General features: G+C 39.7%; 3 protein-coding genes across 3 annotated transcripts; all 3 read right to left on the bottom strand.

Annotated features, from left to right (window-relative positions):
* Positions 1 to 2,498: 2,498 nt before the first annotated feature.
* Positions 2,499 to 16,489, bottom strand: LOC121522143 (collagenase 3-like). Its single transcript, XM_041806267.1, has 11 exons — positions 16,379 to 16,489; positions 13,367 to 13,483; positions 13,102 to 13,229; positions 11,523 to 11,671; positions 11,215 to 11,340; positions 9,149 to 9,310; positions 7,504 to 7,696; positions 7,289 to 7,413; positions 4,324 to 4,489; positions 4,093 to 4,196; positions 2,499 to 2,602 (listed from the first exon to the last, which is right to left on the bottom strand). The coding sequence occupies exons 1-11, from the start codon at positions 16,487 to 16,489 to the stop codon at positions 2,499 to 2,501; spliced, it is 1,485 nt and encodes a 494-aa protein (XP_041662201.1).
* A 2,436-nt stretch (positions 16,490 to 18,925) lies between these two features.
* mmp20a (matrix metallopeptidase 20a (enamelysin)) lies at positions 18,926 to 34,772 on the bottom strand. Its single transcript, XM_041806254.1, has 10 exons — positions 34,656 to 34,772; positions 31,599 to 31,846; positions 31,364 to 31,512; positions 31,130 to 31,255; positions 25,751 to 25,912; positions 25,518 to 25,629; positions 25,295 to 25,437; positions 24,919 to 25,075; positions 19,271 to 19,374; positions 18,926 to 19,026 (listed from the first exon to the last, which is right to left on the bottom strand). Exons 1-10 carry the CDS (start codon positions 34,770 to 34,772, stop codon positions 18,926 to 18,928), a joined length of 1,419 nt encoding a protein of 472 aa, XP_041662188.1.
* Positions 34,773 to 35,388: 616 nt separating this feature from the next.
* mmp20b (matrix metallopeptidase 20b (enamelysin)) lies at positions 35,389 to 47,524 on the bottom strand. Its single transcript, XM_041812975.1, has 10 exons — positions 47,390 to 47,524; positions 44,697 to 44,935; positions 43,734 to 43,882; positions 41,843 to 41,968; positions 41,589 to 41,753; positions 40,969 to 41,134; positions 39,233 to 39,366; positions 38,937 to 39,093; positions 35,927 to 36,030; positions 35,389 to 35,489 (listed from the first exon to the last, which is right to left on the bottom strand). The coding sequence occupies exons 1-10, from the start codon at positions 47,522 to 47,524 to the stop codon at positions 35,389 to 35,391; spliced, it is 1,476 nt and encodes a 491-aa protein (XP_041668909.1).
* Between the last annotated feature and the right edge of the window lie 15,340 nt (positions 47,525 to 62,864).

Raw genomic sequence — 62,864 nt, 5'->3', positions numbered from 1 at the left:
CAAATCTTTAGTCCTTTTAACTGTTATTAACCTATTTTTAAGCACATCTTGGAGAATATCAATTCCCTGTCTCTCCTCCACTTCCCTATAATAGATCAAACTTGCTGTACTCTCTTAACCTTACTCCTATCATAAGCTCTGACTCTTTCTATGCCATATGCATAATAACATCCCCTATCTTGGTAAATTTACTGCTGTTTCTTTAATCCCCTCTATCAACATTACAAGGTCCCTGTTTACTGTTGCCCACTCTTTCCGACCTCTTGCCCAAGGCCATTTCACTTAAACTTTGTGCTTAAAGGTTCTTTCTTAAACTGGAGATCTGGCCTCAGTGTCAGCCACCTTCCCACAATGCCATCCTCCTCCTCCCCACTGCCAGGGTTACTGATATCCTGCCAACTGTGGTTTTCTACCTGCTGCTGTACTTTAGCTAGCTACAACCTGCAAGCTGCAATGCTGCAACCCATCACACCTTTCACCACACACTTCATTCGCTCCTTATTTGTTCTAATGCCTTTGACTGTTGCTGAAGTTTCCTTTCTCATTCTACTCCTTTCCTCCACTGTTGCATTCACTCATGGGGCCTGGGCCTTGACTGATGGCCAGAGGCTTCATCTTGACTTCTTTGTGAGGACTTCCATTCTGCACATTTTTGGGACTCACTGGCAAGAACATGTGTCTAATGCTGACGTACTCAGGACGGTGGGGATGGGTAGGGTCAACTGTTAGATACAGGAGCAGCAGCTGTGATTCTACGGTCATCTGGTGCACATTCTCAGGCCTGATCCAGCTCACCCACACTCTGTGCTTGGGACCTGGTGGGTAAGACCAGATCACGGGGGGACCTTCAGAAATAGGTAATGGAAATCACACAGGCCTGGACGAAGGCCACTGGGAGGCAGTATTAGGCCAAGCTGAGGCATGGGAGTTGTGCATAGAGGCATGGCTGATGTAACTGTAAGCCAGCTTGGTGTAGCTCAGGCCTATTCAATTAGTGGCCTGGGGGCCATATGCGGCCCAGGACCAACCCCCAAGTGGCTCAGCCTGTGGTCATGTCAGAGATGCAGAGGGCAACCTGTTTTGCAAGCTTTCATAAATCCCCACAGCTTTCCAAACCGTGAATGCAACACTCCGCGTAGCCTAGCAACAGTCTCACTACAATGCACTGTGCTGTTTTAAAATGTGGCTAGCGATGCTGACAGAAGTAGCCCTAAAATACCCAGTAATAAACATGTCTTTTTCAACTGTAGCTACAACTGTGCAGATTTAGTTTTCATGCACTTTAAGATATGCCTGGGTAAGATGTGACCAAAATTATTATCTACAGAATTTCATTTTATTTTTTCATTCTATTTATTTTATTTTCATTCAAGTAAAAAAAAAAACATTTCTGCTACCTCAGGTTGATCAAATACAGCTCTGTTGTCATGTTTTTATGCACTTTTGATGTGCTTTTGTCATGTTGTCAAATTTAAAAGGGGGACTATGAATAAAAAGTGCAGATTTTTCATCAGATTGATCTGAAATGGTTGGAAATTTGACGTTACCAGCTGCTTACTGGGACACCTCACTGGGTGTCAGAATAACCTAGTTACACAAGAGGATCTTGCTGCAGACCTCTAAAATGGGGTGAGCTCAACTATAGGGATGAAAGTGACGTACATTTTCTAAGCCGGAATCAGAATGACTTACTGAAAGGTGTATGTTTTCCACTCGCTGTCAGAGTTTTTTTTTTTTTCACAACGGCAGAATTTCATGAATAGAAATGGTAAATTTACTGAGGGGGAAAGATTTAATTTTAACCCACCACAACTTAAGGAAAACCCAAAGACAAAGGTTAGGGTTAGGGTGAGGGAGACAAAATTAGAATTTCATGTGCAGTTGAAGAGATTCTGCTCAGTTTTATTTGTCGAATCTTTTCATATGTGGTTAAGAGCCAGTCACATAGGCTGTGATTCAAAGTGTGTAGAACACTGGCAAAAGACGGGCATTTTCCAACAACAGCTCAGACACACTCAGAAAAACAATTTGTAAAAACGATTTGTAATGTATCCTTTGGGGCAGTCATACAAATAAGATCATTTTCATTTGGGCCCTTTTAAGTAAATGAGTTTAAGAAATTTCTTGAAAGCTCTTGCACTAGGTTTAAGAATTAAATGTAACTCATACATGTGATAACTTAACTTAGAATTTCAGCAAAAAAAATGTAATTTGGCATCATTGTCAAGTAAACATCATGGGGTAAACACATTGACTGTAGTAAATTTATTTGCAGTAATCATTAAAGCAAGTCTTAGATTGTTTTTAGAAATGATGGGATGATTACTGATGTTTCCAGCACTTTGCCAACATTCATTGACTTTTCAATTTGGCAGAGGCCCAGTGTCTCTGAGAATTGTTACCAAAACAAAACAAGGTACTTTGGATCATGATGGTTTTCATGTTAAATGCAGTTCAATCTTTGACAAAGTCACTCATGTTGATATGTTTATATTTTTTTAGTAACAGTTGAGCCAGCCATAGTTGAGCAGTACTCGCATCACTCTCCTCCAGGGCAGGTAGTACTCACTCTGTCTGGGGCCATTTGAGAAATACAGATATCCTGTGTGAGAAAAAAAAAAAATTACATCAAAATGTGTGATTAACATGAGCCTGTGTTGACCAATTTATTTGGCAACCTGGAAGTGAACAGAGGGCAGTAAATACAACATCAACAGTCACCCAATTAAGTTCTAGTGGCAAATGTGTCACCAAACATCTTACTACTATAATTGGCAGCGTGTCTGTCTGTGTTGATTTGCACACCACACCGTTGCTCAATTGTTACCTTTTAGCAGACTTGTTGGGTGTACTGGTTTGAAAATGGTGCCTTAAAAATCATTAATATGTACAGATTTTCCATAAACTCCAAAATTGTTGGGCCTCTCGCTTCAGTTTGTCTCCCTCCCTGTCACCTTCATGTTACTTCCCCTGTGCAACACATACAGTACGCTCACTCCACCACAATGCTGAAGAGGAGATGACCTTCACTCTCAAACACACACAGGGCTCATGACTCTGTTTTTGTCTTTTCTTTGACTCAGAACATGTCTTTTAGGGTGTTTTCACATTAGGCACAATTGTTTTGAACCATGCCTAAGCTCTATTGCTCCATGCCCCTTTGCTGATCAGCTTTCATGTATTGGCCACATTGTTTAGTGCCTGAGCATGCTTGCTTGTCTGATCCAGCAGGTGGCAGTCTGCACATGGTACAAATCTAGTGAGAAGAAAGGTGATGCAGCAACCATGGCATATGCTCAGAGCATTTACTGTGCAGCGTTTGTCTATTTTATATGAGGACAACGATCCAATGACAAAGACAAGTCCATCCTGCCATTATTTTTACCCACTTCATCCTTCCACATCTACAGTGCTGCTCAGAGGATGAAACTGGCCCATACTTTGCAAACAAGGTAGTTTTTGAGGTGGCAGGAGATGTTTAGAATTGCCTTCACAGCTCTACTCATTGATGAATGACTCAAGCATGGTTGGGTTTACATCTCCTGCAGTAATGTGCACACATGAATTGTGCACGAGGCCACCCCTTCCAAATGACTTGGGTTCCACTTGTGTTTACATTGTTTGAAATTAACCCGACTATGGGGTCAAGTGAACTCCGATCAGAGCCTGGTCCTTAATGTGGAACCACCTTCTGGCTTTGATTTGGGTTACGTCAGTTGCTAACGCACATGATAGAGGGTTGGAGCCTCAGGGTTTGCACCCACCACGCCCTTATGCTACATCACAACTAAACATCTACGAATGAAAGACCTACATGGAGGGAGTACTCCTGACACTGCAGCCGTAAAACAAGCTGTGCATCATATGAAGGTGATGGAGAAAGGCCCCGGGGACCCTCATCATCAAATTAGGAGGGAATCCTTGCACCACAAATGTCAATCAGGTAGTTTCAACATTTCTGGTGATGCACCAGTCCCTGTGAACAGGGCCTGCAATTACTGTAATTGGACTTTACACCCAAGAGGTCTAGAGTAGACTGCTACACATGACCTCTGGACATGTGTTCAATGAATGGCATGAGCCATATCTCACCATAATTCTCAAAGGCTGCATCCACTTTGGAGCCTATCCCAGGAAAGTCTCTCCTAATGCTTCGTGGATATCCACGGTCCATTTGGTTTCTTCCCTCATCATAGCTGCAAGACAACAAAATGTGTCAGCAATGCTTTCAAGGTGTGTAAACAGTACCAAATAATATATTTGTGCTCTTTGTTTCACATATGAAATGTTAAATATGAAAATATGTTCACTGCCAGCACTCACCTCCAATATTGTCCACCTACAAATATGAATGTTTTTCTAGATGTTGGCTCGTAAACTGCTGCATCCACCTTTTGAACTGAAGACGGGAGGCCGAGGTTGGTAAGAGGCTTTGGATATCCTGGCCTTAATGTCTTTGCATAAGCCTTTATGCCCCAGTACTGTTTACCTAGAGAGAGAAGAGGAGGTTTTCAAATTATACAGTGAACTCACCTACTGACTCACCAATCAGAGAGCCCCCTCTCATAGCAACCACTGCTGGACTACTTAAACTTAGACAACTGTTCACCTGGACAAAGTCTTTTCAGGTTTAGTGAATTCTGAACTTAATTTTGTAACTTTGAGTTTACAAAGTGTGCTTGGGGTGTGTTTAAGAGCAACGTCAGTTAGCCACGTCTTTCATCCTGTTTTTTAAACTCAAATCTATGAAAGAGTCTAATCTTGATTGACTCTTTAGACGACCACACTGGTAGTTCGACCCCTCCACACCCAAAAAGAATGCTTAAAGTAAGATAAAAAACATTTTAATGCCAACAATATTCTGTTAGTGTTTAATAGCAGACTTACTCAGGATGTATTGCTAGTAATGTTGACAAACTGTAATGTTGATTCTGTAATGTTAGCTAACTAGTGCTAATTTTAGCTTTCTACTTTGTGTTGATGCTGGTTTAGTGAGGCAGATTGAAATGTGTAACACATGCAAAACAACCACTTCATTGATGTGCTACAGGAGCAGAGCTAGCGTTGGCCAGCATCATCAGTTTGAATGTTTTTAGAGATCTTGACTTGTCCTCATACACCTTACTGTTTGTCTTAGACTTTGCCAAAGTTTGGAAAAAGTATGAAAAATTACTGTACTTAAAATCACAATTAATCTGATGAAAATGTACTTACTTTTTTTGACAAAGAAATTACAAAAAACGTGAAAACAGATTTCTACAAAGTAATGTCAATTTAATAAAAATATCTAGTGTAAAATAAGTGACAGCATAAATATTGACACCCTTTAAAGTAACTGACTTAATTTTAACAGAGGTCCAGCTAATTTGTGTTTGTAGTCTCCCAATTAGTGAAATGGGCATCACCTGAGAGCAGTGAATATGTCTCAAGTGGTTGCAGTGTAAAGACACCTGTGTCTGGAGGCTCCAGTCAGTGATTAACCAGTATTCTTGGCTACCATTACACCATGAAGACAAAAGAACACATCCTCAAGAAATGGGGGTAATATTGCACATGGGTAAATCTGCCTAGATCAGTCTGTCCTCACAAACTGAGTGACTGTGAGAGAGGCCACCAAGACACCTATGACTACTTTGAAGGAGTTATAAGCTTCTTCAGCTTTATGCGATAAGCAAAAAGAAAACCACTGTTGAAGAAAACTCAGATTAAATCTGGACAAAGGTTTGGCAGCAGGCATGTGGGAGACTCCGTGGTCAGGCTGAAGAAAATTGAGACCAAATTTGATGAGACCACAATGGTGCTTTTGGCAATCAGACAAGATGCTATGTTTGCGAACACCAAACACTGCACATCACCTTAAACACAACATCCCTACTGTGAAGCATCAGGGTGGCAGCATCATGCTGTGGAGATGCTTCTCAGCAGCCTGTCCTGGAAGGCTTATGAAGATAGAGGGTAAAATGAATGTGGCAAAATTAGAAAAATTCTGGGGAACAGTTTTATTCAGTTTTCAAGAGAACTACAACTTGGGAGAGGATTTATTTTCCAGCAAGACAATGACCCGAAGCGTACAACGAAAACTACACAGAAATGGTTTAAAGACAACAAGGTGAATGTTCTGGAGTGGCCGAATCACCCAGACCTCAGAGAATATGTGGCTGGACTTAAAAAGGGGAGATCGAGCCTCAGCTCCATGCAACCTGGCAGAGCTTGAGCAGTTTTTCAAAAAGAGAATAGAGTGAAATTACAGTGTCCATATGTGGGAGGCTTATTAAAACCGACACTGACTCAGTGCTGTGATTGCAGCCAAAGGTGAATCTACTAAATACCGACTTGAAGGGGGTGAATATTTACACTAGATATTTTTATTAAATTGACATTACTTTTTAGAAATCTGTTTTCACTTTGATCTAAAAGAGTTTTTCTTCTGCCAGAAAAGCCAAATTTTATCGGCCATGATTGATTTATAAAAATCAGGAGAAGGGTATACATCCAAGAAGGTGGATACTTTTTACAGACAAAATAGAAATACTGCTAAAAAATCTATTCAAATAAAGTAAATAGGCCTTATTTAATGATTAACCAAAGTACTATGTACTTACTTTTGATACAGGATGTTTTGAAAAATGAAAACATTTGTCCTTCATATGAAAAAGACACATAAAAAATCTCCAAGCATACATTTTTAATACACTGGGAAAGATCAGTCACAGTCTCTTTACCCCTTCCCCTCAGTTTCAAGTGCACCATTGTCCTTTGAATCAGAGTTATAATGGACAGTACTGAAATCTTCCCATATGAAATGGGACAAGTCTTCAAGTTCCTGACACATCATCATTTGTTGTTGACAGCATTAACGTAACAGATACGATAACTATATTGGCCATTTGTACTACAAGTGATATTTTGAAATTCTTTTTCAAAGTCAAAAGGAAATAATGCATTGAAAAAAAAAAGGAAATTGTGATATTAGATTGCTGTTGTAATTCTTAATCTTTGCAATGATTCCCAGGGCATTCTTTGAGGTTTCCCACAACACTCGATATTGGGTTCAGCTCTGGAAATCTTTTAAAAGGGCCAAATAGGCCCAGCACTACCCTACCCCAAAAACCAGGATATCCAACCCCTAGACGTGAATGTGAAATCTAGAAGCAGGTCTAAGTGGTAGGGACAAGGGTTCAAATGAGACTGAGTTTTAGTCTAGCTTAGTAACGATAACTAGGACTTGACTATGGGCCATTTAAAGTTCTCTAACATCAAAACCCTTTTCAAACACTGTGGACATTACCTTCAAAAAGATACACCGCATCCTTGTAGGGGACCTCATATGCAGCATCTACAGAGTTGATTCTTGACCATTTTGTGCTAACCTTGGTTAATCTGATGCCTTGTTGATTCTTTCTCCAGTAGTACCTGGTTTGGATTATAGATTCAAATATAAATAGATGTCTGTTGATATTCTTTGTTTAAAAAAAAAACAAAAAAAAAAATGTCAAAAAGTACCCATTTTTGAAGAAGAACAGGTCTCCTCTGATGGAAGTAGCGGCGTCAAACACAAGACCGCGACTGCACTGCTCATTTCCAGGGTTGGGCAGAGGGTCGGGGCCCTCCGTTGGCTCCTCTGGCTCTGGTTCAGGCTCTGGGCGAGGAGGGGGCTTAGGTTTAGGTGCTCTGGTGGGCTCTGGTGTACGGCTGCCTGGAGGATGATTTTGTGAAATCACAAAAGTGACTAAAATATGGCTTTCAGTCATGAAAGAACAAACCTTTAACATAAGGAGACTTGCCAACTACTTCATTAGGTATACCTATTAAACTTCTCATTAATGCAAAAAAATTCAACAACCACATGGCAGCATTTAGGCATGCAGACATGATCATGAAGACCTTCTGAAGTCAAACCAAGCATCAGAATAGAGAATAAAGGAGGTTTTGAAAGTGCCATTGCTAGTCCCTGACTGGCTGGGGCACAAACTGCTGATCTACTGGGATTTTCTCAAACATTTCTGGGGTTTACAGAGGTTAACCTTTTAAAGCTGATGGATTGGCCAGATTCCATGTCTTTCATCAGGCAAAGCTCCAACCTGAATCATTGTGTCCAGCCTGAGGCTGAATTGACCAATCAGAGTCATTTTAGGAGAACAAGGCGGTAGCTACAGACGAGGTTTAGTTTTACTACAAGCCTGTAAACAATGGCAACTGGTGAAACGACTAGCTTGGATGTCTCTTTAACAGTTTTATCAGAAATGTGAAATATTTACCTTTTAAAAGAAGAGCACAGAACCACATTGAAGCTTTTCTTGGTGTAATAAATGCTTTTATTCTACTCCTGATTGGCTACGTCACGAGTTTGAGTCATCAACTGGCTGATAGAAAGCAATGATAATGGCTGTAGCTCAGATGGATGTCAAAGACATCCCACACATGTGTGAACAAGCTATCTAGCATGGCAGGTTAGAGCAGGGCTTCACAATTTTGGGGATGGGACCCTCAGGGGGGTGTGGTATGCTTTCCAAAACAACAAAGAGAAGTTTAATATAATCTAAAGTGGTACATTTGACCCATTATTGTAAAAAACTGTAGAATGAGTTCAATTTAAAATAAACTGTTGACAATAAGTGATTACATTACATTAAGTGATTAAATGTAATTAAAATTCATTAAACTCCCTTAAATCTGAATTTTGCACATGATGCTTTGTGCAACATCAACACTTTCAGCATATCTAGGGAAGGTGTGGGTCCCAGGTCTCTGGCGCTGTTATTTTGGGGGTCATGGGCTGAAAAGGCTGGCTTTAGCTGATGGGAAGGCAACTATGACTCAAATAACCCCTTGTTTCAACTGAGGCATGCAGAAGAGAACCTTTGAATGTACAACACCTTGACATGAAAGCCTGACAAACCACCAAAAACCATTTTCAAAGTCAATTAAATCACCTTTATTTTTCATTCTGATGCTCAGTTAGAACTTAGCAGATTGTCTTGTGTTTACAGACCTAAATATAGTGGTTGCTGACATGTGATTGGCTGATTTGATATTTGGGTTAATAAGCAGGTATACCTATATGTAAAAGAAAAAAATGCATTGGTCTTTGGCTCATGAAAATTGTCTCACTTTTCAACCTAGTATGATGTGTGGGCAGTTTTCTTACCGTAGAGGGCTTGAACCCCACGTCTATCATCATCTGGCAGCCTGTATCCAGTTGTGTCAACGTATTGATAAGTGGGGAACATGAGTGCCCTCCTGTCCCTGGAGTGATCCAGGCCCAGAGCATGGCCAAACTCATGGGCAGCCACCAGCAGCAGATTCACACCTTAACACAGCAGTAACAATGAAAACAGTCACATACTGTATATTTAATTCATAGTAATACATTTTTTGTTTTCAAAGTCATGATTTTTAATAATGGAGGGCAAGTGGCTTACAGCCTTTAGCGATATACAGTGCTTAACAAATTAATTAGACCACCACCCAAAGTAAGGTTTATGCCACAGCTGCCCTAAATTAACAGCACTGGTAATTACCAAAATCATTTTTGATGTTTCTGCAATGGTTAATATACCAATATGTAGAAGCTCTTTAACCCAAATGATATTTTTAATGCTAAAATATAATTATTATTGTTATCTATGAATTTTCAAATTTACTGATTTACAAAAAAACTGAAAAATTAGTAAAACACATTATTATTTCTTGATTAATGTGTCAAATTATAGTTATTTACTTGCATTCCTGAAGAGAAAAATGAGTTTTTAGTGGTTGAATGTTATGCTTGATTCATTTCTGACTTCTCAGAGAAGCCCAGTGAGCCGGCTCAAATTTGGGTATAAAAAGGTGAATTCAGTTTGAAATCCCTCATTCCTGTTCAAAATGGTAAAACGTGGAGAGCTCACTGAAAATGAAAGAGTCTGCATTAAAGCACTTCATGATATGACAAATATGACAGGTGGTCTAGTAAATCTGTTAAGCACAATACATTGAATTTGATTCCCACGCTTAACTTTTTTTTTTTTTTTTTACCCATGGTTTCACTGATTTACCTGACATAGAGGTGATCAATATCACAAATTACTAAGTCCTGCAGACCCCCATGTGTCTAGCGTCATCACTTTATGGTAAATGGTAATGGACCTGAGTTTGCTTTTGTCTGACTACTTCAGAGCGCTTTAACACCACAGGTCACACCTACCCATACCCTTTCACTCCAGTCAGGACGATGATGTCAGAGTTTGCTGTGGAAATTTGACCATCAGTATTGGCTAATCCCATTCTTGTACTTACCTAAGAGGCCAGCCGAGCCCCTCTAACATATTGAAAAAAAATATTTTTGTCCCAAACATGCTTTTAATTGAAACAGTTGTAGATGTAGTATCAACTGGTTAAACCTTGACTGAAGATGTGCCAGAGCCTGTGGTCCAAAACAGCGCTCTTATTTCAGCCATGGTAGCTAGCTCCCATTTAAGTGCCATTTTTCTTTTCTCCATCATTTGTCATTATTTTATCCACATTTAAAAGCTAGACTGGTACCAAATGAAGAGCTATTTTGAAGCCAAACGAACAGTTCTACTGAGTTGACCCTAATGATCTGGATCTCTTAAATGACTGTGGTTTCTAGACCAGACCGCTTCGTTGAAACAGACCATATACAAGCGTTGTGACGCCGCTCATCCAGGCTTCAGATATTTCATTACTTTGGGATGCAAAAGAAGCTTAAGAGTTGGCATAATGAGAAACTACTCAAAATATGGCCTTTCTGGAAATGTTTCTCCATGCAGAAATCACTTCTTGCCTCTCAAAGGGAAATTTCTGCTGCTGCATGAAATCATCTGCAAAAACCCTTTTCTTATTCATAAATGTTCTGCAGATTTTTATTTAGAAAATTTGCAGTTTTTCCACACAAACCAGCAGTTTGCAACTTTTTTTTTTCCTAAAGATTTATCTTTGGGCACCTCTGCGCCTCCACCAGATAGAGGAGGCCAGTAGATAGAGTTGGAAACAGGGTCAAGAGTGGGGTAGAGACATGCGGTAAAGGGCCTCAGGCCGGTTTCGAACACAGGCTGCCCACGTACATGGAGAGCGCCTTTAACCACTAGGCCACCTGCTCCCCTGCAACTTTATTTTTGGACTAAATGTTGTAGGTCTAAATGCATGGATTATGTTAGTCTTACTCAATGGACAGGGCAGGGTCTGCTAAAATAAAGGGCACACAGTATTTACCTCTTCGGGTAAGAGTCCAGGTTTCATCATCGTCAAAGTGCGTGTCCCCTCCCTGATTCCTTCCTGGAGAGTTAGCATGAGCCAAGACGCCCCCTCTCCCATCAAAGGGGTAAAAGTCCCCGTGATCTGCAGCACAACATATTTGCACAAAAGGTTATCTGGTTGTATCCAAAAGGGTCAAATTTTCAAGGTAGAATGTATTCAAAATGACTGTAGACTCTTACGGTCTATGGCATCTATGGCATCTTATTGATCTTTGACTAGAAAATAAGAGTGTATCAAATAAAATCTTGTAAAGTCAGACTCACATCCACCCTTGAAGAGAATCATGATGTCTGCAGTACCAGAGCGGATTTGTTTAAAGTCCAGAGGGATGACATCGCTGTAGAGCTGGAAGGCCTGAGCAATGGTATAATCTACCTGTTGCTGGCTCAGATCTGGAGTGTACTGAGTGATCCTTTAAATCATATCACACAGTTGGTTATCAGCAATCATCTGCAATTATTAAATGGAACACATTGTACATTTACATAGTCAGAAAAAGTAGAATTATTGTGTTCCTCTGGCAAAAACAGGACTTGGTTTTGCATGCATATGCCTCAGCTGGACCCCAACTGGACCATTTATGTGCACACTCCACAGCCTTTTCACCAGACCTCAACTTGCAGTCAAACAGCATAAATGCTTACTTCCCCCCTACTCATCTAAGATAAGCTAAGGCCCTCCAAGGACCCACACAGAAAACCTGAGTCCCTTTTGTCAATATTAACATCAATATTACTTGTTTTCATTGATTACATGTTAACATAATAGAATGTCCCCAGACTTCCCTAGTCTTGGGCTATGCCTCTAATGTTGGCAACACCTAGCTCCGCCCCTGAGACCAAGCTTTCTGACACTGGGCAGCACATTTGGCTCCAGAATGCCTTGATAGTCTTGATTTTTCATTGTACCCTGCACAGATTCAAGACACCCTGTGCCAGATGCAGCAAATTAGCCCCAGAACAACAATGCCACACAAGGACATTCTCCCAGAAGCTTTGTGAATTGTCAATATGCATTTTGGTCAGTTCCAGTCTGGCTTTTCTATGATTTGCTTTCAACAGTGGAGTCTTTCTCTGCCGTCTTTAATTACGTCCACTTTGGCTCAAACACTGATGGATGGTGCGTTCTGACACTGATGCAGCTTGACCTTGGAGTTCACCTCTAATCTCTTTGGAAGTTGTTCTGGGCTCTTACCATTTTATTTATTATTTGTCATCAATTTTATTCTTGCAGCCACGCCCAGGGAGGTTAGCTACAGTCCTGTTTACCTTAAACTTCTGAATAATCTGGTCAACTGTAGTCACAGGAACATCAAGCTGTTTGGAGATGGTCTTATAGCCTTTACCTTTAACATGCTTGTCTATAATTTTCTTTCCAATCTCCTGGGACAACTGTCTCCCTAGCTTTCTGTGCTCCATGTTCAGTGTGGTACACACCATGATACCAAACAGCACATGACTACTTTTCACCCTTTAAACAGGCAGACTGATTGATTACAAGTGTGAATACACCTGTGATGCTAATTACAGGACACATCTTAGTTTAACATGCAACTATGGTCAGATTATTTTATGTCTTTTCTAGGGGTACCATCCTTTTAGTCCAGGCCAGATTCATTAGTGATTCTGTTGAACCACAATTCAAAAACAATGTCTGATTTTCATTAGTTCATTTTCAGTGTATTTTTTTTATTAGTACCTTTGTCAGTTTCAGGTTATTTCAGTGACCATTGTGGATTTTTCTCACTTTTACCAACATTTTTGTGGACATGTGTAGTCTGTCCATGCTTTTGTCTTTGAACATACAACCAGTTTATCATTTGCTTATGTCACATTCAGTTACCTGTATGTAATCAGCCTTTTCCTCCATCTGGGTTTTCCAGCAAAGTGTCCATATTGGCTGACGTCTGACACACCACACCTGGGCGCCTTCATCACCTCAAGTGTTTCATTGTTCAGTGTACCAGTCACCTGATGGTAACATTATGATAATGTGAGATTTCAAAATCAACATTCAGAACTTTCACAGATTTTACCAAATGATTTCTTGTGTATATTTCATATTAGAAGAAAGCAGGCACAACTCCTTTTTTTTTTTGCTGTTATACCTCAAGGCCAAAGAAAGACTGCATGGTCTCCAGATCCTCTGTGAAGTTTCTTCTTATGAGTCTACCGGTTGAGGTGTTTGCCACCCCAATGTCATCGTAGAACTGAGTGAGGTATAGCTGGAATGAGAGAGACGATTAAATCAGAGATGTATCCAAGATACTTTAATACATTTTTGAATGAAATATAGTTTCTGTTGATTTGAACACAGGATGCCAGTCTCAATGCTAACTTTAATAAGTGTTTACAGAAAAAACTAGCATCAACAGTACTGAAAACAAAATGATCTGTTTTGAATGTGTCAAAATGGGGAATTTCTGCTTTATTGTATTCATTTTGTCAAATGTAGGAACATTTTTCCACCCATTGTTGACACAAGATGTCCCAGTCAGGGTTGAGGGAGGCTGGAGCCAATCCCAGCCGTCATAGGTTGAGAAGCAGGGCACATCCTGGGCTAGTTGGTAGTCAGTCACAGAGCTGACATGTAGATACAAACAATCAGATGCGCTACCACTCAAACCTATGGACAATTTAGAGCAGGGGTGTCAGACTCAGTCACAGCAGGGGCCAGATTCTCAATTTGGGTCTAACCTGAGGGCCTAACTGGGTCAATATTTAACCATTGACTGCCAATCTAAATTATTTTGAGATTAAAAGGTCAACATGACAAGTTGAACACTTAAAATTTGACATAAAGAGTCAAACTTGTAAGTTTTAAAGGTAAAAATGTGAAATTTACTGTCAAAATAATGTTTTTACAAGGCAAAATATGAGATAGAATACTGAAACCATGATTTTTAACAGTCAGAATATGAGGTAAAAGTCAAAGTTAGGAGTTGACATGGTCAGCAAAACTGAGATACAATTCAAAATCATGATATTTAACAATCAAAATATGAGATTAACATCGAAATTATTAGTTTAAAATGTCAGAATGTGAGATTAAATTTCAAGTTCATGAGTTTTAAAAGTCAAAATATGAAAGAAAATTAAAAATCATGAGTTTAAAAAGTAAAAAATTAGAGATAAAAGTCAAAGTTAGGAGTTGAAAAAGGTCAAAACATGAGATAAAGTCAAAACCATGACTTTTAGTGTGAGATGCATTGAAAATATAGAGACAACATGAATTTCTCCTAAGTATTTTTTACCTAATTATTTTACTGTTTACTGTTTCTAATTTTTATGACTCAGCAAAGATGCTGTAAACCATCATGGTCAAGTTGACATTGTTATGCTGGAGGAAATCTGCAGACCTCTCACTGGTTGGCCATTTCTAATAAAAAATAATATATGATCTGGCGGGCTGAGTATAACTGTACCACAGGCCGGATTCGGCCCCTGGGCCTTGAGTTTGACACCCATGATTTAAAGCCACCATTAAACCTAACATGCATGCTTTTGGACTGTGGGGGGAAGCCAGAGCACCCAGAGAAAAAGCCAGACATGCGTGGGGATAATATGCAAATGCAATACAGAAGAACTCTGTCAGATCTGGATTCAAAGCAGGAACCTTTTTGCTGTGAGACTTTTTTTTTTGCTGAGAGCCAACCCTGTGCCCCCATGCAGCCCAAGGAAAAATCAAAAGAGACCAATACCAGTTTGATCCCTAAGCAGTCATAATAGAAGTCCTAGATATTGGGATATTAATTGTTTTTAATGATCAAAAATTGCAGGAAAACTGCTAAATACCCTTTAAATTGCACAAATACATTGGCAGCATTTCTCCATGTTTTTGCCAGTGTATTTATGAACTGGCCCACTTCTCTCACTTTTTCAACTTTTCAATTGAGTTTTTTTCTATCAGATTTATTTGCTTAATTTTTTAAAGATTTATTTTAGGACTTTACTGCCTGTGTTAGAGAGAAAGAGGACAGTGGATAGAGCCAGAAACAGGGATGAGAAAGGGGGGAATTATACGCATTGAAAGAGCCACAAGCTGGATTTGAACCTGGAACACATGAACAGCTACTAGGCCATATACTCCAAGCACAGATGAATTTTATTTTTAATTTTTCAAAATTTAGTCAAACTAATGCAAAAAGTCTAAATAGTAAAAATATGTTAGCCTTGCAGACCTGATGAGTTGGCCAGACTCCATGTCTGTCATCTGGCAAGTCCAATTTGAAAAGTCTCAAATCCACAACATTTTTTCCAAACACGGTTTGGACCAATCAGTGTCAATTTTGGAGAATGAGGCAGTAGCTACAAGTTTAGTACAAGGGTTTTATTGTTTTGTGAGCCAACAGCAATGGCTACTACTTAATGTAGTAGCTAGCTGGGGTGTAGCTTTAGTATAGCAGCAGTTTACTGGTTTAATCCTCTGCTGTCCTTCCTTGGCATGAGAAGCACCGTTCCCAACATATTTGTGCGAGTCCATCTCTTTAGGATAAAAAAAATCAAGTGAAATGAATTCCAGAACAGTCTGGCTGCAGGTCGTTCATCTCTTATGGCCACTTTCACAGACTTAATCTGAGACACCGTCTCTCCCAGAACAGAAGTGCTGTAATTTAACAGTATACAGTGTTAGATTTTGTAAAAAATCAACTTTCTCCATGCGTGTATTTCTGTTGCGAAAGAGACGGTGTCTCAGATAAACGGGCTGTGAGAGTGGTTGTCAGATGTACAGTCTGTAGTCAGACTTCTCTCATGAACTCTGTACTTTTTTATAGAACTATGATTGAAATACTGGAGGTTTGATCATGTTAAACAAATCTTATTAAACAGTAAAGAACATTTTGACAACCTCAGTTTACAGGAATGTTGCCAATGTTATTGTACAATTTCAGCAGTCGATGATTAAAATGAAAAACAGGACTTCTATTTAAGTTGCCTTGGTATCAAAAAGGTTCAAAAATATTTAAGTTATACTAGAATCATTTGGAAGTCATGCTAGTAAGGTGACAACCATTTGTCATTTCTTCACAAAAAGTAAAGTTGTTTTTCATCATTCATCCATCAAAATTCAATGCTTAGTTTTGGTCAGTGTAATATTTTTTTGAATATTGCAGCATTACCTGAGCCAGGTCTTCTTCCTCTGGTGAAACTGTCGGGGCGACTGTGGGTGCTGTGTGACACAGGGCTGAGCAGCCCAGCAGAACGATCCAAAAACCAGCGAGAGACCTCATGTTGAAATCTTTCATTCTTTACATCCAACCTCCCTATATAAAAGGAGCTAAGCTGTTTGAGAATGTAGTAATTTGTTGTTAATGAAGACTGAAGGAAAGTATGTTGTGTCCTCTTGTGTAGTTCACTAAATGAAGAGGAGGCTCTGTGACCGAAGGTGAAGAGGAGAGTAAACAGTGGCCCCTCTGATCCCACAGTGAGGGGAGACAATGATCAATGATCAGTGATCAGGTCATTTAACCTGCAACGATAACATGTTTGGAAAGGAGTTTGCTATGTTTTTTCCTGAGTCTTTGATTTAATCAAATGTTTGTTTCCTTTTTTTTTAATGTTTTTTTAAAGGTTTTTGTTGCATTGTTCAAATGAAACTTACCACATTTGAACAAAAGGAGAAAATTTGGTCAAATCCATGTGCATGAAGCCAAAATCATCAGTTACGTTTGTTAGGACTGTACTATCAAAAGAAAATGATGTGTCATCTAGTGGTTACGAATAACAAATGTGTCGTCTTCAATTTTGTACAAATTGTCCAAAAAAATGTGGACGTTTATCAACGTTGGGTTATTTTTCTGAAATACCTTTCTGTGCTTCCATAACCTTTCCTGTACTTTGGCCGTAGTCCAGTTTTCCTGGTAAACATAAGCATCATGTTCTGTACAGATAACTAGTGTCACATGAGTTTATCTCTGCAGACACACGAGTCTTTAGAATAACTCTGGAGCAACGTCTAATGGTCACTTGAGGGCTTTGATGTAGTTGCTTTCATAAGATTACAGTAGAGATGAACTTAATTTCATGTGATGACAACTAGAAGCCTGTGGCCAAACTCAGAGGGTTGTGGAAAAAAAACTGTGATAGGTGTTTAATGTTTTAATTGTACTAGTGTCCACAATGACTGAGAGGAGTTTCAACTATAAAGGAAGACTTGACTGATTTTCTGATGGACTGTAGTAACTGACCACACCTGTTAACTGTTGAATTCAGGTGTTTCAATCAGGCCTGTTGTCACAGGTTTTTTAAAATCAAGCACCTGGACATAGTGGCCATTGGGTCACTCTGAAGAACTCAGTGACTTCAAGCATGGTACTGTGACGCATGCCACCTTTGCAATAATACGGTTTGTGAATTTTCATCCCTGCTGGATATTCCACAATCAATTATAAGGGATATCACTAGAAAGTAGAAGCATTTAAGATAACAGCAATGAAGCAGAAGACCACGTAAAATCCCAGACTTTTGGTGAATTATAATCATGAACTCTGTTGAGTCCATAGCTGAAGAGCCTCAGATCACCAAGTCCAGTGCCAAGCGTCAGATGGAGAGCTGTAAAGTACAGAAACACAGGACAATGTTTGTCCGATGCTTTGCTTCCAACTTAGTGGCAACAATTTGAGGAAGGCCCTTCTCTATTCCAACATAACTGTGTCCTAAACTGGCACGCCAGACGGATTTGTTTCACACATTCATCTGGAAAACCTTCCATAGATGGCGTTTGGGAAAGGGCAGAGCCTTTGAAAAAAACTAAGAGTGTGACTGGATGAACCTTCTGTCTGTCACATCTTTGTGGGCCAATCAGAACAACAGAATGCTAATGTCGTCCGCCATAATTGCACTTGTCTCTAGTTGCTGCTTGCTTATGTCACCGCTCCCCCACACCTGAAAGTACTGCCCCTTGATGCTGATTGGTCCTGTCACTTTCTAACCGGGCCCAAACAGTTCAGACGGGAGCTCAAGGACTATAAAGACATGGTTTGATGAGTTCTGTGTTGACTGACCTGTACAGAGTCCTGTCCTCAACCCCACTGAGCACCTTTGGACTGAGTTTGAACAGAGATTGCAAGCCAGGTTTCTCGCTCAACATCAGTGCTTGACCTCATAGATGCTCTACAGAATGAACAAATTCCCACTAAAACACTCCAAAATCTTACAGAACACCTCCCAAGATGAGTAGAGGCTGTTACAGCTGCAAATGTGTGACCAACTCAGTATTCCTTTTGGAACACTCTTGGAATACATTTCAACATTTTATTGCAAAACTGATGTACAGTTTAACCTGGCAGAGACAGCTTTGCTCAAAAGATGCTCTCTGGGTTAGTCAAGCTGTGTTCTGATAGCTGACTTATTTCTTGAAGAGCAGAGGAGAAAGAAGTGTGCGGCACAAAATCCTCAAAGCATTGTGAGGAAAAAAATCCTTTTATTGAGGTCAGTCTAGAGGGAGAGTAGGAGATTTACAAAGATGTAATAGAGTTATGTTAACACCAACATCCTCAAACACATAATAATGTGACATTTTGTTTTAATAGGAATAAAATCTATAACACTGTAAAAAAAAAACACATAAAATATACTTTTTAACACTGTAATCCCTGTGTCACTGTACCTGTACCAAGGAATAACTTAAGCTTGGCTTTACCTTGTCTGTAATCATAATGAGTGTTTTAGCATCCTAGCCAGGAATTTGCTGAAATTACATTAACCACCTGTTTTTTCCTGAAGTCATACTGGTACGACTTTGTCCCACTGAAGATGAAGATGCTGCCTGTGAAAGGAAGAAAGAACAAGAAGAGGTAAAAGAAGATTTCTGCTCTAGTAATCCATAATTACAAAACTACAAGTGTATCAAATGGTGTTTTTCTTATGTGATAGAGTCCATGGTAGTAATATAAACCTGTGTAGCTCCTCAATGTGACTAAAACAAGAAGTTATGACTTCTTTTTGGCTTTATTCTTACTGTGTCCTGCTGCTCGAATTGTCAACCACCAAGTGTTTTCTTGTATTTTTACCCTGTAACTTGAAGGCAGCGTCGATCCTTTTGGGGAGTCCAGGCCAGTCAGTGCGGATTAGTCTGGGAAAACCAGGGTCCATCATCCTCCTGCGCTCATCAAACCTGAAGTGAAATCATTGATATAAAACATCTGAATCAGAGGGTTCTTTATTTTAGGGTGGATTTGTTCTTACGTTAATGTGAACTTCTAATAAAAGAGCCACTACTGTTACACACATTTATCTACTTATTGACTTTGAAATGTGCATAATAGGAACTGTTTAGATAATTACTCAGCACCTGTTGATTTACTGGGTTGGTTTAACTGTTAATGATGTGACATTTTTCAGTACATCCATATGTGTGTTGAGTGCAATATCTAAAGAAAACTTTGAGGGATTTTCTTCAGACTTTGCAGACATCTGCTGTCTGCTGTGACTCGAAGGATGAGACTATTATTTCTAATCTAATGACTTGTTTATGAAATGTCAGATGTGTTGGACAGTATTTTTGGGGGTCAAAAACACACATACATGGACAAAACTGTTAGCACCAACAACAATTTGTCCATGTTTGTATACTGATATTTTTCATAATGCATTTTTGGTGCTGAGCTGATTCTAAACAGTTTAGCTATTAAAAACCAGAACACTACGTTTTCAGGAAAGGCCTGCTGAAATAACAGTGGGCTGCGAGAATGTGGGCAGTCTAGCCCTGATGTTAGATCACTGGACTAGGATTTCACATCAGTACAGAGTTTACTGAATCACAGTGAGTCAGATAAAAGCAGAGAGGGGTCTGGGATCCTCCTAATGGAAATTTAGAACATCCAACCCTGAATTCCCTGAATTATGGAGATTATTCAAGCAACAATTTGTGAGGGGAGATGACTAAAATTGTAAAACATTGGCTAAAAACAAAGATTGGATAAGGACATGTCTTACTCAAAAAGACCTCTCACTGGTAAAAATCTGACTTTTTAAGACTTTTTATGGCCTTAAATTTCAGATGTGCAATTTAAGACTGTTAAAGACGCTGTAAAGTGAAAATATGTATTTAGATTTGTTTTATGACAGGTCACTGTGTTATGAATCCCCAAGGTCAAATTTCAGTCAAATAAAAAAATCCATCCATCTTCTATACAGCTTATCATGTTGGGGGTCGCGGGGGCTGGAGCCTATCCCAGCTGTCATTGGGCGGGGTACACCCTAGACTGGTCAGCAGTCAATTGCAGGGCTGACATATAGACAGAACCAGGCATGCTCACATTCCCACCTAGGGGCAAATTTATAGTCAACAATTAACCTAACGAGCATGTTTTTGGTGGTGGGAGGAAGCCGAAGTACCCGGAGAGAACCCACGCATGCACGAGGAGAACATGCAAACTCTGCACAGAAAAGCCCTGAGCTGGAAGCAACCCAGGACCTTCTTGCTGTGAGGCAACAGGGTTAACCCCTGGGCAGTGGAGCCCAAATAAAACATCTCTAAGTTTATAAAATGAAGCTTCAAAATCATGAAAAATGAGGCAGTAAAATCTGCTCCAGGATGGTGTGGGTGTGTCTGTTTAATGAGATGAGGCCACGCCCACTCAGGAGAAGTAGGATCCTTTTAATTAAAAAAATGTTACAATCTGAATGGAGGAAAGCACTCACGCCATTAACTCACCCCTTGACCTTACGTTGACCTTAGAAGAAGAGACAAAATTCAGTTTCTGGCTCAAATCTGTTGTGATGCTTTAAATGATTCATAGACCACTGTAGCTGATTGATTTGGCAAATTTACCTCACTATGAACACAAAACAGCATTTAACTCTGATAACTTTCAATAAAGGCAGTGACATCAGCTAACAACAGACTGGACTGAGATGAACTGCTCTGTGATTTTATATTGTTGTGTTAGAGAAGCGGGGTCATTCCCCACTGCGGGCTCGTGACATCACCAGCCCACATATTGGCCCCGCCCACATTAAACCCAGCCAGGAAAGAGGTAAAAAACTTTAGGTCTCAGTCCAAAATTCAGTCACATGTAGATCTCAGTGTTTTCACATGTTTATAGCAAACATCTCAACATATCTAGTGTGTTAAGACAGAAAGTTGGGATTTTACTTTACAGGTCCTTTAAAGACTTTTCAAGGATCTGCAGGAACCCTCCTATCTGCTGCCACAGACATATTTATCCAAGCTTTTGTGATTACCTGTAGCTGTTGAAAATCAACACTTGGTTGCTTGGTATGTCTCAGTATCATGCCGTTATTTTGAGCTTCACTCTGGTTCAGGGGTCTTTATAAACGTTACCAGCTTTGTGTTAGTGTGCTGTCTTTGCAGGTTTTTGGAAAGTTCAGATGCAGAGTTCCCGGCAGACAGAGAGTTGTTTCTGACCTGAGCAAAGTTAACTCTTCGCCATCACATTCTTTTACTTTTGTCCAACAAATGCAAAGTAGTATTCATATCTCCACGCATCAAAAGACGACCTTATTTGTACTTCGTCACTTTCCTCTTCTTCCTCCGTGGACTCCAGCTGATGTGTCAGTCACCTGAATCAGCGAGTGCTGAATCAGCACGCATCAAAAGGGGCTCTTGATTTGTTTTCTCTGTGCTCCCATTTTACACACAGTTGGAGGAGTTACAGTAACGGCAGTCATGAGCTTATTATTTTATAATAACACTAATATGATTACTACATTTGCAACAGTAAAGCATTACACTGCTGTTACAGATAGATGTAATGTCACTACAGAAGCGCAGGCCTGCCCCCAGTTGGCCCTGACAAACCCAGAAAATGGACCCTCCCTGGTTGTGATTTACTGATATAAATAAGTGTTGGATCAGTTTCTTGGTTTTAGCATCCTGGCCAACAGTTCCTTTTTTTTTGGACCTGAAAAGTGTGTCAAGCTATTGGTGGGCTGTTTTTGAAGATATTTATATGTGACACTTTTTAACCTCTTTTAAACACGTTTTCCAGACAAATTTTTGCCACTTTTGATCAGTTTACTCACTTAATACACAATTTGCCCAATTTACTTTTTTTTTTTTTTACCACTTTTTCTGCTGTTTTTTTTTTCACTTTTGATCAATTTTTGCCCCTGTGAACACATTTTTGTTCATTTCTACGTAAACTTTAAACAAAAAGTAAGGAAATTTGTTTTTGGTGCATTATTTCTTTGTTGTAACAATGCTTCTTGGTAATAAATCTTATACTGTTGGAAAGCCTGTTTATTACCCTTTTAAATGATGCCACATTTGTAAGGAACATGCATTTGTGGGATGAGCAGCAGAGCTGAGTATGTGGGTTGTGCCCATGAAAAATGTGCCAGACCTTCTCTGCCAATGCCAAACAGCTTATTCTGCTGTTGCTATTGACTCTTCTTATGAGATTCTGGTACCCCCAGGTGCTGCCAATCAGGTGCCTGATTGCCTGATTGGCAGCACCTGTGAGCGTGGGCCCTGCTACAGTGGTCCGTAGATGTCTGCTTCAAGAATCGGCATGCCACGTTTGACTGATCTGGACAGGGCCTGTCAGTTGGGCAACTTCAAGCTGGTCTGCAAAACCAAGTTGCTGCATTGTTTGGAGTAAACCCTAGTACCATCTCCAAACTGAAGGCCAAGTTCCATATAACAGGGAATGCCAGAGACAGGCCGTGAAGTGGGCGTCCTAAGAAGACCCCAAAAATACCGTTTTCTCACCCTGTCAGCAAGAACTCTATCCTCCAAGATGACAACACTCACCCCCACAGATCAGGGTTTATCAGAGACTACTTCCAGAATCTGGGAGTGGAGAGGATGAAATGACCTGCCAGCAGTCCTGACCTTAACCCCACTGAACACTTGTGGGATCAGCTTGGGTGTGCTGTTCGTGCCAGAGTGACCAACACAACCACGTTGGCTGACTTGCAACAAATGCTGGTTGAAGAATGGGATACCATCCCACAGCAGTGACCAGGCTGGTGACCAGCATGAGGAGGAGGAGCCAGGCTGTTGTGGCTGTGTATGGTTCTTCCACACGCTACTGAGGCTCCTGTTTGTTAAATGAATAAATTGTAAATTGTCAATATGTCCTGTTTCTTCAAACTTCAATAATCCAATCCACCAAACACCAAACAAGAGTCAGTGGCAGAATCAGCTGTTTGGCATTGGCAGAGAAGATCTGGCACATTTTTCATGGGCGCAACCCACATACTCAGCTCTGCTGCTCATCCCACAAATGCATGATCCTTACAAATGTGGGATCATTTAAAAGGGTAATAAACAGGCTTTCCAATGGTATAAAATTTACAACAAAGAAATAATGCACCAAACACAAATTTCCTTACTTCTTGTTCTAGTTATGTTTAGCCACTTCTTCACTCCTTTGGACCATTTCACTGCCATTTTAAACCCATTTTGCCTCTTCCAATTTTGCTTTTCATGCCAATTCTTGCATACTTTAACTTCATTTCACTCTTTCTTACACTTTTTTTTTATTTGTAAGCCCTTTTCACCTTTTTTTCTGCCCATTTTTGCATTTGTAAGCAGTTTTTCCACTATTTATTTTGCTTCTGTTAACCCATTTTTGACACTTTTTAACCATTTGTGCCACTTTAACACTTGGAGCTCACGTGACATGGATCTATGCCACAGACAAACCCCTTTGTAAACTGCTTGGTAACTTTTGAACCATAAGTCATTAATCCATCTAACTGCAAAAAAAAGTGCATGGACCTTTATTGTGTATATGTAGATATTCTGAGAACCGTTAGTCACAGATTTTTTTTTTCACCCGTTTGTCCCCAAAAGATGGGAGAACAAATCTGTGTAAAGAAAAGGCTTAGTCACTATTATTCACCGTGTGCTATCACTAAAAATCTTTGAGTTTCAAATTCTGATTTGTTTTTTCTTTTGCCTTTACAGTCCTGTAACTTGTTTTTAACATTCAAGTGACATTACTGTAGTAGATATATTCTTAAAGCCCAGGTTGTCCTGATAAAAAGGATGTATAGAGCTTGACTGTGCACAGCAGGGTTGATGTTTTATAAGCTTTTAAAGACAAAAAATCCAGACGGTGAAAAAAACAGCTGTGAGTTCTGAGGGTTAAACACAATTTTGCCACCTTTAACGCATTGTTATTCTGTTCTAAGAGAAGGGGTTTACATGTTGGAGTACTACAGCATTAATAAGTTAATGAATTATTTGTTACTTTGATGAAGGTGGTTATTATTCAGGTAAAAAAAATAAATCACATATCACATTTTCACAGCTTCCATGATTTGGAGTATGATTTTCCTGACCTCCATGGACCCATATTTAGCTGGGCACCAGAAAGCTCCCCCTTTTATCCCTCCTTATGCGCGGCCTTGCAGTAACACAATTTGTATTGCATTACACCCAACAGTGGTCTTGACTTACCTCATGATCACACACAAAAGGAGTGAAATATAATGTATGCTTACATGTCTTCTCATATGTTCTGTAAAAAAAGCCTTTTTAAGCATATTTAGCATATCCCAAATACAAAATGCAACATTTTTCATTAAATAAACTTGATTTTTTGAAAAATATTTGATAAATTTGGGTTATTGTTTCTCATTAAAGTGGTGGTGGCCATACTGGTTGAGAACCATTATGCTAGGGCACAGAGGTATAATTTAAGCTTAAGAAGCAGGATGTTTATGTCACAGTAATAATAGTTACCTGTAATAAACCTCTCCTATGAAGAAGACTGTCTTTCCATTTTCAGCGATGTGCACTGCAGCGTCGACCTGCTGGACTCTGGAGGAGAAGCCGTATTCTTGGATGGAGCCGGCTTGACTTTTCATCTTAAGCTGTTGAACCACCCAGTACTTAGGACCTGGAAAAACACAGCCGTGTCACTGCATTCTGGGACTCCATGAAAAAAGGCAACAAACCACAAGAACAGCCTATCTCATTAAGCCTCTTGCATGAACTGCAACACTTATGTTTCACAAGGCTGTAATTTGGGTGCAATGTTGTGCTCCTGGACTGGAAATCCAGCCTTGTCATGCTGACAAAGTCTAAGTGATGCTTTGCAGACTGCTCATTACTCTACCAGTGAATATGTACGCCACGCCTTTGGCAGGGATGTCGTAAGCAGCATCAACATGAGAGCTGATGCTGGGTAAATACACGCTGCTGGGGCTCTCTCTCAGGCGATTCCAATAAGTCGACTTTGTTGTTCTCATCCACATGTACCTGCAGCGGAGCAGTAACAAGACTCAGCAGCATCCCAAACACAGTAAACGACTCATAGAATCACCAGTGAAATCACAAACCTGTTTTTAAAGAAAACAATCTCGTCTGAAATCATAATGGCTGCATCGAAAGAAAAGCCGGGGTCGCACTTTTTGGGGGCTGAACTGGTTTCTTCTTTTCTTGTGGGTTTTCCTACGATTCACAGGAAAAAATGTATTAATGATGGTATAATTATTTTGGCACACAACCCACTTAGAATCTTTTATTTCTGTTTTGTTCAGATAATTATTCCAAATCTTTAATGGCTCCTCACCGTACAGTGTTTGGATCCCAAGCACATCATCTTTGGACAGCGAGTACTGTGTATTACTTTTAGATCTGTAGTTGGGGTACATGATGGCCGAGGGGTCTCGAGAGTGAGTCAAACCCAGTGAGTGTCCCAGCTCATGAGCTGCGACCGCAAACAGACTGTAACCTGAAATATATGAACAGACAACAACTGTGGGTAAATCTGACCAGGAATTTCACTTTAAACCAGGCTTAAAACCTCCGGGTTGGTTCTTCTGAGATCAAAATGGGGTTTTTGGTCATCAGACAAGATGCTTTGTTTGGCAAACGCCACTGCACATCAAACATCCGAAACTGTGAAGCATGGTGGTGGCAGCATCATGCTGTGGGGATGCTTCTCAGCAGCCAGCCCTGCAAGGCTTGTTAAGGTAGAGGGTTAAATAAATGGGCAAAATATAAGAAAATCCTTAGAGGGGAATGTTATTCAGTCTGCAAAAGAACTACGGCATGGGAGAAGCTACACAGAAAGGGTTTGACCTCCTGAGACCCAAGCTTTGGTATTTAATGCATTTTTAGTTTAGTTCCACTTATTTGGGATAAGTAGGACCTGATAAGTTTTAAAACTCAGCTTTGACTATGAACAGGATTTAGTTTAGTTTATCAAAAATGATACCCACAAATCTCCTGAAGGCTCTGTTTCTGTAGAAAATACAGCACTGGATCAGTTTTAGAGCATCTGTTTTGGCCAAGTGTCGGTCAGTTGTTGGGGTCTTCAGTCAGTCAGAAATGGTGTCAGTCAATGAGAGAGGGATGGAGGAGTCATTTTGATGATGGACTACAAGGACTTGTTAGGGCCAGGCATACATGAACAAAATTCTCTGAAATTCCCTGTAATTTCAGAGGAATTACCTAAAACTTATGTGAAATTCTTAAACATGTTTTTTTTAATTATCCTATATAAAGCAGCCCAAAATTTCTTCAAATACTTCCCAGATGCTTCAGTTAAACTACATCATAAAGCTGAAACATTCTGATAAAATTTCTCCCACATCAAAACATATCCACTGACATCCTCGATAATTTCAAAGGACTGCCCACTTTGGGAACCACTGGTCTAAATTCACATAAAAATGTAAAAGTGAGACAATACTAAAAGTAAATTTCTCCCAAACTTTCCAATGCCAACAATGCCCCATTTTCTAACCTTGCAAAGCAGATGGATTGGCTAGACTGTCATCAGGTAAATTCATCTTGAAAAGCTCCAGTCTACACCGTTTGGGCAGAACAGCATACTGTTCAGACCAAACAGAGGACCAGGCAGTAGTTATGGGTGGGTTTAGTTGTACTAGCCAGTTGCAAAGCTTCAACAACATAATGGCTGTTTTATCCCAACTGGACCACATTTCTGAATGAAATAAAGAGTAAAAACACTTAAAGCTTTCATGATCAAAATGATGCTCTGCTCTTCTGCTGACCTACGTCAGCATGAGTTTGTGATCGTTATGGGGTTGTGGTTAGTTGTACTGTGAATGGTTGTACACAATGGCTGCTAGTGGAGTGATTAGCTTGGACTTAGCCACAGTGGCAGTTTTGTCAGAACTGGACAACATTTCATTATCAAAACAAGGACAAAGAGCAACACTGGAAGCTTTGCATGACGGGAAAGCATGTTTTAGCCTGAGAAGCACATGAGCACAACCTCGTTTTGTCTTGTTGCTCTGCAAGTTTGCAAGTTTTTGAAAAGTGCTGCCCTTCCCAAACTCTTTTTATGGGAGCTGTCACAGATGACTGTGAAATATATCCATGCAGTAGATCTATGGAACAGTCTATCTGGTTTGTCAGGTTACCAAATTTCATGAAAATACTTGAACATTTCAAAGCAGACTCTCCCACAGTTGAAGCACAATACTTGAACTTGAATGGAATTTCTGGACATCTATCTCAACAAATCTAACAGCAGAAATGTTATAGGAAAGCCAAATGTAATGTCCTCATATGTACGTGCAGGGTCTTAGGAGGTTAAAGTCAACGTGGTGAATGTTAGGGAGTGGCCAGGTCAAAAACCAGGTCTCAAACCAACAGAGAATTTGTGGCCTGACTTACAAAGGGCTGTTCATGCCTGGTCCCTGTGCAAGCTGACAGAGCTTGAGCAGTTTTGCAAAGAAGAATGGAGTAAAATTGCAGTGTCCAGTTGTGCAAGCCCGCTTTAGACTTAACCACACAGTCAGTGCTGTGATTGCAGCCAAAGGTGTGTCTACTAAATACTGACTTGAAGGTGGTGAATAATTAAGCAGTGATTTATTTAGCATTACATTTTGTTTAGATGCCATTTCTTTCTTTTGTCACTTTTTGGTTAAAAAAGCAAAATTATATTGGCTGATTTATAACATCAGTAAAAAGGTAAAACATCCAAGGGTTTGAATGCTTTTTATAGCCAGTGTCTTCTCAGGTAGCTGCACTCTGATCATAAGGTCAACATTCAGATTATAACATTTTTTTAATCTGAGAGGATCATATTTCTCCTGAGTGGACGTGGCTTCATCTCATTCAACAGACACACCCACACCACCCTGGAGCAGATTTTACTGCCTCATTTTTCATGATTTTGAAGCTTCATTTTATAAATTTTGACAGTGACCTGTCACACATCAAACCTAAATAAAGATTTATTTTTACTTTACAGGGTCTTTAACTGGTGTTATTTTCCCCTGGTCTGAGGGGAATGGTGACTGAGGCCTAGGTGGACTGTAGGTGTGGGAGTGAGAGGACTGTGAAGCGAAGGAGAGCACAAGAGCTAGCAGTTATAGTTTGATTGTTTTGGCATGGTCACAGCCACAGAGACAGTGATTGTTATTGCAGTTGTTTAAAATGCAAGATTCGCAAACTCCTCCCCATCCTTTAAGCTCCTGTCCTGCCGGGACGTTACAATATTTTTGTTACTCCAGACTAATCATGATGAACCTTCGCCTGTGTGGTGCAACCAAACTGAACCAACTTAGGGTGCAACGTCACTAGTGTCATGTGGGGTTTAGTGTTGACTTCACACTATACCTTAAGACTGAACTTACACACAGTTTGCACAGAGACCACAGGAATTTTGTCCATCAGGTGTGGTTCGAGGTGTGACCTTCAGTGTAAACACCTTTTAGGAACAGTGACAAAGCTGTTAGTCTCCATGACACTGAAAGAGAGTGTCCTGCAGTCGTAATATCACTTTAAATTAAGATATTGTTGGTAAATGCCCTTTAATGTAGGAGACTCCTCCCTTTTCAAGACTGGCCTGTTCATGACACTCAGCTCAAAGCAGTCAACCCAACAATAAAGGGGCAAAAATTGATTAAAAATGAAGTTACAGGTGGAAAAAATGGTCAAAATATAGTAGGGGAGAGTGGGGTGATTTGTGCCAATGGGGAAGTAGTGCCATCCTTTGTTTATAGAAAACCATAGAAGAAATTGGTCATGTGACCACATATTTTTGAAGAGCCATACATTTTACTCATCTGGCATAAAAGAGAGACACATGGCATGAGAGATAAGCACACTTTAGCTCAAAAAACTGTTTTTTGCCTTTCAAAATAAAATTTCTATGATCACAGATTTTTGATTGTTGTGTCTGAACAATTATAGACAAGTTTGAAAACATTTCACACATGTTTTAGTGCTTTATTAGGCTACACAATGAGTCTATACAGTTAGCATGATATTAGCTCTAAACTGCTGGATCATGCTGGTTTGTCAAAATGGTGGGGCTGGGGTGATTTGTGCCAAAGGGCCTGGGTTAAGCTGTGCCAGTGGCACACCTACAAATCCAGACCCACACATGCAGACCCACACACCCAGAGACACACCGACACACCAACCCTAACAAATTCACACAACCACACATGGAGACCTACACACCTAGAACCCAGCAAAGAAGGGCCAAGAACAGCTGGAGAAGTGAGGAGACAGGAATACCTCATCAGTGTTTGATTTACCTGCCATTTGTTTAATTTAGCTAACACTGATTTCAGTTTTGAGTTTGCACTGTTATTAAAGAGCAGTTTTATTCAGTTTTTAAGTGGCCTAAGTCACAATGAGATATTCAGAAACTGGCCTAAATCACTTTATTCGTATGTTATATAATTGACAGACGGCATCCTATGTATGTCAACAGGCATCTATTGCCAAAGCCTTGTTGCTTGAAATGATTCACAAATATCATATATTGTGTATTTAAGTTTTTTGTGTTTTCCCAAAAACTAGAAAGTATGACTTATGCCATTAGTTTAATAGGGTGATGATATCTAAATAAACCTTAAATGAGTAATTTTGTATTGACTTTGTCTTGCTTTTATACAGCGTTACAGTTTATGAGATTAAAATGTTCTGTTTTACTTTAATTATTTTCAATAATCACTGGCACAACTTACCCCGCACCGGGGGCAAGTTGTGCCATGAGACCTTTTTTTTTTTTTTCTGAAAGCTATATTTCTTAAACAGTTTATTTCAGATCCAAAGTTATTGTTCCCATGGATGCACCACATCCTGAAATATATGTACATACTTTAGATGGAGGCATTACTGTCATGGCCTCACTTTAAAGTTACTTTGAGTAAAAACTGGCACAACTCACCCCACTCTCCCCTAAAATGTGGCAAAAATAAGTAACAAAAATGTGCAAAAGCGGCATTCAATGGCAAAAGGCAACTTTAATATGCAAGAAGGGGCATAAAATGGCAAAAAGGGGGAAAAAAATTGAAGATAGCAAAAAGCAAGCTATGCGAGGAAAAAACTGGTGAAAAATTGCAAAAATTGATAACAAAAATTCATCAAAAAGTAAAAAATTTGCAAAAATGGGTAGAAAAAGGGGCAAAATTGATTAAAAATGAGTTACAGGTGGCTTAAAGGGTCTGTAAAAATAAGGCAAAAATGAGTGAAAAGAGACAAAAGTGGCAAAATCTGGGAAAAAGTGGCATTCAATGGAAAAAGACAGCTTACATGGGTGAGAAGGGGCAAAACATGGCAAAAACATGGGAAAAATGAAAATAGCAAAAAAGCAGGACAAAAAAGAAACTGGTGAAAAGGGGCAAAAGAAGTGGAAAACATGGGCTTAAAAAGCTGTAAAATAGATTGAAAGTGGCAAAAAAGGCGGAAAATTGCAAATAAGAGCAATGGAAATATACAAACAAAAATATAAAGTTTGACAGTTTAAGCTGACTGTATAAGAGTGGGAAACAAACTGATTAATGTTACTTGTAATGTATAATTTCTGAGGTCAAAGTTTCCCTTTTCTAAGGTTTTCTGACGGAATAATATTTCAAATAGAGACATAAAAGAACCACAAATCATCACAAAAGAACCACATGTGGCTCAGGAGCCACATGTTGAGTATCACTGGCTCAAAGTTTTCTTTCAGACAAACCTTTCTTCCCTACTGTCCAGGTTTCATCCTCGTCAAAGTGCACGTCTCCTCCCATCCCCTCTCCAGGCTGGAAAGCATGAGCCAGCACGCCACGAGGTCCATCGAAGGGAAAGAAATCCCCATGAACTGCAGAGGAAGCATGAACGAGACAGAACTTTCAGTGTAATTCCTTTATCTTTGTATACCTTCTGAGGTATCTTGTCATCATGCTTCAGAGGTGGATTTCAGATTTACATCCACGGGCAAAGGAGAGGACAATATCAGCTTTGCCATGGTGGACTCTGATGAACCTCAGTGGGGCTTCATCGCTCCACATCTTCAGGGCTGAGCTAAAGGACTTTTCCACATCCTCTCTCTTCATATCTGAAGTGTATTTTTCAATCCTGCATGCCAGATGGACACAAAATCAGAGTTAAAAGTCCACAACAAAATCATGTATTTGAGTTAAAGTATTATCTTAAAATCTCACCTGTATGTGATGGTGTGGTTCTTCCATTTTGGCCTCCCCGGGTAAAAACTAAAGTTTTCAACATCTGAAACGCCACACCTCGGCTCTTTCATCACATCCAGGGTGTCACGGTCCAGATGACCCGTCTCTCTTAGACCAAAGAAGTTTTGCATCTCTCTGATCTTCTCCTCCACAGCTGACGTGGACCTGATCCGCCTTCTCGTTGCTCTGTCTCCACGGTTCAGGTTGTAAAACATGCTGAGGTAGCTCTGCAGGTAAAAGAAGTCTGCTTATTTATGTCATAAAATCTAGGAACTGTATCTTTATATTCTGCTTCAACTCTCTTGGAAATAATTGTAAGAAATATGGTTTCTTTTATGGTTGAAGAAATGAAAGTTGATGTTTTAGATCCTGATGAAGATGACTTAGAGCAGTGGTTCTCAAATGGTCAGGCAATCAAAATTTTTTAAATTCTTAATTAATTTAACTTGTTGGTTAATCGGTCATCACTGGTTAATCAGCATTCTTGACTGCCATTACACCATGAAGACAAAAGAACACTCAAAAAATATTTTGTTAAAAAAAATACTGAACGAAGAGACTGGACCAAAAAAAAAACTTTAGAAAGCGCATCATTACAGAAGGATTTGCATGCATACATCTTATTTTACTCCATTTTCCCGAGATAGCATGGAAGTTTGATCATTTCTCTAAGAATTTATTTGTTGTCTTGGGTAAACCAGATTTATTTTCCCTCAAAATGCAGATGAATTGGTAGAAATCTTGAGAAAAATACAGAATTGTTAACCTGACACGCCAGATGGATTTGTTTCACACATCTTTCTGGAAAACCTTCCATAGATGGCATCTGGGAAGAATTGTGTCTGGTGTTGTTGACTTTATTAACCTAAAGAACTGCACAGAGTCAGTTTTATTTGCTTGGTTTTATTTTATCTGATGGAGTTCTGTGGAAGGAGGATTTGGATTTGTCTTTTCATCTGTTAATGCATTTAATTAAATAATAACTTTCTTTAATTTAGAAAAAAAATAGAAAAAATAAACTTGCTAAAACATGTAGGTGGCAACTGAGACCAAGAGGGGTCTGGCTGCAGACCATAGCTCTCAGGCACCTGTTTTGCAGACCACTACTGTGGGATTCTTTAGGATGGAAGTGAGAGAATTTGCCAGTACAACATATTTCCCTAGGTCAGTCAACTGACATTTGTAATTGTTCAAGCCTGTATTACTGCAGCCTATAGTGTTTGGCGTCAGGCAACATAAGCTAACCTAGCTAACATAACTTTGTTAGCTTTAACCTGAGCTACCTTAGCTGTGTTACAGTTTTTCATGGAGGGCGAGCTTTTATTTTCTGTAAACTGACAGTTTAGTTGGCTTCATTAAAAATTCTATAATTAGGTTTGCAGGTCAGATTTTCAACATGAATATCAATCCATACCCTAACACTGACCACAGCAATTACCAAAGTTTAATCCAATTTTATTCTGAAAGTCTTTTGCATAGTTCTGTCCAGAGTGGTGGTGTCTGACAACAGTGGTCTGCAGCCAGACTTTCTTGCTGAGACGAGCAATTACATGAGTCCAGTCAGGAAGACACTTGTCATACATTTCACCATTTTATTGCAAAATGGATGATCAGTTTTACTTGACTGGGAAGGTTCTCAGAAGATGCTCCCTGGGTCAGTCAAGCAGCATACTATGACTTTGCCTAGATAACCCCATATGGATAGATACATTCATGAGAATGCATACTGAATACAATAAAATCGGTTCAAAAGCAGTTAATCCATGGTAACACAAGGGTGCAAAAAGCTTTATGCTATAAAAGAGGAGGCTGGGGTGGAGAAGGTTAAGCATTGCCAACAGCAGCAGCAGCAGTTTGGTGTATCAGCCTTAATTAAAGCAGCGATTAGTGAGAAGTTTGTCATAATTAAACACAGCTGTGTTGAGAGGAGCTGTGATTGGCTGTCAGAGATGGGAAGTGATAATTGGGATCAGTTGGCCATCAGCTGATCACAGCTGGGTGTATGACTACCCTGTCCTGCATGAACTAATGCTGAGCTGAATTTTTGTGACATCATGGGTGCTGTTCATGAAACCATAAAACCTGGTGACATGAATCCTGAAAAAATTTAAAATAAGCCCCCATTGATCAAAATCACAATGAACGTACAAATTGATTATCATAAAAATGGGCTAGAAATAAAACAAAGCTTTTAAGGATTGTTAGATAATTAGGAAGTTACATTAAGCTCATTAATGCAAAAATCTAATCAGCCAATCACATGGCTGTGATCAGTGCATTTAGGCATGTAGACGTGGTCAAGAAGATCTGCTAAAGAATAAAAGCATTAAGATGGGAGAGCAAGGTTATTTAAGTGACTTTGAACATGCCATGGATGTTGGCTGTCTGGCCATTTAAATCCAGACTCGTCAGACCAAGCAGCACTTCTACATACCCTGGTTCTTATGAGTGCTTATTTGAGTTGTTGTTGCCTTTCTATCAGCTTGAACCAGTCACCCATTCTCCCTTGGTCTCGGAGAACTGCTACTGCCAGAATATTTTCCCCTTTTCTAACCATTCTCCATGGTTGTGCTTGTGGGTGAAAATCCCAGTAGATCAAAAGTTTAAATACTCAGCTAGACCTTCCTTCCCTTTTCTGTTGCTTGGTTTGAACTTTGGCAAATCTTCTTGACCATGTCTACTTGTCTGAGTGTATTGGTTACTACCAAATGTGATTGGCTCTTAGATATTTGCTTTTACAAGCAGTTGAACAGGTGTACCTAATGAAGTGGTCAGTAAGTCAGACTTGATTCAGGTGGAAACATCTACACACCAGTTCACTGTTGATAGATATTTTTACAAGACAGACTCCACATCATGCAGTAGCTTTATAAGCTAATGATAAAACAAGAGCACATACACATAAATTACTTTCAAATAAAGCAGAGAATCCAATCATTGAAAGGTCTGAAAGTGTTGAAGTATGCTTTTGCACAAAAAAATCCCTTTTATGATGTAAATTTGTGATGTCTAATATAAAGTATATGAACCACAAACCTCAGCCAGCTCCACATCCTCAGGTCTCAGCCACTGCTCCTGATCGATGGGAAGAGTCAAGATTCCTGCAAGCATCAGAGAGCCCAAACCAGGTATCCACAGCCAGAACAACTCCATCTTTGAATGCACATTTCCACCAGACTTCACATATTTTATATGGGAGTATTCTTGTGGTTACAGAGCAGTCACATGGCCCCAAAAAGCCTACAATCCTGTAGTTATAGCTGGGTCTATGTGCCCCAATTTTCTGGAGGTTTGTGGTTAAAAACCTCCCACGTCTACATACTATGTCTGGGCTTGACGCCTATAATGTTAAATATATGTGTACAGTGCTTTTTAGTATAGAAAGCAGGAGCCAAAAGAGTTGATTGTTGATTCTTTACATTCTGATGTCATGTTGAAACCTGCACCCATAATGCGGAAAACCTTCTCTGTCCTCATCTACCATCATATTCATATTTCCCTCCTTAATGAGGTGGAATTTTGATGTTATGTGGAGATGTAAAACCCATAAATCATCCTGAAAAATGTTGTCTAGCAGATGTGAGCATTTTATTGCAGGTAGCATAAAAAATGTACACACACATCATGGTTAAATTGAACCTCTTTATTGCAAAACAGTTACAACTGATAAATAAATCTCCAAACTGGAGAGGCACAGTGTTTCGTGTTGTTGGGATTTTCAGGGTGTTAAGGTAATGTGCTTGTTGCACGTGCACAGGTTTGAAGTATTTCAGCATCCAAGCCAGGAGTTTGCTTTCTCAACTCCGACAACATGCCGTTGGGTGTAGTTGTATTTGTAGACTTCTGGTCCAACAAAGAAGAAAAGGAAACCTAAGAGGAGAAAAAAAGTCAGGAATGCCTCTGCTTCTTTTTAGTTGTTGTAGATGATTATGATTATAATGATGATGATGATGATGAGCATCTCTCTAAACTAAGATAACCACTTCTGCACATAGCTGAAACAACTCTGTATTATATGAAGGGCTTTAAGTGGTTAAGTGGGAAAATTATACCATTTTAATCACAGAGGGGAACCACATGCTGGTTGAAGTCATCTCTGCACTAAGTTCATGTTGCATGTAAGTTAGCATTCCTGAGCTTAAATAACACAACATGTAAAACCGCTCTTTTCCTGCAGGCAGAAGTGCACTACTGTAGATCATTTATCAGAACATTGCCTCGTTTGTCTGCTCTTTGTGGTATCCTGTATTTTTTGAGATTTAAATTATCTTGCAGTACAGCATGTGATGATAGTTCCACTGGCTCACCGTCTTTATGAACAGCTGCGTTTATCGTGGTGTTGACTCCTGGGAAGTCCTCACTGATGTACTTTGGGTAACCAAAATCCATGACCCTTCGGTTTTCATTGTAGCTGGAGAGTGCACAAACATTTGTCAGAAGTCATGAATCATGTAAATTTGCTACTATTGCAGCCACGTGACCAAACCTCAAAAGTTCAAACAGAGTCTTTTTCTCTCTGTGAGGTCCAGATGACACGAGCTCTTAGTGTAAGATTGTAACGTCTCTAATTTTCATTTCTGAATATCTAACATGTCTTCTGATATGCCTTTGTCATGCCACTACACTTTTATCACATAAAGCATCTTTTAAAAAGTTTTTCAATAACGGTAGAGAAATAAACCAACACTCAGTTTAATCTGTAGTGCATAAACACATGAACACACTTTCTGCACTAAAAGTCAGGCCAAATGTTCAAATTATGCATTAACACACTCATGCAAATAACATCCCATACATAATTTCTGTAGCTCTCAGCTTTATCATGGCCAACCAATCAGCAGTAGCCCAGAGTGTCTCAAACTTCCTGTTTCCTCCAGAACTTGCAAAATGCAGTTTTACATTTCTTTTGGTCCCAAACAAATGGCCCTAAAATCATAAAAAAAACTACGAAGAGTTGATGAAACTTACACATTATACAAATGAGGTGCCTCTTTAACAGCTTTTCTCCTTCATTTTGCTTTTAAACATGCTTTTAATGGTGATAAATCTTTCAGCACATGAGCTTTGTGGGTTCTTGTTGAACTGAGATGAGGAATTAATTTAAGGTGAGGAGTAGCAAATGAGAAGTGACTTGTCATTTTTGCAGGACACAGTTCTCAGAGCGGGCTCTCTTGTATGAACAACAGGCCTCATTCACCAATATCTGTATTTGATTTTTTTTTTTTTTCCTCCTTATTGGCTTAAAAAAGCCCCCTTTACCATGTAAGGACAAGTGTGCAAAAACAGAAAACATACTGGAGTGATAGAAGAAGAGGCAAGATGTCAGAAACATATCAAAATAAAGTGTAAAAACAACCAAAGTACTCAACAGTTCTCATGTGGATGTAGCACTGCTTTAACCTTGCATAGCAGATGGATTAGCCTGTTTCCTTGTTTCTTACTAGCAAATCCATCTTACAAAGCTCCTGTCTGAACCGCTTGGGCCCTGTTAAAAGTGACAGGACCAATCAGCATTGAGGGGCAGAACTTTCTGGCACTGCAGAAGCAAGCAGCAACAAGAGGGCGGTGCAATTATGGTGGAAGACATTAGCATGGATGCTGCTAAAGCACCAGTTTTATCAGAACTTGATGACATTTCTTCGTTAAAGAAGAACAAAGAACAGCAGTGAGTTGTTTTCTTTTCAAAAACGACAAAAGTCGAGTACTGACATGTCTACAGTCGCCATGATTTGCATTATGCATTTTTTTATGGAGTTTACTCCTTCGGTAGGGGTGCAGGCGAAGCTTGTTGGCGGCTACGTCACGTGTTTTGTTGCTCTGATTGGGCCGTAAAGATGTGACAGACAGAACGTTCATCCAAAGCCTCTGCCCTTTCCCAGACACCGTCTATCAAAGGTTTGCCAAATGGATGTGTGAAACAAATCCATCTGGCGTGCCAGGTTAGCGCTGCTTCAAATGGCGCCAAAAAAGGAAGCGTTTGTTCTACTTTTAGCACCATTAGGTAGGAATTATTCTAGAAACACATTAAATGGATATCATTGATTCTGATGGTGAAATTAGGTAAAACTTGTTCAATAAACGTCCAATGAAAAAATGATTGAATTAACCATTTTGCAGCTAAGATCAAGCACAGCATGTTAAAAGTAATGCTTGAACATATTTGAATCATGTGTTTGTTCATACCATTTAATTACATTAAATTGATGATAAAAATGCTACAAAACAGAATCAAAACTTCCATTTTATTGTGTCACTCAGTCTAGCATATTTGAGTGCTGATGAGTGCAAAATAAAATTTTTATCATCATATCAGCACCCCAGTGTTCATAAGAGTGCTCTACAGTGTACTTGGATTCTGTTCTTACTTAAGAACAAATCACAGACAAGGAAACTTTGGTGATTGTCAGAATTGTCTGAAAAATTTTGTTACAGGGTTTTAAAAGCAATTTTTTCCTAAAAACAAATAGGTGAATGAGAAAAGTTCTGGTGCTTTGAAATGGGATAAATGATTGCCATTTGGCTAGACTAAATTTGAGTCACAAACCTTCAAATGACTGTAATATCTCACAGTTAAACTATGTTATTACCTCTGCCAAGGAGGTTATGTGATCGGCAGGGTTTCTTAGTGAGTTTGTTAGTTTGTTAGATTGTTTGTTTGCAGCATAACTCAAAAAGTTATGGACAGATTTTGATGAAATTTTCAGGAAATGTCAGAAATGCATAAGGAAGAACTGATTAGATTTTGGGACTGATCCAGATCACTGTCTGGATCCAGGAATTTTTTAAAGGATTCTGTATTATTGGGAGATAGAGCTAATGGTGGAGGTCTGTGCTCTCCGAGTGCTTTTCTAGCTGTTCATGGGTTATTGCTTGTGCTACCATACACCGGTGTTACAGTTCAAAATGTGACCCTTCAAACTGGTGACTTTCAACTGAGTGAGAAAATAGAAAAATGTGTGTAAATGGCTTTTTGTGTAGTACTTTTTGGCATTTTAATGAAAAAATTAAAGTTTTTTAGCCATGATGGCATCAAGCCTTTTGTATGCTTTAAGATCACAGAGCCCAGAGTCAGCCTATTGACAGACTCCCTGACATGAGATTTTTTTTTTTTTTATAGATGAATTCGATTATGTAACTCTCTGCCACTTTAAAGGCTCCCAAATACACCTTGAATGTAAACGTCATCTGAAATACACAGCTGCCTGATGTCAACGTCAGTACTGCTGAGAGGGATGTCATAGTAGTCATGTCTACAAGTGGTCAGACAACAAATTTCTACTTAAGTGTCCCTGGATTAATGCTCTGTTGTCGCCTTACCTCCAGTAAATATCATGCATAAAGAAGAGCGTACGTCCCTTTTTCACTATGTGCACTGCTGCATCAACATCCTGGACCCAGGCTGGAAATCCAAAGTGGCTGAGAGGTCGAGGCTTTCCCTTGATGAGAGATCCTCTCACTGTCCAGAACATGGATTCTGTCCACACAGATTCAAAGCAAACACAGGGAATCTTTAGCTGAAATTGTCCAATACATTACCCATAGTTTGATTGTTGGAACTAGAGCCACTTTTACAGGATGTTTACTTTTAAGCTGAATGATTAAATCCTTCTTACCATGAATAAGATAAGCTGTGGATCTGCGAGGCACCCAAAAGGCAGCATCAATGCTGGTTTCAATCTTAGGCATGAAGTTGGTTATGGGGCCTTCTTTGATGTCATATTGTTCGTTATGTTTAATCCAGAGATACCTTGTGGGAAAAAACACAACATTGCACATAAGTTCAGGTCATTAGTGAACAACAACAGTGGGATCCAATCATAGGTAAGATATTTCAGTGTATGATGGGACACATATGGTAGGGTAATTACCCACGCGGATGAAATTGGCAGGGGGTTATGTAAAGGGTTACGTATCTTTGTTTGTTTGTTTGTTTGTGTACAAGATAACTCGAGAACAGACAGTCGGATCTTCACCAAACTTTCAGGGAATATTGGGATAGTGACAGGGAAGAATCGATTAGATTCTGGTGATGATCCGCGTACCCGTTCTCGCACTTCGAATTTTGAACACCATAGTAATCAATGGGAGCGTGAGTTCCTCAGTGGCGCTGCTTAGGCACGGGTCTGCCGCCTCAGACGGCCATTCTAGTTATGATTTAAAATATTCAAATGCAAATACAAATCTATCATTCAAGCAGTGTGAAAAGTTCACTATAAAAGACGGTATATACATGGTAAACCATTACATCTGTAACGGACTACAGTATTCAGAGATACACAATGATCACCTATGCCTTTTTGCAAAGGCGCTCACATTTAAACAAGAACCGAAGGCCTAGTGTACCCCCCTCTGTCCCTGAAACACAGATTAAAATATGTGCAACACTGCAAGACCAAAACAGGCGTGATTCTGTACTGAAAAATCACTGCATATGCTTAGAAACACTTTCTGAGATCAGAGTCTGTCAACACAGTTAGTCGTCCTCATGCAAGTAAAACTGAATCATGCAAAGAAGCCATATGTGAACATGTTCCAGAAATGCTGCTTCTTTTCAGGCCCAAACTCATTTTAAACAGACTGAGGCAAAATGGAAAACCATTCTGTGGTCATGTGAGTCAAAACTGGAAATAATTTTTGGAAACCATAGATACTGTGTCCTGAGGACTAAGGAGGAGAGGGACCATCCAGTTTGTTATCAGCACACAGTTCAAAATCCTGCATCTCTGATAGTATGAGGTTGTATTAGTGCCTATGGTGGGTGCAGCTATTAATCTAGAAGGAACTGTCAACGCTAAAAAGCATATAGAAGTTTTAGTCAATGGGAAGGCACAAGGGCTTCAAGAGGAAAAACAAGAAAGAGGCAGCGATTTATGGTTCAATAGTTATTTAAATTTTGATAAACTGTCTCTTTTTGTCATGTATGACAGCGCTGGTGTAGGAGGCATCTTAATGATCACATTCAGAGAAAAACTGTCATGCAGACACCATTCTTTGCTGCTGCAGTGGGTCCTTTGGTTCTTCTTTGCTGCCCTAAAAATGGTAGCTCATGCATGCAGTATTTGCCAGGAGCAAAGAAGAACTGATTTTTAGTTTATAGTGCTAACATTTAGCATGGCTAAGCAAAGAAAAATATAAAGTAATCCAAACAGAATCAGGTGAGTGCATAAATTTGTGCTCTCGCTGATACCAGTACCTGCATTTTCAGCGGTATCGGACGTATTCCTGATAGTTGTATCAGAATCAGAACAACTCTAACTGTGGGCACTTCAACACATACTTTTACGTGTTGTACATTTAAGAGACAGTGAAAAGGAAAAGAACAAAGCATATGGAAACATAATCATCATACCTTCCTCTGAAGAAAAAAGTGGCATCTCCAAGTGTAGACACTGCATCAAAGATTAGGTCTGGGTCACATTTGTCCTGCATTCGTCGAGGGAACAGCGATCCTGACAGGTTGGGGATCTGCTGGGAGCTCCAGCCGTTTCTCAACAAGTAATTAGCTCTGGTTGGACCTGACACATCAAAGAAAACTTAAGGGTCAAGAAACCCCTGTAAGTACAACAGTAAGGACAATAAAAATCAATTGACCCATTGTTGGCTCTCTGATTGGTTGGCTGACCCACCAATCAGCAAGCCCCCTCTAATAGCAACCATTGCTAGGCCCTTTTTCTGTTTACACAAAGTTTTGGGCCAAGTCTTTTATCGTGCTGCATTGAAATTGGGAACATACTCTTTCTTGTATACCTTTTTTTTTTTCATTAGAGTCAAGTTTATAAAGGAATGAAAACTGAAACAAAATGTAGTCAGATCACAGAGATTTTTTCAAATGTTTTCAAATTTAAAGGAGCCTTTCAACAAAGGAGTAAGTCTAATCTCATAATAGTAACCAAGGAGAGAGGGGCTTGACAAAGGGTCACTTGTGCTCCATCTGCAGGTCAGTAAGTATCAGACAGAAGCTCTGTTTACCGTACAGTGCGTTGATATTTGCCACATCTTCACTGGACAGTAAGCCTCCACTTGCTGGTCGAGAAGCGCTGTAGGTCGGGTACATCAGTGACTCTGGGTTTCTGGAGTGCTTTAAGCCCAAAGCATGGCCAAACTCATGTGCAGCCACAAGAAACAGATTAAAACCTGCATGAAATAAACATATCAGTGATTTAATCTGTTAAGCTTAATATCCTCTAGTTTAATTTTATCAATCATGTAATCCAATTGTGCACCTTTTTCTCCAGCTGTCCAGTGCTCAGCATCATCAAAGTGCGTGTCTCCTCCAACACCAAAACCTGGACCAAAAGCATGGGCCAGGGTTCCTCTGGGTCCGTCGAATGGATACAAGTCACCGTGGTCTTCATGATGCAGACAAAACATGACAATCGAAGAATCGTGTTTTACATACACAAATTAACTGAAAGGCCCTGATATTCTTGTCTTATAAGTCTCTGAAGTTCTGCAGTCATTAAATGATGCTGCTGTACATCTCTGGCTGCTACTTTCAAAGACTGAGACGCCATCTCTTTCAGAACAGCAGAGCCATAATCCGCCGGTACAACTGATAATTTTCTTTTTTTTAATTCAGCTTTATACATAAACAAATTCTGGCAGTTACATTCATGAAATAACCATGATGCAAACATTACAGACTACACAAAATGCCCTAAATAAAACAGAGAAAAAGGTAAGAGGTCTAATCCAGGATTAAATTATGTGTAAGCACGTTTGAGAAGCAGTGACATGAACAGAGGCTCTCTTTAGCTTTGTCAGCTTTAGCTAAAGCTAACTAAGCTATCATGCTAGCTGCATAATTAATGTTACTACATAAACCACTGTAGGTAAGTTAGCTTTAGCAACATGTGCTTTAGCAAATGTGGCTAAAACTAATGTAGCTACCTAGGGAATGTAGATACACAGATTGCGTAGCTGCTTTGTGATCTTAGCTTTGGCTATGTAGCTACGCTATCTACCTAACCTACACAGCTAATGAAGCTATGCAAGCTATAATTTCTGTGTTGGAGTGTTTACAGTGAACCAGTTTCATTTTGAATTTCAAGGGTCAAAGGTCAAGGTCATTATGCCTGATGTTCCAGCCTGATTGGCCAGATAGACTGTTTCTCAGCATGGGATATGTTTCACATCCATCGGGGCACACCCAATATGCTTGTGTGTTTTTGAAGGGCAGAACCTTTGGGCGATTGGACGAATACTGTCTTTCACTTCTATTAGAGGCCAATCAGAGCAACAAAACTTGATGCAGTGCATACATGGACCTGGGGAGTGAACTATATAAAGATTGTTGTCTATCACTGGAGCCAGTTGGTAAATTAAAATCTCACTCAAGGAAATTGAGAGAAGAGGAAACATATTTTCTGCCAAGGAAAGCTTTCAGTGCTGTTCTTTGCTCTTCTTTAATTGAGAAAATGTGGTCCATTTTGTTAAAACGGCCTCTATCACTACATCCAAGCTGATTGCTGCTGCCCATTGTTTACCGTTTGCAGTACAACTAAACCTCACCTGTACTGACACTGATCTGTCAGACTGGGAACAAACATTCAGGTTGGAGATTTACAAGATGGATCAACCTGATGACAGACATGGCTACAGGCCAATCCTTCTGCTTTTATGGTTACTCATGTTCAGCCCTGGTCTGTTACATTTCTAGGAATCACAAGAGCCTACCACAAAAAACACCCCTGCCTTTCCTCTTGACCCCCTACTGTACTTTTACTGTCTGACAATTGGATACCTCACAGAGTATTTTTTTCTCCTGAGGCCATGTTTGGTCCTTAGACCTCATGATCTTTGAAATGTAAACTACAAAAATTTCCAGTGTGTGGTCTCTTAGTTTGGCCAAATTGTCTACTTTGTGCATTGAAGGATGATAATGTTAAAAAGTATTTGTCTCCAGCCTTTTAAAACAGATCAGATTTGTATATCGTTGGTTGTGTAGCCAGCCTTAGCAGTGTAATTACTACTGAAGCTCCTCATGTGTTTACCCACTGTATTACACAAGATATATCCTGCATTTCACTGAGAAATGAAAAAGCAGCATTCAGTGTACTTTTAAATATTCTTTGTCTCTGTATTGTGTGTAAGGAACAAACAGTCCAAACCAACCGTAGGTCACAAACTCCACCATGATGTCAGCGTTGCGGGAGTGCGTCCTGACAAAAGTCAGACTGCTGGCTCTGGCCCAAACGCTGAAAGCTGAGTCAACCATGGCATCCACGGTGCTGCGAGGCATATCTCTGGTGTATGTGCCAATGCTGCAGTAGTAAATGTCATGTTGGTGTTCAACATTGAATCAAGACAGAAAGACATGATTTTACAGACAGCAGTAACTATAACACTAAATCACAAGCTACCTAAAAACTGACAATCTGTTTAAACATTTTTAAAACACATTTGGATTGGTGCCTTATCTAATTCTGCTCTAATTATACATTTGGTCTACATCTAATCCTTCAGGCATGACCTAAACAGACCTTACAGAGGAGCAGAACAATGTTTCAGTCAGTGTTACGTAAGTTCAAGAATGTATGGTGAACTTGGCGTTTCATCAAGCCCTCAGTAACCCTCAAGGCAGGAGTCCCAAACCCAGAAATCTGTAACCATGACCATTTCTGACAGTAGCTTTCCCTTTTTCCTGCCAAAGGTTTTATTGCTTGCTGGTTTACATTTTAGAGGCAGTGAATGTTCTATTTTTTTGCTGGTTCAGTCTGGGTCATATAGGGGAGAGCGGGGTTGGTTGTCACAATGTTTACTCTCATGTGTATCACTCATGAACAGTTCATCCTGATTAGATGGAAGCTTAAAGGGATATTTCAGTACTTTTGAACTTGGGTTGTATAAAGTACTCAGCAATACAAGTGGCATTAGCCTCCAGAGACTTCAGAGTGTGTCAGTCCTTCAAACAGGACGGACAAAGTGAGGCTATATAGCGTAGCCATCAGGTATCCTAGTTCCTTTTAAAGAACATCATGAAACTTGTGACAACCAACCATGGTCTTCCTTGTACATTTGAATGTCCCTAAAATATATATAAGAAACTTTGATGGAGTCTTGAATGTTAAAGAGCACCTGTAGGTGATGACATTCTTGTTCCATCGTGTCCCCTGGATGTGGTGGTACTCTTCCACATCTGGAACCCCACATCGAGGGCTCCTCATCAGCTCCAGGGTGTCAAAGTCCAGAGCGCCCGATGTGTTTAAGCCAAAGAAAATCTGCATTTCTTTCACTTTAGAGATGAAGGAGGCTCCGCTTCTTTTCATGCGCCCCATCGGCTCTATTTGCAGGTTGTAGTACTGCTGAAGATAATCCTGTAAGAGCATTCAAGAAGAACTTCAGAAACTGTGATGCAGTCTAAAAGGTCACATATTTTACCCCTTTGAGACACGTTTATATCGGTCAAAGAGGTCCCCAAAACATGCCAGGGAAGTTTGTTGGTGAAACAGCACTCCACTGTTGAATTTTTACATGTCTAAAAAGCCCCTGTTTCAGCCCTGCTCAGAACGAGCTGTTTCTGTGTCTTTGGCTTTAAATGTTAATGAGCTGTCTGGCTCCGCCCCTGACCCCGCCCATCTCCGAAAATGGATGTGGCTTGATGAATGTGGCTCTCCTGATCTTAGCTCCCAGCTGAGAGGAGGGTCAGGAGAATGAAGGCAGAACTTTCTACCAAGTGGGGAGGGCCAACTGAACCTGGGGGCGGAGCTAACTCCCCACATGACATGGCTTAGGGGGGGTTAAAGAGACAGCAACGATGAAAATGAAGCGTTTCAGACGTAGGTTAAAATAAGGGTTTTTCAGGACGCCAGTGTGAGAAACATGAGGAGTTTTTTGAACTGTAAACCATGTGAAGCTACTACCTGGGTATCAGAGAGATGGTGTAAAGCCTTGAAAAAAGGCATAACACCCCCACCTTAAGAACAATGGCAGCACATAAATCTCACCAGCTGAGACTTCAAGGCTAAAAATAAAGCTAACACTAGCAAGTGGACAAACAAATCTGAATATTAAACACTTTTATCAGTCAAAAATCATGTTCTAGCATCCACAGCCCATTTTATTCTTGGATTTACAACTGTAATGTGTTGTTGAGATTGAGTAATTCTATGATATACATTTGAGCCCACAGTTATGATATTAAACAGAGAGCATTTGGAGATCAATTCAAGAGACTGAACATTTATAATGAGATATCATGAAAGAAGAATATTTAATGCAAAGAAAACTATTTTATTTAACTGAGGTGAAAGTGATGAGTAAGGTGACAGACCCAGGTCTGATTTTAAATGGAAGTTTAAATAAAGCCAAATAAAATTTAATAACTGTTTACTATAAACTTTACTTATTTTCATCTCAAGCCAACATGCACATTGTTACTTTAAATATACCACTAATCATGCTTAATCACAGGATTTCTGTTATTAACTTGACTACTATTTCTAATCAGTACAAGCACTAATTTCAATAACTCTTTAGTCATTCAAATCAAAGCAGTTCACATGAATAAACAACCACACTTTACAAACAAGCCAAAAGATCCCTGACTGACAATATTTCAAGTAACTTCACTGCGGATGGGTGATTTCCCAAGCAACATTGATGAATGATTCCCATGAAGGTTGTCTACAAAAATGGGGAAAGAAATAATAGTTTTATAAAAGAAAAAAGGGACTAAGAACCAGGATGCTGAACATTAACCCCTTGAAGCCTGAAAACACAAATTATAGCCAGAAAAATTCTCCTTTTTTGGAACTGAAATGTTTGTTTATCTTTCTACTGAAATTCAAAATAATCAAAATTTCCATAAAATTTAACATATTTTTGTATCTCATTTGATACGTTAGGTGTTTCTGGTAACTGATAATCCACTTGAGGGCATTGTTATCATTTTTCAGACTGTAATCAGAAGTTTTTTTAGTTACACTGCTTAACAAATTTATTAGACCACCTGTCATATTTGTCTCAGAGACCATCCAGCATCATGAAGCGCTTTAATGCGGACTCTTTCATTTTCACTGAGCTCTCCACATTTAACCATTTTGAACAGGAATGAGGAATTTCAAACTGAATTCACCCAAATTTGAGCCAGCTCACTGGGCTTCTCTGAGAGGTCAGAAATGAATCAAGCATAACATTCAACCACTAAAACTCATTTTTCTCTTCAGGAATGCAAGTAAATAACTATAATTTGAAATATCAATCAAAAAATATTAATGTGCTTTACTATTTTTTTCAGTTTTTTTGTAAATCAGTAAATTTGAAAATTCATGGATAACAATAATAATTATATTTCTAGCATTAAAAATATCATTTGGGTTAAAAAGCTTCTACATATTGGTTTATTAACCATTGCAGAAACATAAAAAAATGATTTTGGTAATTACCAATGCTGTTAATTTAGGGCAGCTGTGGCATAAACCTTACTTTGGGTGGTGGTCTAATACATTTGTTGAGCACTGTATCTATGATCATATTGATTAGATAGAGGTATCATAAAAGTAAGTGTCAAAAATGATACAACAGGCTCTAAGGGGTTAATGAAAAAATGTACAAAATTATCTATGAAGACTTAAATGGCTCTTCAGGTATTCACTTCCTCCTCCCACCACACATCAACAAAATAAATAAACATTTACCAGATTTACCCATAATCTAAAAACCAAGCCACACAATTTTTAACCCTCAGTAAAAACACATTCAAAACAGAAAGTGACACACTCATCAAATCTCAGCCATTTATAATGCAGCTCATGCAATTATGCACTTACAGTGGCCAGCTTCAAGTCAACCTGTGGTTCTGTTGAAGGAGAGCTCGCTAACTCCGGAGTGAATGTGGGCGCTGATAAACACAGCCCGGCAATAAGCAAGACCAGGACACAGCAGGAGAGCACCATGACATGCATTTCTCAGGCTTAACACTACATGAACTGCAGTGACCTGGTTCAGACACATGGAGATGGAAGTGCGGCTTATTGGGATAGCCTTTTAAACGCTTATTGTGACTCAGCACTCGGAAATCCAAGGGAAGCCTCAGACAGCACAGTAGAATTAGGGAGGGGTTTGCAGAGAGCCAAGGACAGCAAAAAAGGAAAGAAAGAAAGAGATTTGGACTTTTTTTCATCACATGACATGTTTGCACCAATGATGATGTGAAAGGATAACTTAAGCAGCAGTTGGCTTTGGATATTGGGATTGTTAAATGTAAAATTAGGACTAAAATCAACCATAATAATTTCGACAAAAGTAAATAAATGAAGAAAAAAATTAAGAACTTACTCTGAAAATTAAGAGTGCAGTTTACTGTCTGTTGAAAGATCATGCATTCTGAACCTGGATTTCTAGACAGAAATACATCTTTATAATTTCTTTGTGTTCAGCTGCCACGCAAATAAAAAAGAGACAAGACGACACAGGTGATGAAGAAGTCCCCTTTAAGGTCTCATAGAGTACTTAAACTGAAGTCCATATGCATTTCTGGAAATGTCATCAAACATACCCCAACCTGCGAACTCAAAGCTTGAAGAAAAGTTTGACTTATGATATTACAAACATCATCAGAGGGGAGCATTTGTATGGTTTCTGATTTTAAACGTGGCTGACACAACCCCATTTGAAGGCATCATACAGGTGCATCTCAATAATTTAGGATATCATCAAAAAGTTTATTTCTTTCTTTCAGTAATTCATTTCAAAAAGTGAAACTCACATATAGATTCATTAAACACAGACTGATATATTTCAAGTGTTTATTTCTATTCATTTTGATGGTTATGGCCTACAGCCAATGAAAACACAAAGTTCAGCATCTCAGACAATTAAAGGATGACTTAAAACCAATTAAAAACATTTTAAACATAGAAATAGTGGACTACTGAAAAGTATGAACATGTACAGCACTCAGTCCTTGGTTGGGGCTCCTTTTGCAGCAATGAGGCACGTCATGGAGCAATCAGTCTGTGGCACTGCCGAGGTGTTGTGAAAGCTCAGGTTGCTCTGTCAGTGGCCTTCAGCTGTGTTGTGGGGTCTGGTGTCTGGCATCTTCATCTTCACACAGCCTAAAGATTCTCTATTGGGTTCAGATCAGGTGAGTTTGCTGGCCAATCAAGCACAGGGATGCCATGGTCCTTAAACCAGGTTTTGGAACTTTGGCAGTGTGGGCAGGTGCCAAGTCTGACTGGAAAATGAAATCATGCAGAGGGATGCATGAGGTGCTCTCAAACTTCCTGGTAGGCAGCTGTGCTGACCTTTGACCTGGTAAAACACAGCGGACCAACACCAGCAGATGCCATGGCAGCCCAAATCATCACTGATTGTGGAAACTTCACACTGGACTTCAAGCAACGTGGATTCTGTGCCTCTCCACTCTTCCTCCACACTCTGGGATCTTGACTTCCAAATGAAATGCAAAATGTACTTTCATCTGAAAAGAGGACTTTGGAACATTGAACAGTCCAGTTCTTTTTGTCCTTGGCCCAGGTAAGACACCTCTGAAGTTGTCTCTGGCCTGAAAAAAGGAATGTGATAATTGTAGCCCATATCCTGGATCCGTCTCTGCGTGGTGACTCTTGATGCTCTGACTCCAGCTTGTCCACTTCTTGTGAAGTTCCCCCAAATTTTTGAATTGGCTTCGTTTCACAATCCTCTCAAGGCTGCTGTTATCCCTGTTGCTTGTGCACCTTTTTTTCCTTCCATTCAGCTTTCCATGCTTGGATATAGCACTCTGTGAACAACCAGCTTCTTTAGCAATGACCTTTTGTGGTCTACCCTCCTTGTGCAGGGTGCCACTGATCGACCTCTGGACATCTGTCCAGTCAGCAGTCTTCTCCATGATTGTGTAGCCTACTGACCCAGACTGAGAGACCATTTAAAGGCTCAGGAAACATTTGCAGGTGTTTGGAGTTCATTAGCTGATTAGAGTGTGACACTATGAGTTTCCAATATTGAACTTTTCACAATATTTTGATTTTCTGAGATACTGAATTTTGGGTTTTTATTAACTATAAGCCATAATCATCAAAAATAAATGAAATAAATACTTGAAATAATCTGCATGTAATGAATCTATATAATATATGAGTTTCACTTTGGAATAGAATTACTGAAATAAATCAGCTTTTTGATTATATTCAAACTTATTGAGATGCACCTATATGTTTTGTCAATAAGTACGTATGAAATTCTGCCATCAAAAACATATAAGAAATGATTTCCTCAGCAGAGATCATGCAGAAAAACCTGGACAACTCCCTGCAGCCTGATGCAACACAATAAGCTGGGTGGCACAGTCAGTCCCACGCATTCTGCAAGTCCTCCTGAAATAACACCATCAAAGGCCATTCTTACCCCGTTTTAGCAGCACATGCATGTAAGAGCTTCCAATGAAAGAGTTTACTGCGAGGGAGCTGAAATTGCAGGGGTGGGTTTAAGGCCTTCCAAAACTAAAAATGGCTGCCAGCCAGGCCACGTACATTGGCAAGGGTGGTGCCGCGGGAAATTAAGGCTACAATTACGGTTGATTGGTCATTTCGGAGCTTTACGGGACCGATGGCATTCCTGCGCAGGGCAGTGTGACCTAAGTTTTCCACAGTACGCTGCACTCTGTTGTAGACAGACTTGAAGAGCTGTGCCGTTCTGGTTTTATGGTCTGGGTACAGACGAGGTAATGAAGTCATTTTAAGCCGGAGTGATGAGTGAATGTAGAGTTTGGAGCTGCAAGGTTACAAGCCGAGAGAGACCACACTGGTGATTAAACCAGTCGAAACACTGCTTTGCCCTAAACATACACTGTCACACTCACGATATGCCAACAGTACTTTACATCATGAGAGCCAGTATTCATCATGGAAGCTTTAAGGACGGGGAGCAGTGAGTTAAAGGAACTTTATGAAAATATGAAAAATACAGATAAAATTAATGTTTTCAAATTTTTTGTTTGTTGAGGCACCCTTGAACAATTTTTAAAATCTCGAGTCACCCTAGTCCAAATATGTTAAAAAGTTACGAACAGCCAAGCAACTGCCAAGGATTCATGTAGTTATAGAGTTAAAAAATTAAATCTGAAGCACACCGTGCATGGTTCCTGCAAAATGCGTACAGATGTAAATTATACATTTGCTGACCCTGACACTGACAGGAAAGGATATCCACCTTATTTCTCGGGGGTCTACTTTAGCTACGAATGTGGGGGGAACTTCCAGTTCAGTAACAATAAAACACGATTCTTCCAAGGGCTTACTAAAGGGATTAAGCGACAACAGCTGTTGTTCTGAAAGAAAGAAATATCGCTGTAATAAATACTTTCATTTTTGTTAAACCAAACATCTTGCTAAAGTTATTATAAGCTGAAAGTTACAGATATTTTCTGTAATGCTCAGTACCTTTTGCTCCGTTTTTGGTACTAACGACTTGACAAAGATAAATATATGTCTTTAACAACAATGTTTTAAGCATGATGTTGACTGTGTAAATGCATCAGTGTAATTCTTTTAATTTTCATTTATCATTCATTCTTAATACAAAATCTGAGATTTAGTGAACAGAAGAGTTGACAACCTGAGTCATGGATAGTAATATTAATAAAATTCCCACATTAAAGAGGGATTATTTGGTTAAATAATAATTTCAGCGACCTCCTAACTAAATAGAGTAATGTTTTTTAAGGTGGTGTCAAAAGTCCTTTAAAAGGAACCCCACATGATCAGACAAATTAAACTAATTTGACAGATATTTGTATCTCTCATATTTATAATGAACTAAAAAAACTCGCTAGCTATCTGCATTTTGAGCAAATTTACGCTTATAAACTCACCAGGAGGCCGCCATGTTTTGGTTCACACTGGTAGTGGGACATGCCTTGGCCAGAGCGCTCCTCTGTTCCTATGCAGTAACCAGCTGTTTCAGACTGGCAGCCTTCAATGAGGGCTGCATCTCAAACACTGATACGTCTCACATATGGAGAATTTTGATATTTGAGGTCTTGTCTATTTTTTCCTTGCACCACAAGCAGTTATCAGTCAAAATAGACAAGAAAGTAGTGATGGGAATTCCAGCTCTTTTAAGTGATCAGGATCATTCAACAGGAATGAGGAATTCCAAACTGAATTCACCCAAATCTGAGCCGGCTCACTGGGCTTCTCTGAGAAGTCAGAAATGAATCAAGCATAACATTCAACCACTAAAACTCATTTTTTTCTGTTCAGGAATGCAAGTAAATAACTATAATTTGACATATTAATAAAGAAATTTAAATGTGCTTCACTATTTTTTCAGTTTTTTTGTAAATATGTTATTTTAGCATTAAAAATATCATTTGGGTTAAAGAGCTTCTACATATTGGTGTATTAACCATTGCAGAAACATAAAAAATGATTTTGGTAATTACCAGTGCTGTTAATTTAGGGCAGCTGTGGCATAAACCTTACTTTGGTTAGGGTTAGGGTGGTCTAATATATTTGTTAAGCACTATATATATATATATATATATATATATATAATTAAATATAGAAGAAAAGATATTCGTTTATTAGTCCCACAAGGTGAAATTATATATATATATATATATATATATATATATACACACACACACACAACTATAAACTATACTTGTAACTATACTATTTACTAACTACTCATTTATTTACTAACAACATTATTATGTATTGGTTGAATATATATTGGTTTACATACTGTTTGTTCATTAAAAAAAAGGAAAATGTCAAGATCACAACCTTTTTGGAAAGTGAAATTGTACAGTTTATTGTTAAAACATCGTCAAATACAGTTTTGCACTACAAAATATACAAAATCCATGAGTACCGCATTAAATTGTACCTTACAACGTAACAATTTATTTAACCATTCAAACAACTGTACTGAACATCACCTCTTTATTACTCTGCCTTAAAGGGTAACTAATCCCCAGAGTTTAGCTGGCAACTTTCCTCTGCAGACTCCTGAGTCCCCTCATCAGTCTATACTGACCACATTCTGCAGCCTCCTGTGTCCCCTCATCAGTCTATACTGACCACATTCTGTAGACTCCTGTGTCCCCTCATCAGTCTGTAGCTGACCACATTCTGCAGACTCCTGTGTCCCCTCATCAGTCTGTAGCTGACCACATTCTGCAGACTCCTGTGTCCCCTCATCAGTCTATACTGACCACATTCTGTAGACTCCTGTGTACCCTCATCAGTCTGTAGCTGACCACATTCTGCAGACTCCTGTGTCCCCTCATCAGTCTATACTGACCACATTCTGTAGACTCCTGTGTCCCCTCATCAGTCTGTAGCTGACCACATTCTGCAGACTCCTGTGTCCCCTCATCAGTCTGTAGCTGACCACATTCTGCAGACTCCTGTGTCCCCTCATCAGTCTATACTGACCACATTCTGCAGACTCCTGTGTACCCTCATCAGTCTATACTGACCACATTCTGTAGACTCCTGTGTCCCCTCATCAGTCTATACTGACCACATTCTGTAGACTCCTGTGTACCCTCATCAGTCTGTAGCTGACCACATTCTGCAGACTCCTGTGTCCCCTCATCAGTCTATACTGACCACATTCTGCAGACTCCTGTGTCCCCTCATCAGTCTATACTGACCACATTCTGTAGACTCCTGTGTCCCCTCATCAGTCTGTAGCTGACCACATTCTGCAGACTCCTGTGTCCCCTCATCAGTCTATACTGACCACATTCTGCAGACTCCTGTGTACCCTCATCAGTCTATACTGACCACATTCTGTAGACTCCTGTGTCCCCTCATCAGTCTATACTGACCACATTCTGTAGACTCCTGTGTACCCTCATCAGTCTGTAGCTGACCACATTCTGCAGACTCCTGTGTCCCCTCATCAGTCTATACTGACCACATTCTGCAGACTCCTGTGTCCCCTCATCAGTCTATACTGACCACATTCTGTAGACTCCTGTGTCCCCTCATCAGTCTGTAGCTGACCACATTCTGCAGACTCCTGTGTCCCCTCATCAGTCTGTAGCTGACCACATTCTGCAGACTCCTGTGTCCCCTCATCAGTCTGTAGCTGACCACATTCTGCAGACTCCTGTGTCCCCTCATCAGTCTATACTGACCACATTCTGTAGACTCCTGTGTCCCCTCATCAGTCTATACTGACCACATTCTGTAGACTCCTGTGTACCCTCATCAGTCTATACTGACCACATTCTGTAGACTCCTGTGTCCCCTCATCAGTCTATACTGACCACATTCTGTAGACTCCTGTGTACCCTCATCAGTCTATACTGACCACATTCTGCAGCCTCCTGAGTCCCCTCATCAGTCTGTAGCTGACCACATTCTGCAGACTCCTGTGTCCCCTCATCAGTCTATACTTACCACATTCTGTAGACTCCTGTGTCCCCTCATCAGTCTATACTGACCACATTCTGCAGACTCCTGTGTCCCCTCATCAGTCTATACTGACCACATTCTGCAGACTCCTGTGTCCCCTCATCAGTCTGTAGCTGACCACATTCTGCAGACTCCTGTGTCCCCTCATCAGTCTGTAGCTGACCACATTCTGCAGACTCCTGTGTCCCCTCATCAGTCTGTAGCTGACCACATTCTGCAGCCTCCTGTTTCCCCTCATCAGTCTATACTGACCACATTCTGCAGACTCCTGTGTCCCCTCATCAGTCTGTAGCTGACCACATTCTGCAGACTCCTGTGTCCCCTCATCAGTCTGTAGCTGACCACATTCTGCAGACTCCTGTGTCCCCTCATCAGTCTGTAGCTGACCACATTCTGCAGCCTCCTGTTTCCCCTCATCAGTCTATACTGACCACATTCTGTAGACTCCTGTGTCCCCTCATTAGTCTATACTGACCACATTCTGCAGACTCCTGTGTCCCCTCATCAGTCTATACTGACCACATTCTGCAGCCTCCTGTGTCCCCTCATCAGTCTGTACTGACCACATTCTGCAGACTCCTGTGTCCCCTCAGCATTGTCTTGCTCACCAGCATCTCACCACACCGAACCGCTTGTGGTGTTTTGAAGTTTCTCAGCTGTTGCCTGTTAACCTTTTCTGGCAGAGCATGCAGTGTTTATGGGTCTGACGTCAATGTGGCCCAGATGCAGGGATGCAGGAGCCCAGTCTGGGTCAGTCTCCATCGTCTCATATGCAGGTTGACCTGCAATAACATTAGAATTTGAGTACATTTTAATGTGCAGTAGAAAGTACATGATTTCCCTTTGAAATATATAACAAGTTCTTTTAAACTGTCATTAGTCTAGTTAGTAAAGTAGTAGTGGTAGTCAAGGGAGTGAAATAAAAATAACGTTAAAAGGCTTATGTGAATGTGATGAGCATTCTTAACTACCTTCATATAAAATTGTGTTAAGCAAATAAAATTTAATCAGATTTAACAAGACTTAATCAATCAAGGTGTGCTGCCCTCCCTCTGTGTTGTTTACCTGTGTAACAAACAACAACAGTAAAATACAACATCAGCTCTAGTGAACCTTACAGGTCAGACAACCAGCCCATGGATTATTATGGTCATAATTTAAACAAACAAAAACGTTCATTTACCTTTGTGAAAATGCCGAGAGCAAACTTGCACTAAAGAAGATATGTTGTTGTTGAAAGGGATGTCCTTACGTCTCACAGCAGCAACCCAAGCAAACTGGTGGCTCTGTTACGTCCTCTGCCTGCTGCCCATAAACCCTAACCCCTGTTCCAGGGGGGGAAAACTGAAAAATTGTATCCGACAGTTGAATTTTCGACCACTCAATTACTGGTGTAGCCTTTCACACAACACTGGTGACCCATTTTTCAAACAAGAAGGAAAGCTCCAAGCTAAGGTATGTCTAGTCTGCACTGTTTTTACCCACAAAAATGATGGAATGACCCAAAATGCACCGGGGCCTTTGTGGGTGTGACGTCACCTGACAAAGACCGATAACGCAAACCATGGCGACAGTAGACATGTCAGTACACAACTTTTGTTGTTTTTGTTCTTCTTTTAACAAAGAAATGTTGTCAAGTTCTGATAAAACTGGAGCTTTAGCAGCTTCCCTGCTAAGCTCTTCGGCCATAATCTTATCGGTCTCTTGTTGCTGCTTGCTTACATCACGACTCCGCTGCACCTGAAAGTACTGCTCCTTTCAAAAAAAACAGATCAATTAATTCTTCCTGCTGAGATTTTTGTTTAGAAAATTAGCATGATAGCACCGCCTTGTGCTGAAACTATGAAGTACAGAATAGTCAAGCACAAGCTTCATGTTTAAATCTGGGCCATTTTTCATTTTATTTTGAAAATTTGCTACGGGCCGATCAAAATTGTAGGCCACACTTGGCCCCAAGACCACAGTTTGGACACCCCTGCTGTAAGCCCTTAAGGTGATAAGCAACTGCTTGTTCACATTTAGATATCCTGTAGAAATCTATCTCTGTGGCTTTGTAAACTGAAAAGAAATGCTACTTGTGTGTTTTTTACTTTTTTACAGTGTGGAGAAGGACTTCATAATGGTCTTTATCTGAGGCCTACATATGACTAGAACCACCTCTGTTAAATCCACAGAGGCTTTTTAAACAGTTTTGAATGGAATCAGTACTCTGCCCCAGAGGTAATGAACCCCACATGCCAGGAAAGATGTAGAATATGTTTACATTTGTAAAAAGTCCTTATTACATCCATTTTGAGTCATGTGCTGCTGACATTGTGATATAATGTACACCCTTCTTTATGTTTGTTTTTTCCACCTCTAGGGTAGAGATAAGAGACTTACCAGGAACCCAAAGCACCAGTATAGAGGTCAAAGTCCTGCTAGAGTCTCTGCTGCCATCTTGTGGTATCTTTCTGGTATTTCTTTTTTTTTTAAAGGTTTATTTTGGGCATTTTGTGCCTTTATTTGATAGAGGAGAGGGCAGTGGATAGAGTCGGAAACAGGGAGGAGAGTGGGGAGAGACATGCGGTGGATGGCCTCAGGCCGGATTCGGACCCGGGCCGCCCGCGTACATGGGGCGCGTGCCTTATCCATTCTGCCACCTGCACCCCCTTTCTGGCATTTCTATCTCAAGTCTAAATGTTGCTGAGTGGGTCTGACCATTCAGAGCAGCAGTGGCTGTGGTCTGAAAGTAAATGTTTGCTCACCAAATGCAACTGCTCAGCATTTCACATCAAACCCTTTTTGGTTACTTCCGATGGAGTTGTGTATGTTTGTGACTAAATTACACTTTTAATGTGTCAACGACATCTGTCTAAAACCTGACTGAACTTCTTCATTGCCATGACAGCAGTTTTTAACATTATATACATGCAGATGCAGATGCATCTCAATAAATCAGAATACTATGGAAAAAGTAGTCAGTGGTTCAATTACAAAAGTGAACCTCATCTTTATAGATTTACTACAAAGAGTGAAAAATTAAAGTCTTTTTTCTTTTAATTTAGATAATGATGGCTCACAGCTAACCCCACCCCCAAAATTCAGTATCGCTGAATGAGAATATTACATAAGACTGAAATTAGGGTTTTAGATACAGAAATGTCAGCCTTCTGAAAAAGTATGTTTATTTATTTGCACTCAACACTTGGTTGGAGCTCCCTTTGCATGATTTACTGCAGCAATGAGGCGTGGCATGGAGGTGATCAATCCGTGGCACTGGTTTTATGGAAGTCCAGATTGCTCTGATAGTGGCCCATGAATATTCAGCAAGTCCTAAAGGTGATCTAATCCTATAATGTACATGGCATGGAGAGCAGAGTAGTTTTCCTGTGACATTACCAGTAGGCAACACATTTGTTACCTTTGCCAAGGAGGTTATGTGATCGGCAGGGTTTGTTAGTTAGATAGTTTGTTTGTTAGCAACATAACTCAAGAAGTCATGGATGAATTTTGATGAAATTTTCAGGAAATGTCAGAAATGGCATAAGGAAAAACTGATTAGATTTTGGGAGTGATCCGGATTGCCATCTGGAGCCAGGAATTTTTTGAAGGATTCTTTACCATTGGGAGATAGGGCTCATGGTGGGGGTCTGTGCTCTCTGAGTGCTTTTCTAGTTGATTGTTTTCATGGCAACAGTTAGATTGTTTATCCAGCTTTACACTAATGAGCATTAAGGGAATTTGTCAGTCTGCCCTTTATAGTTGACCTTTTCTCAGAATCAGGACATACAAGATGATTCTCAGAGCTCAGAACTGTTTCTCAATTTAAAACCAACCTGTGGGAAAGAAAAAGTGTGTGTATGTGTTTGTCTGTGACATTTTAAAATAACAGAAAAAAATCCCCTTATTTTTTAACTTCCCCTACTGTGAGTCAGCAGCACTCTGCTGACCGTCGTGTAACCATGATGCTCCTCCAAAAATATTTGTCTACACAGGACGCTCAAGCCCTTGGAACAAATGTTTGTCACACATCATGTCTCTAATGAGATGCAGATGAGCGTGACACTGATTGTGTAGTCTCTAATTTTCACAAGTAGCCCCTGATAATCATTACTCACTGTAAACAGATATCTTTTTTCAGTGATAAATCTTGTTTGGTATTGATTAGAGAGAAACATAAATCACTGCCACACCATAAACCCTAATTATGATGAGTCATGTTGTTTACTGTATAATCTGGAAGTTTCTATGGTTAAGTGTATGAAACTCTCTTCACTCAGCAGCTGCTCAACACATGGTGTTCAACATGTTGGTGAAAACATTTTTATTTCAAGATATTTAGAGGTTCAAAGGTAATGACTCTAAACATGAAAACTCCTAATTGTTGCAAAGTCAGCAATTAACCGGATCCAGGGCAGCTGTGGCAAACTCAAACACTGTTATCATGTCGTACTGGTAAATTCCAGGTTGTTTGTCTGTGAATGTCAAGACTTTGACTGCTGTTTTCATTTAAATGCTCCTTGATTGAAAACCAACTAAAAAGACAATAGATAGTGAAATTCCAGGAAGAGATTAGGCTAAATTTCATTAAAAAAACCTGTTTGATAATCCATTAGCTATCAGATCCCACCTATAAGATTAGCATTCAGCCACTTCCTAGAAAATATGTATGTTTGATGATCAAAAATTTGATTTAAAAGGCTTGTATTAATGAAGAATAATGTTACTTCAGTTTATCATATTGGATTTGTTAGGGCTTGCATTAGTTACATTTCCTTTACCCTTAGAAATGCGTAACATCTAAACCTGGTAATGGAAACACCTGAATTTTGAAAAAGCTCTCAAATATCCCTAAAAAGTTTTTACTCTCTCATGACGAAGTTTTTCAGATGTCTCGATATATCACAAAAGTGCAATGGAAACACTTTTTTAGCATTTACAAGTCACAGGACGGGAGTTATGGTGTCACGTAACCAGTCACTCTAAGAAAACATGGCGCTGTACACATGGACAGAAAAGGAAACTGAGACATTTATTAACATGATGCCCTCATACCTTCACCCTTATACGTGGCTTTTGCCATACATACTGACTTTGAACTATCATCCGTTGTCTTCGTCTTTTGTTCAAAATGATCAAGGTAACTGCTGCAGCTGTAACCATAACGTACCAACACACAACAGGCTTTGAGCATCCATCTTCCTTGAAGCCGAGGCTTGCAAGATGATATTTTATGAGAATTGCGAGGCTTAAGCTCAAAACTCCCCTCAATGGAAACACATTCAAAGCTCAGTTGTACTTAGTAAAAATTTAAGAAATACCACTTTTGTTTTGCAAAAAACTGTAATGGAAACCCAGCTAGAGTTACGTCAAATGTGTATCTTTATTTTTATAATCTGGGTAATTTTTTATGTTAACTGTAGCATCAATACAGCCATCAGTCAAACACAGAACAGATATTTATAACTTTTGTACAAGTAAAATAAGTAGGCACCCTAGTGGGAAGGCCACCCTAGTGGGTATTTTGCCATTGGAAGGACACACTGGTGGGAATTTTGTCATCTAAAGTGACATCCCAGTGGGTACTTTTACAAGGGCAGTTTTATCGTTGCCCCGAAACTCGAAGGGCACCCTCGTGCTTTAAGTCCTTCTGTGGTCATTTCTATTTATTTATTTATTTATCTGTTCAATAAAATCTGTTATTAACATGATAACATCATTTGACAGGATGGTCAAACCTGTGTAAAGTCAGCACAGGTTTGGTTGTCTTGTCTTGCTTGTAGTACTACTGTGCCACTATGAGGGGAACTGCTGAAATTCAGCTGTTGAAACATGTCAAGATAAATAAAAATGTCGGGGAAAAAACACAACTCTACTAGAGTGTTTTTAAAACAAACGAGTGTGTACATTTATTTACCTCTCCAAATGTAGAGGTCTTGGGTCATTTCATCCAGAAATTACAATAATGCTGTTGTTATGACTGGAGTTTATAATAATATAGGTTTGTCGTCTCATGCTAACAATGAGGCAGCAGAGGTAATATGAAGCATGCATTTATGTGACTCCAGTGACTCCAGGGTGATACTTATTTCAGCATGTTTGTTTTTGTTTGTTTAAAATCTGCCAGGTTGCCGAAGCTCCTCTGTCCATCTTCTGCTGTCATGAAATCAACCTTTTAACCTCCCGTCTGAGTCTACAGCCACACGAGCAGCTCTATAAGACTAGAATAGAAACAGCCGTGCTTTGTACTGAACACTGAAGTTAGGATGCTAAAACTATGAGTGTGGTTGTAAACATTAGCTGATGTTTAGCAGGTGTCAGATTAGCGACTGGCAGGATTAATGTCTGTTGTCAACAAATTGCACAAAGTATGACCTTGTTTTTATGTATGTCATCAGTTTGGTGAGAAATTGGTTATTGGTCAATTGGCCAAGTTAGCTAATCATCCAAACATGGGGTTATTTTCACCAAAAGACATGAATAATACAGATGCTAAAGGAAAGGAATGCTAATAGTTTCAAGGGGCAGGACCACAGCTTGAATCATAAATCATAAATTATATCTTGAGAAGCAAATCAATGTCAGCCAACATTAATGACTAATTCAGGCTCCTCACTGAATATCATTCATAGGTAGTTATCAAATTGCATCCCATTGATGGTGAAGTCCTTGCAAGTGAAACTTTGCACAACCAAATTTCACTGGAATAATCCTCAGGACGCCAAAGATTGAAATAAATGAGTCTGGTTGTTGAGATACTCCAGTCTAAATGCAAGACTAGCATTCTTGCTGACCAGCAGTCTACGTGATGGTCTCTAAGGTATTCTTAGATCAACTCTCCCCTCCTCTGATGTTTATTTTGTGGTCTTGTTTCATAATAAGTGTGCCTTTCTAAGAAATGGTGCTACAGCAGTAATGGGATTAAACAACCTGCAGCTCCGTGTAACTGAGAACTGTGAGAAATTATTTACATCCGTTTTCCCATTCCTGCTTTTTGTAACTCTGGTGACTCTGAATCATCATCAATTGTACAGAAACACTGGAATATGGACAGCTGATGACCAGACAAAATGCTTTAATAAAAAAACATCCTGTCTGTCAGAATGAGAGGAGGCCCACCCTGCCAAAAGAGTCAAACAGACATGTTTTTAAGAATGAAGTCTGTAGCCAGGGTGGGCCAGAGGGTCTGAAAGAAAGTGAGAATTTAAGAATTTTCTTGTTGTTGCATCCCCCTAGATGACAACAAATAATTCTAAACTAATCTACTTAACTACATCAAACAAAAGTACTTATCTTGCACAGAAGGTGCTGCTGTGAAATAACTTGCTGTGTGAGCACAAGGTCTAAATCAGTGTTTCCCAACCATTTTTCCTTGGAGCCCCCCTGCATGCACCTAAGAAAAGCGGCGACCCCCCAGGACCATAGAGAGAAGAACAAGTGACACATTTCTGCCAAAAATCAATGTAGATTTTTATTGTTTCACTGATAAAAAAACTTTAAAAAAAAAAGGCCTGTGCATGCTTTCCTTATCAAAAGACATTTGTACCAGTATATTCTACTGAATAACTGCTTTATCATGGTTTTAGTCAATATTTGCAAATCTAATTTTGGCGACCTCAGATCAGACAAAGCCTCGCACCTCGCATTAAAAATGACAAAAGTTGTGTACTGACATGTCTACAGTCACCATGGTTCACATTATGCTCTGTATAGAGTTTAGTCCTTGGTAGGGGGTACGGCTCGGTCGCTGCTACGTCACATGTTTTGTTGCTCTGATTGGCCCGTAAAGATGTGACAGAACGTTCATCCAATCACCCTCCGAGTTCCTTTCAAAGGCTCAGCCCTTTCCCAAACGTTGTCTATGAGAGGTTTACCAGATGGATGTGTGAAACACATCCATCTGGCGTGCCAGGTTACCACTTTTGTGATTCTCCTTCTATTAATGTTAGTGTTAAAAACTCACATGTTTGACACAATGTCAGTGCAGCAACACTTTATACGTAAGGCCCTGCATGGGACTTTTTTCATAATCATGCTCCTGTAATCCACTCCCACTCACACTTGTTTAGATGATGGCGTCTTCTCTGTAAGAGGTCTATTAAACCGTGTGTGTGTGTGTGTGTTTTGTGAGTTGGGTGTTGTCTTTTTGACTCATTTGCAAAATTTTAGCAGGTGCAAAAGCAATGCAATCTTTCTGTGAATCAGGCTTTCACAAAATATCACCCTTATGGTTGCAGATGAGAGCAGACAGTTTGGGCATGTCCCATTTCTTCCCCTTCATCTACCCCTTCCCCTCGCCCCTTGAAACAGAGTGGTAAGGGGTAGGGGTGAAACTCCTTTAGGCTACTATCGCTTTACTAATGTGTCAATAAAATACTTGCAATTGTGTTTATAAATCAGGTAGACTACAAATCTGGTGGTTAATAATGCTTTATAAATGATGAGTTTAGTATTTACCAATGCAGTGCATTCCCAAGTGTGGGCCAGGGTCTGAGGTGCTGTAGCTGTGCCACAAGAGGTCATTTGCTATAAACAAAAACCATAAACCTTAAAAGTTCCAAAATCAATTAGACATAGCAAGATATAACTTTAATGTCAACATGTAATAATTTATTTTGTGGGAGGTACAGAACTGGTGTCATGGTGTTGGATTAACTGGTGACATTCCTTTAAATATTCTACACTGGCACATCTCCATTATGAGAAATTATCAGTGCCTGTGGAGACATTAGGGTTTCTAGGCTTCTAAGGTCAGAGAATATGTTTAAAGAGATGAATATTAGTAAAGAAAATATACATAGGTGACTTTGCAGATGCCAGCTCAAAACATAACAAACACTAGGGGATAATTCTTTGTATATGAAGGCCGCAGAAGATTTTCAAGTTTCAT

The sequence above is a fragment of the Cheilinus undulatus genome, linkage group 2 (assembly GCF_018320785.1).
Source record: "Cheilinus undulatus linkage group 2, ASM1832078v1, whole genome shotgun sequence".
Lineage (NCBI taxonomy): Eukaryota > Metazoa > Chordata > Actinopteri > Labriformes > Labridae > Cheilinus > Cheilinus undulatus.
This window is presented reverse-complemented; position numbering and strand designations above follow the sequence as displayed.

What these genes read in the sequence shown, in the direction of transcription:
- LOC121522143 (XM_041806267.1), bottom strand. Translation starts at nt 16,489, where the DNA reads ATGAGGTCTCTCGCTGGTTTTTGGATCGTTCTGCTGGGCTGCTCAGCC. An exon ending in CTGGACTCTTACCCGAAGAG is followed by an intron (nt 9,311 to 11,214) that starts GTAAATACTGTG and finishes TGCTGTGTTAAG; the next exon opens with GTGTGAATCTGCTGCTGGTG. An exon ending in TGCAGCCTTTGAGAATTATG is followed by an intron (nt 2,603 to 4,092) that starts GTGAGATATGGC and finishes TTTCTCACACAG; the next exon opens with GATATCTGTATTTCTCAAAT.
- mmp20a (XM_041806254.1), bottom strand. Translation starts at nt 34,772, where the DNA reads ATGGAGTTGTTCTGGCTGTGGATACCTGGTTTGGGCTCTCTGATGCTT. An exon ending in TGGGATCCAAACACTGTACG is followed by an intron (nt 25,630 to 25,750) that starts GTGAGGAGCCAT and finishes TGTGAATCGTAG; the next exon opens with GAAAACCCACAAGAAAAGAA. An exon ending in CGTGGCGTACATATTCACTG is followed by an intron (nt 25,076 to 25,294) that starts GTAGAGTAATGA and finishes GTGTTTTTCCAG; the next exon opens with GTCCTAAGTACTGGGTGGTT.
- mmp20b (XM_041812975.1), bottom strand. Translation starts at nt 47,524, where the DNA reads ATGCATGTCATGGTGCTCTCCTGCTGTGTCCTGGTCTTGCTTATTGCC. An exon ending in AAGAATGTCATCACCTACAG is followed by an intron (nt 43,883 to 44,696) that starts GTGCTCTTTAAC and finishes TTACTACTGCAG; the next exon opens with CATTGGCACATACACCAGAG. An exon ending in CTGGACAGCTGGAGAAAAAG is followed by an intron (nt 41,754 to 41,842) that starts GTGCACAATTGG and finishes TATTTCATGCAG; the next exon opens with GTTTTAATCTGTTTCTTGTG.